Source organism: Pristiophorus japonicus, chromosome 4, assembly GCF_044704955.1.
Source record: "Pristiophorus japonicus isolate sPriJap1 chromosome 4, sPriJap1.hap1, whole genome shotgun sequence".
NCBI classification, from domain to species: domain Eukaryota; kingdom Metazoa; phylum Chordata; class Chondrichthyes; family Pristiophoridae; genus Pristiophorus; species Pristiophorus japonicus.
Genome location: NC_091980.1, coordinates 309,760,448 through 309,832,536, shown reverse-complemented (window position 1 = coordinate 309,832,536; position 72,089 = coordinate 309,760,448).

Here is a 72,089-nt window from a genome sequence, read left to right as displayed (position 1 = left end):
AGGAGAAACTGCTATTATGTGGGAACAGTATCAACTGTTATGGTGACCATGGTTCTTTACACCATGAGAAGTAAGGTGTAAATTTCCCCCTTTTTGACCTCGCACACTTTTATACCCTGGCGTAGGCTTGGGAAGAGCTGGGAGAATGAGCACCAATTGGAGGTGAGGGATAGTCAATCTGTACTACTCTTGCACACCTGCTGTGGTGGCTGCTGGGATTGATACCCCAGAGAGCTGTGGAGGCTGTGTCATTAATATATTTAAGGTGGAGATAGGCAGATTTTTGAATGATAACAGAGCCAAAGGTTATGGGGAGCAGGCAGGGAAGTGGAGCTGAGGCCAAAATCAGATCAGCCATGATCTTATTGAATGGCAGAGCAGGCTCGAGGGACCAAATGGCCCCCACCTGCTCCTAATTCTTATGTTCTGCAAAGGGTTAACTCGGGAATTAGCAGGGGGTACGGTAGTTATGTTACTGGACTCATGATCCAGATAGAACATGTGTTCAAATCCTACCATGCAATTTAAAAAGGAAATCTGGAAATATAAAGCTGGTATCAGTAAAAGTGACCACGAAGCTGTTGGATTGTCCTTCGCCCCTCCATTGGTGGCCGTGCCTTTAGTCATCTAGGCCTAAGCTCTGGAATTCTCTCCCTCTTTCAAGCCTACCTCTTTGACCAAGCCTTTTGTCACCTGCCCTAATATCTTCTTATGTGGCTCGGTGTCATTTTGGGTGAAGCGCCTTGGGATGTTTTACTACATTAAAAGCGTGATATAAAGTTCAAGTTGTTGTGGCTGTACCCCGCAGAGCTGACAGCTTTTGCAGTTCGCTTTACATTGACACAGCAGGTAGCGATAATACCTGAATTGTGTGAGGCTCGTTTCCTCCTGTGTTGTCTGGACTGTGCAGGGACGGGCGGCTCCTTCTCACAAGACAGTTTCTGTTTGTTCTGCGGCTGGCTTGGAAGATGGTCCCCTAACTTTACACTTAAACGTAAAAGATGTTCTTTCGGCGGTTTTGGCTGCGAGCAATGCGCCCGTTTTTGGTGATGCCTCGATCGCCGACACACATGTGATCGCGGTGGCAATTTTGCCCGCTGTTGGGTTTTGCTGCTGGGTGGGTCATTTTGGTGGTCCAAGTGTTGTGACTGCAGCTTGCACTTCTGCTGCTCTTTGTTTAGATGAATTTCCCGAGGACCGGGCATTTGCCTCTGGCACTTATGATTGGGATGACGACTTTGAAGGTCAGCTTGTTGACTCTGCTGTTGTTGGGCTGGTTGATGGATTTGTTGGCCTTGCTGTTCTTCATCTAAATCTGATTGGAGGTTAGGCTCCTGACCTTGTTGATCTGAATAATGGGTCTGATGGTCAGGCTGATCTCCCTCTTGTTGGTCTACATGGTCAAAGGGTTGGTCCTGCTGAAACTGCTGCCCATTGCCTTGGAGACAGTCAGTAGATTGTCCCGACTGGACCTGCGGTTCCTGGTCAGAATGATGTGACTTAAAGCCAGGTTGTTTGTCCTGTGAGTACGCCCACTGTTGGCCCAGAGGGTCTCCTTGATAGTGAAGCCACTGATCCTGCTGACACTGACGTTCTTGGTCTGGATGCTCAACACAATGATCCTGCTGATGATGCAGAGCTTGATCTGGGTAATTGGCCAGCCATTGGCCTTGCTGAGGCTGAAGCTCTTGTTGCGAGCAATGTGGTTGATGGTCAAGCCATTGGCACTGAACCTCTTGATCTGGATGACATGCTTGAAGCATGAACCATTTGCCTTGTGGGCAGGACCACTCATCGTCTGCATTATAACCCTGATCTTCGAGGTGTGGAACCTGTGGGCACTGCAATTGCTGGTCTCCACATGCCTGGTGGTCGAGCCATTGGCTCTGCTTGCTCTGAAGCTCTGAGTCTGTGTGGGTAACTTGATAGTCCGCCCACTGACCTTGTGGGTGCGGCCACTCTTGGTCCGGATGCTGTGCCTGAGTGTCGGAACATTGAAGCTGCTGGCACTGCAGCTCCTCCAGACGTTCCGGGTGCCAGTTTCCCTCAGTTACGTCCACCTGGTACTTATGCCGCTGTGCAATTTTCATCTGCTCCGATTTGTTCTTAACAAAGCAAACAACAAATAAACGTCATCTTGCACTGTCAAAAATAAAGACCCCTTTAGTATAGAACCCAAAATATCCCCTCATATAATAGAAAAAGAAACATGCTCGTCTTGTTGGACCTTTTCCTTAAGTGCTGTCGCTAGTTCTTTGATTTTCTTGTCGTCCCGGCAGGATTTCAATTTCAGGGCATCTATCTCGTCCTAAGAGGGAACATACATCATTAGTTTTACTGGATCAGAAGTGGAAAAGAAGGATGTGTAATCCAACCCAATAAATGGCATTGGCACTTTAGATACAATGCAAGCAAATACTCTACACTAGATATGATGCAAGTAGATATTGTACATGTAAATGCTGAACATATAGAAATGGTACATGTCGATATTATACTTGTAGATGTGTTTATATATACTGTGCCTATAGATACAGCATGCAAATACTGCACGTGTAGATATAGTACATTTAGATGCTTTACCTGTGAATACTGTACAATTAAATACTGTATGTTTACATAATATACCTGTACATATTGTACCTGCAGCTACTCTATCAATACTGCTGCAGATACTGTACATGTAGACATGTTATAGATACCGCATGCAGGTATTGTGCCTATTTACAATGATTCTTTGGCGTTTTTGTGATTCCTCCATGGAAGCAGCAGCAGAAGGGCAGGAGAATCCCTGCGGATAATCACTCCCCTATCTGTAAATACTGGACCTGGAAATTACAACACAGACTTGGCCCAACCAGCCCCAACCATTCCTCTGATTCCGACCTTCAATTCATCCCCTCCTTTCCCCCCACCATTGATGCTAAAATAATCAGCCACCTCCTTCCTTCTAGCAGGAACCATTGAATCATAGAATCATTGAATGCTTACAGCACGGAAGTAGGCCATTTGGTCAGTCAAGCCCGTGCCGGCTCTCAGCGAGTCCCACTCTCCCGCCCTTTCCTCCTAGCCCTACAATTTTTTTTCCTTCAGATACTTATCCAGCTCCCTTTTGAAAGCCTTTGCTGGCGAGCCTATTATGTGGCACTTTGTCAAATGCCTTTTTAGAAACCCATATACACTACGTCAACTGCATTGTCCTCATCAACCCTTTCTGTTACCTTCTCAAAAAACTCGATCAAGTTGGTTAAACACGATTTGCCTTTAACAAATCTGTGCTGGCTTTTCTTCATTAATCTACACTCTCCAAGTGACTGTTAATAATCAGGGACAAATTTGTTTTTAAAAGATTCCCTACTACTGAGGTTAAACTCAATGGCTTGTAGTTGCTGGGTTTATCTTTACTCCTTTTTTTGAACAATGGAATAACATTTGCAATTCTACAGTCCTCTAGCACCATTCCCATATATCTGGAGGATTGGAATATTATGGCCAGTACCTCCGCAATTTCCACTCTCAATTCGCTCAGCATCCGAGGATGCAAACCATCCGCTCCTGGTGATTTATCTGCTGTGGACACGTGTAACCAGGCTGAGCCTTCTCAAACTGATTTTACGTAGGACCATTACAGTCAGCAGACAACAGAGACTCACAATCCATCAGTCCGGCCTGGATTTGACCCCGGGTTCCAGAGACTTAACCCACTGCACCACGAAGTTCCCTTGCCATCATTCTCTCTCCGACACAACAAATGACATCAGACATTTTTGCAAAAGAGTAATTACTCAGTACGGGCATGAAGAAATCCCTAGTGGATCCCGGCAGGACTTCCAAAGTAATGACAATCAGGGTTGGTTATTTCCTTGAGCACAGAGAATTGGTCTTATTTGTAATTGCTGAGAAAAGTGTTTGACAATGGGGCACAACGTATGTATGCAGCCCAGGGTCGGAGAGCTTGCCCTTGGTGTTGAACATTACTTACTTTCAGCCTTGCCTCTACGGTATCGAGTTTTCTTGTCTCCAGATGAAAAGCTCCTTTCATCGACTCCAACTGTTCTTTCAAGTACATCCATCGGTATTCAGATCTCTCCAGCTGGAAAAGAAAGAACTTGCATTTCTACAGAGTCTTTCATGAGGTCAGGCTGACTCAAGGTGCTTTACAGCCAATGAAGTACTATTTGATGTGTAGTCACTGTTGTAATGTAGGAAACGCAGCAGCCAATTTGCGCTCAGCAAGCTCCCACAAATAGCAACGTGATAATGACCAGATAATCTGTTTTTAGTGAGGTTGTTTGAGAGATAAGTATTGGCCCAGGTCACTGGAGGGAACTCCCCTGTTCTTCATTGAACTAGTGCCATGGGATCTTTTACATCCACCTGAGAGGGTAGATGGGGCTTCGGTTTAACATCTCATTCAAAAGACGGCGCCTCCGACAGTGCACTGCACTGGAGTGTCAGCCTAGAGTTATGTGCTTAAGTCTCTGGAGTGGGACTAGAACCCACTCTTCTAATTCAAGGCGGGATAGCTACCCACTGAGCCACCAATACCTCCACCTCTTCTAACCTCCAATGAATCACAGTCACCCACCACCAACCTCACAATGAAAAATTTACAAAAAGCTCGACACCATCCAGGACAAAGCAACCCGCTTGATGGGCATCCCATCCACCAACTTAAACATTCACTCCCTCCACCACCGGCGCACCGTGGTGGCAGTGTGTACTGTAAAGTCCTTACTCTACAGCATGAAACCACACGAGGCACACTCTGGGGACATGGTCACTCTTGTGACCTTAACTCTTTATTCACAGAACTCCAAAGACGATGACCCTGCGTGGGACCTCCCTTTTTATAACTGTGTGATCAGGTAAGGAGTGTCTCCCACAAGTTCACCCCTTGTGGTCGAGGTGTGCATCTAGGTTGAGAGTAATACAGTGGTGTTACATTGTGGTTACATACATGACATGTACCATCTACAAGATGCACTGCACCAACTCGCCAAGGCTTCTTTGTCAGCATCTTCCAATCCTGCGACCTCTACCCTCTAAAAGGACAAAGGCAGTCGGCGCATGGGAACACCATCACCTGCAAGTTCTCCACCAAGTCACACACCATTCTGACTTGGAAGTATATCAGCCGTTCCTTCATTGTCGCTGGTTCAAAATCCTGGAACTCCCTCCCTAACAGCACTGTGGGAGCACCTTCACCACACGGATTGCAGCGGTTCAAGGCGCCGGCTCACCTCCACCTTCCTTCTCAAGGGCAATTAGGGATGGCAATAAATGCCAGCCTTTCCAGTAACGTCCACATCATAGGAACAAATTTTAAAAACCAGGGTACTGTAATCACCAGCCTGTACTCGTGAAATTACACCCTCACCCCTAAAGTAATTCATGATAATAAGAACCTAAGAAATAGGAGCAGGAGTAGGCTATATGGCCCCTCGAGCCTGCTCCGCCATTCAATAAGATCATGGCTGATCTGATCATGGGCTCAGCTCCACTTCCCCGCCCGCTCCCCATAACCTTTTATTCCCTTATCGCTCAAAAAATCTGTCCATCTCCGCCTTAACTATATTCAATGACCCAGTTGACCCTTCACAGTTTTCTGGGGCACAGATTTACAACCCTCTGAGAGAAGAAATTCCTCCTCAAATTAGTTTTAAATGGGTGACCCCTTATTCTGAAACTATGCACCCTAGTTCTAGATTTCCCATGAGTGAAAATATCCTCTCTGCATCTACTTTGTTCAGCCCCCTCATTATCTTATATGTTTTCAATAAGATCACCATTCATTCTTCTGAATTCCAATGAGTTTAGGCCCAACCTACTCAACCGTTCTTCATAAGTCAACCCCCTCATCTCCAGAATCAACCCAGTGAACCTTCTCTGAACAGCCTCCAATGCAAGTATATCCTTCCTTAAATACAGAGACCAAAACTGTGCGCAGTACTTCAGGTGTGGCCTCACCAATACCCTGTACAGTTGTAGCAGGACTTCTCTGCTTTTATATTCCATCCCCCTTGCAATAAAGGCCAACATTCCATTTGCCTTCCTGATTACTTCCTGTACCTGCATATCAACTTTTGTGCACAAGGACCCCCAGGTCCCTCTGTACTGCAGCATTTTGTAATTCTTGCCCATTTAAATAATAATTAACTTTTTTATTTTTTCTGCCAAAGTGGATAACCTCATACTTTCCCACATTATGGGCCCAAGTTTCCACATGATTTGCGCCTGATTTTTAGGAGCAACTGGTGGAGAACGGACTATCTTAGAAATCGCAATTCTCCACATTTTTTTTTCTGCAGTTCTAGTCAGGTACAACAGTTCAACTTTGGAACAGAATTTTTTCTTCAAAAGGGGGCGTGTCCGGCCACTGACGCCTGATTTCAAAGTTTCCACAGTGAAAACGTACTCCAAACTAAGTTAGAATGGAGCAAGTGAAGATTTTGTAGAACTGAAAAAACCTGTTCTACACATTAAAAAATCAGGCGCAGGTTACAAATTAGGCGTCCAGAACGAGGTGGGGGGGGGGGGGGGAAGGGAAGTCATTAAATTCTACAATAAATCCTTATTTATACTTCTACAAATATTATACAAATAAATCCAACCTGAATAAACATTTATAAGCAAAGAAAAGATTAAATAAACCATCTTCCTACCTGTGTGAAAGTGCTTCAGGCAGGGAGAATTCTGCAATCAGCCTGAGGTGCCCGTTCTTTCCCGCGGGGGGGTGGGGAGAGGAGGCGCCCGTTCTTTCCCGCGGGGGGGTGGGGAGAGGAGGCGCCCGTTCTTCCCGCGGGGGAGGGGGGAAGGAGACAGTGAGAAGGCTGCAAGTGCTGATGTGCTGATGGCAATGTGCTTTTATTAAAAAAATGTTCAAAAATTAAACACTTACAAAGAACTACAAAAATGGCCGAGTGCCAATGTTTCCTTCACACTGCGCGTGCGTGAACGCTCGAACGCGCACGCGCAGCGTTGCCGGCAGGAAAAAAACTAATTTAAATAGTACCCGCCCCCTCCCACTTACAAAATCGGCGCGAGTGTAGGCTCCGCCCCCCTGGGCGCCGCGCCAGGCAGACACGGAGCTGCAGGGCTCTCCAGAATCGCAAGGTTTTTTTTAGGCGCCGTTTTAGGCGCGAAAAACAGGTGCCCAGCTCGGAGGGGCACCCGTTTTTTATCGTGTAGAAACTTGGGCCCTATATTCCATCTGCCAAATGTTTGCCCACTCATTTAGCCTTGCAGACTTATATTGCTTTGCAGACTTTTTGTGTATTCTTCACAACTTGCTTTCTCCCAAACTTTGTATCATCAGCAAACTTGGCTACATTAAACTCGGTCCCTTCATCCAAGTCATTAATATAGATTGTAAATAGTTGAGGTCCCAGTACAGATCCCTGCGGCACCCCACTAGTTACTGTTTGCCAACTAGAAAATGACCCATTTATCCCGGCTCTCCGTTTTCTGTTAGTTAGCCAATCCCCTATCCATGCTAATATATTACCCCCAGCCCCGTGAACTTTTATCTTGTGCAGTAACCTTTTATGTGGCACCTTATCGAATGCCTTCTGAAATCCAAATACACCACATCCACTGGTTCCCCCTTATCCACCCTGCTTGTTACATCCTCAAAGAACTCCAGAAAATTTGTCAAACATGATTTCTCATTCATAAATCCATGCTGACTCTACTTGACTGAATTATGCTTTTCAAAATGTCCTGCTATTGCTTTCTTAATAATGGACTCCAGCATTTTCCCAAAGACATATATTCGGCTAACTGGTCTATCGTTTCCTGCTTTATGTTTGCCTCCTTTTTTAAATAGGGGCGTTACATTTGCGGTTTTCCAATCCACTGCGATTGCCCCAGAATCCAGGAAATGTTGGTAGATTACAACCAAATCATTCACTATCTCTGCAGCCACTTCTTTTAAGACCCTAGGATGCAAGCCATCAGGTCCAGGGGACTTGTCCACCTTTAGTCCCATTATTTTACCGAGTACTTTTTCTTTAGGGCTAGTGATTGTATTAGGTTCCTCCCTCGCTGTAGCCCCTTGATTATCCCCTGTTGGGATGTTTTTGACCGATACAAAATATTTGTTCAAAATCTCTGCCATTTCCCTGTTCCCAATTATTAATTCCCCAGTCTCATCCTCTAAGGGAACAACATTTACTTTAGCCACTCTTTTCCTTTTTATATACTTGTAGAAACTCTTACTATCTGTTTTTATATTTCTTGCTAGTTTACTTTCGTAATGTATCTTCCATTTCTTTATTATTTTTTTCGTCGTTCGTTGCTAGTTTTTAAGTTTCCCAATCCTCTGGCCTCGCACTAATCTTGGCCACATTGTATGCCATTGTTTTCAATTTGATACCATCCTTTATTTCCTTATTTAGCCACGGATGATTATCCCTTCTCTCAAAGTCTTTCCTTCTCATTGGAATATATTTTTGTTGAGAGTTATGAAATATCTCTTTAAATGACTGCCACTGCTCACCAACTGTCCCACACTTTAATCTATTTTCCCAGTCCACTTTAGCCAACTCTGATTTTATACCTTTGTAGTCTCCTTCATTTAAGCTTAGGACACTGGTTTGATATCCAGCTTTCTCACCCTCCAACTGAATTTGAAATTTAACCATGCTATGATCACTCTTTCCAAGAGGATCCTTTACTAGAAGATCACTTATTAATCCTGTCTCATTACACAGTACCAGATCTAAGATAGCCTGCTCCCTGGTTGGTTCCGTAATGTATTGTTCAAAGAAACTACCCCGTTACACTCTATGAACTCTTCCTCAAGGGTACCTTGGCCAATTTGATTTGTCCAATTAATATGATGATTAAAATCACCCATGATTATTTCTTGATTTATACTCCATCCAACAGTGTTAGCGGGCCTATAGACTACGCCCACCTGTGACTTCTTCGCCTTATTATTCCTTATCTCCACCCAAACTGATTCAACATTTTGATCTTCTGAGCCAATATCATTTCTCACGAATGCACCGATCTCATCCTTTGTTAACAGAGCTACCCCACCTCCTTTTCCTTTCTGTCTGTCCTTCCGAATTGTCAAATACACCTGGATATTTAGTTCCCAGCCTTGGTCACCTTGCAACCATGTCTCTAACATGATAATGAAGGGTAGGGGGATGAAAAATGACAAGGTTAAAAAGAAAATCAGTTACAACCAGGACAAGTTGAAACTGATGGGACATGGGAACCAGATGTACAACTGAAGCGCACCATGTGACACCCATTCCTTCCCAATTTAAAGCTGCTCACTAACCAGCTGTTTGAGAGAGTCGGCTGATTGAAGAACTCGCTTATTCTCCTGCAGGAGGAGGGATTCCCTTGCTCGAAGTCTGCAGAAAAGAGCAAGATATCAGTGGTTAGAGAGGCAGCGTACTTATGCTTCAGAACTGGCTTCTGGGGGTGAGTTGGCAGAGCAGTGCACTAACTGTGCCCTGGCCCATTTAGGATAAGAACATAAGAAATAGGAACAGGAGTAGACCATACGGCCCCTCGAGCCTCCTCTGCCATTCAATAAGATCATGGCTGATCCGATCATGGACTCAGCTCCACCTCCCCGCCTGCTCCCTATAACCCCTTATCCCCTTATCATTTAAGAAACTGTCTGTTTCTGTCTTAAATTTATTTAATGTCCCAGCTTCCACAGCTCTCTGAGGCAGTGAATTTCACAGATCCACAACCCTCTGAGAGAAGAAATTTCTCCTCATCTCTAGTTCTAGTCTCCCCCATTAGTGGAAACATCCTCTCTGCATCCCCCTCATAATCTTATACATTTCTTTAAGATCACCTCTCATTCTTCTGAATTCCAATGAGTAGAGGCCCAACCTACTCAACCTTTCCTCATAAGTCAACCTCCTCATCCCCGGAATCAACCAAGTGAACCTTCTCTGAACTGCCTCCAAAGCAAGTATATCCTTTTGTAAATATGGAAACCAAAACTACACGCAGTATTCCAGGTGTGGCCTCACCAATACCTTATATAGCTGTAGTAAGACTTCCCTGCTTTTATACTCCATCCCCTTTGCAATAAAGGCCAAGATACCATTGGCGTTCCTGATCACTCGCTGTATCTGCATACTATTTTTTGTGTTTCATGCACAAGTACCCCCAGGTCCCGCTGTTCTGCAGCACTTTGCAATCTTTCTCCATTTAAATAATAACTTGCTCTTTGATTTTTTCTGCCAAAGTGCATGACCTCACACATTCCAACATTATACTCCATCTGCCTGTCTATGTCCTTTTGCAGATTTTTTGTGTCCTCCTCACGCATTGCTTTTCCTCCCATCTTTGTATCATCAGCAAACTTGGCTACGTTACACTTAGTCCTTTGTTCCAAGTTGTTAATATAGATTGTAAATAGTTGGGGTCCCAGCACTGATCTCTGTGGCACCCCACTAGTTACTGGTTGCCAACCAGAGAATGAACCATTTATCCCGACTCTCTGTTCTCTGTTAGTTAGTCAATCCTCTATGCATGCTATATTATCCCCAACCCCGTGAACTTTTATCGTGCAGTAATCTTTTCTGTGGCACCTTGTCAAATGCCTTCCAGAAGTCCTTTATACACCATATCCACTGGTTCCCCTTTATCCACCCTGTTCGGTAGATCCTCAAAAGATTCCAGCAAATTTGTCAAACATGACTTCCCCTTCATAAATCCATGCTGACTCTGCCTGACCGAATTTTGCTTTTCCAAATGTCCTGCTACTACTTCTTTAATAATGGACTCCGACATTTTCTCAACCACAGATGTTAGGCTAACTGGTCTATAGTTTCCTGCTTTTTGTCTGCCTCCTTTCTTACGTACTGCCATTACCTCAATCGTGAGTTCACATTCTGTGTCATACTGTCAGGGAGACATCAATTAATCAGAGAAGAGGTTTCGTAACCAAAGATGAATTTCAGGTCAGCTATGGTCCAAACAGCTTGTGGCTTTTCATTTAATTTCTGTTCGCTAAAAAACAGATGAGGATCTAAGTGGAAATAAGGGTATATATAGTAGCCTAGTAATTATGGTACTGGACTAAGAATTGAGAAGTCAAGATTTCAAATCCCACCATGTAAAGGGTAAGAGAAGGGAGTGAGTTAAATAAAGGGTGTGATGTCTTGCAGTTAGTCTAAGAGCTAGAAGTTAATAATACATACAATTGGGGCTGTACGGACATTGCGGGTCACTTCAGTGAAGATTATGTAGATTTTGAAGGGCAGTCGAAGTTTGGGGCAAATTACTGGCTCTTAATAGTTTCTTTTATACAATGCACATTATGAACTCCAGAAAGCCTCCTTGGGAAATATATATTGTATCCCTCAAAAAACTCCACCAATGAGGCATGCATCTTACACGCAGGTATTAAATTGATAAATCACTTTCAAGCGTTTGAAGAACTGTACAGCAAAGCTCCACTGACCTGCTTAAAGAGCAATCCATGAATTAAACGGACACAGTCCTGTACTAGTTTCATTCCCCTGGAACTCAGACGCAGCATTCACCTCTTGTACTGAATAAACTCAAGCTTCTCCACTGAAGCTCTTGAGATTACACATATGGAAATAATTTAACAAGTTTCATCAGCCAAATGTGTGTGCGTAGGGTGCAGCTGGGGGAGACAGAACATTTAATCAATGGATCCTGCAGTTTCCTAAAATTGTATGGCCCAAACTGGGAGGGTGCACATTATACATGGGTCTGTATTATAGTTGAAGATTTACAGTTATTTTTTGGTGGGGCTATCTTTAAACTTTTCTGAGCTTTATGTGATGGTCACATTGACTGTCATCGGGTGCCATGATATATGTGAGGGGGTAATGTTACCCTGTAGACTCAATATGGTAGACATTTATATGACTGACATTAGACCACGACAAGCTGTTTCACCTTGTCCAGAACAGTCGAACCAAAGGACACAGCCTGCATTTGAAGGGGGTTAAATTCAAAATGAATCTATGGAAACAATATTTCAGTGAGCGAGTGGTCAATCCATGGAACAGGCTCCCTCGGGAGAGGGTGGAAGCAGTCAGTCAGTATTGATTAATTCAAATGCAAATTCCATAGATTTATTTCAGAAAAAAACATTTTGGGACACAGTGTTTGAGTAATTTGAGATGTGACGTGTGGTGAGTGTAGCATGCTTGGGAGTGTAATGTATACACATGTGAGCATGCTCACAGGCTTGTGGAGCTGTTGCACTATGAGTGTCTTAGCCAGTCATGTAATGTTCACAAGACTCATTAAAACCCCAGTTAATTGAGTTCAGGTTCTCCACGATGAGCCTGGTGGATGAGCTGGTTGTGTTCAGCTTGATTGTTAAACCTTTGCTAATAAACCAACTAGTGCTTTACAGCAAATGTGTAACTATGAATTCTTAAGCAAAGAACACATGAAACAAATACACTGCAAAAATCGTGATGTGGATGGAATTTTCTTCACAAAGAAATTTTGGTGGAATTTCCATTGATGAGAAGGTAACTGCATGTGGAGCACGGTGAGAAGATATACCGGCAGCATGGTTCCTGAATGAGTCTGGCAGTACCATTTTTTGTGAATATTGGCAGTGTTGAACTGATAAAAAGAGCTTGTGGAAAACTATTTAGCATCATTGGAAAGCAATTCAAAATTACTGAGAGTGATTGACGGCTATTTAGCTAGAAGGCAACATGGATGTGAAAACGAGTTATGTCAGTAATTTGAGAGCTTTTGACAAGAATAAGGAATCGTTTAGATCCTACAGTGGAAGACTGCAAATGTTTTTTAAAGTTAATGACGTCAATGAAGTCCCAACAGGTGCGGTAGGTTCACAATTAAGGAATCAAGCAGTTCAGGAGACGATGAAAGCCATTTTGTCAGTTATGATTGGAGCAGAAAATTATAACATCTTACTGAATCTGTTAGCCCCAAGAAAGGTTAAGGATGCTTCACTCTCTGACATACTGCAGATATTGGAGAATCATTTCGATCCACAGCCTTTAGAAATAGCGGAGAGCTATAAGTTCGCAATGAGAAACCAAAGGCCGATGAAACCATCAGTGAATACATTGTTGCCATAAGAAAATTATCTCTACACTGCAATTTTGGAGGATTCCTAGACATAGAAACATAGAAACATAGAAAATAGGTGCAGGAGTAGGCCATTCAGCCCTTCGAGCCTGCACCACCATTCAATAAGATCATGGCTGATCATTCCCTCAGTACCCCTTTCCTGCTTTCTCTCCATACCCCTTGATCCCTTTAGCCATAAGGGCCATATTTAACTCTCTCTTGAATACATCCAATGAACTGGCATCAACAACTCTCTGCGGTAGGGAATTCCATAGGTTAACAACTCTCTAAGTGAAGAAGTTTCTCCTCATCTCAGTCCTAAATGGCCTACCACTTATCCTAAGACTATGTCCCCTGGTTCTGGACTTCTCCTATATTGGGAATATTCTTCCCGCATCTAACATGTCCAGTCCCGTCAGAATCCTGTATGTTTCTATGAGATCCCCTCTCATCCTTCTAAACTCCAGTGAATAAAGGCCCAGTTGATCCAGTCTCTCCTCATATGACAGTCTAGCCATCCCTGGAATCAGTCTGGTGAGCCTTCGCTGCACTCCCTCAATAGCAAGAACGTCCTTCCTCAGATTAGGGGACCAAAACTGAACACAATATTCCAGGTGAGGCCTCACTAAGGCCCTGTACAACTGCAGTAAGACCTTCCTGCTCCTATACTCAAATCCCCTTGCTATGAAGGCCAACATACCATTTGCCTTCTTCACCGCCTGCTGTACCTGCATACCCACTTTCGGTGACTGATGAACCATGACACCCAGGTCTCATTGCACCTCCCCTTTTTCTAATCTGCCGCCATTCAGGTAATATTCTGCCTTCGTGTTTTTGCCCCCAAAATGGATAACCTCACGTTTATCCACATTATACTGCATCTGCCATGCATTTGCCCACTCACCTAACCTGTCCAAGTCACCCTGCAGCCTCTTAGCGTCCTCCTCACAGCTCACACCGCCACACAGTTTAGTGTTATCCGCAAACTTGGAGATATTATACTTAATTCTTTCATCTAAATCGTTAATGTATATTGTAAAGAGCTGGGGTCCCAGCACTGAGCCCTGCGGCACCCCACTAGTCACTGCCTGACATTCTGAAAAGGTCAGCAGTATCTGACAGTCAACACACACAAAGGTTTATATTCATACACTAAGTTGCCCTATGGTGTCAAGTCCTCATCAAAGATATTTCAGGCTACCATGGATCATATCTTACATGGAATGGATCACTGTTTGTGCAATCAAGATGATGTGTTGATAGTCACCGGCACAGAAAGGGAAAACCTGGAAATCTTGGAAGAATTATCCAGGCGGTTCAATGACCATAATCTGAAGATGAAGAGGAGTAAATGTGTATTCATACAGCAGTAGTGCTCTTCTCGTCTCTTATAATCTGAGTCGTGAACTAAGACTAGCATGTGCTGCCTCTGGGTATGGTGTGGGAGCAGTGATCAGCCTCTGGGTATGGCGTGGGAGCAGTGATCAGTCTCTGGGTATGGTGTGGGAGCAGTGATCAGTCTCTGGGTATGGTGTGGGAGCAGTGATCAGTCTCTGGGTATGGTGTGGGAGCAGTGATCAGTCTCTGGGTATGGCGTGGGAGCAGTGATCAGTCTCTGGGTATGGTGTGGGAGCAGTGATCAGTCTCTGGGTATGGTGTGGGAGCACTGATCAGTCTCTGGGTATGGTGTGGGAGCAGTGATCAGCCTCTGGGTATGGTGTGGGAGCAGTGATCAGTCTCTGGGTACAGTGTGGGAGCAGTGATCAGCCTCTGGGTATGGTGTGGGAGCAGTGATCAGTCTCTGGGTATAGTGTGGGAGCAGTGATCAGTCTCTGGGTATGGTGTGGGAGCAGTGATCAGCCTCTGGGTATAGTGTGGGAGCAGTGATCAGTCTCTGGGTATAGTGTGGGAGCAGTGATCAGTCTCTGGGTATGGTGTGGGACCAGTGATCAGTCTCTGGGTATGGTGTGGGAGCAGTGATCAGTCTCTGGGTATGGTGTGGGACCAGTGATCAGTCTTTGGGCATGGTGTGGGAGCAGTGATCAGCCATGTTATGAATGATGGGCAGGAAAAACCGGTTGTCTTTGCATCGTGTATACTCAACAAAAGCAAACAAAATTATGCTCAGATTGAGAAAGAGGCTTTGGCAATTATGTTTGGTGTTAAAAAGTTTCACCAGTTACTTTTGGGATGCCAATTCATGTTAGTAACCGATCACAAACCATTACTAGTTATCTTAGGCCCAAAGAAACATAGAAACATAGAAAATAGGTGCAGGAGTAGGTCCTTCGGCCCTTCGAGCCTGCACCGCCATTCAATAAGATCATGGCTGATCATTCCCTCAGTACCCCTTTCCTGCTTTCTCTCCATACCCCTTGATCCCTTTAGCAGTAAGGGCCATATCTAACTCCCTCTTGAATATATCCAACGAACTGGCATCAACAACTCTCTGCGGCAGGGAATTTCACAGGTTAACAACTCTCTGAGTGAAGAAGTTTCTCCTCATCTCAGTCCTAAATGGCCTACCACTAATCCTAAGACTATGTCCCCTGCTTCTGGACTTCCCCAACATCTGGAACATTCTTCCCGCATCTAATCTGTCCCGTCCTGTCAGAATCTTATACGTTTCTATGAGATCCCCTCTCATCCTTCTAAACTCCAGTGAATAAAGGCCCAGTTGATCCAGTCTCTCCTCATAAGTCAGTCCAGCCATCCCGGAAATCAGTCTGGTGAACCTTCGCTGCACTCCCTCAAAAGCAAGAACGTCCTTCCTCAGATTAGGAGACCAAAGCTGAACACAATATTCCAGGTGAGGCCTCACCAAGGCCCTGTACAACTGCAGTAAGACCCCCCTGCTCATATACTCAAATCCCCTAGCTATAAAGGCCAACATACCATTTGCCTTTTTCACCGCCTGCTGTACCTGCATGCCAACTTTCAATGACTGATGAACCATGACACCCAGGTCTCATTGCACCTCCCCTTTTCCTAATCTGCCGCCATTCAGATAATATTCTGCCTTCGTGTTTTTGCCCCCAGAGTCGATAACCTCACATTTATCCACATTATACTGCATCTGCCATGCATTTGCCCACTCACCTAACCTGTCTAAGTCACCCTGCAGCCTCTTAGCGTCTTCCTCACAGCTCACACCGCCACCAGTTTAGTGTCATCTGCAAACTTGGAGATATTACATTCAATTCCTTCATCTAAATCGTTGATGTATATTGTAAAGACGGCAATTCTATTTATGGAGGCTTCCAGGATGCAACGATGGGCTATTTTATTGTCTCAGTACGATTACAAAATTGAGCATTGCATGTCAAAGCAGAATGCAGTGGCAGATACCCTTTCAGGGTTGCCCCATGAAGATTCTGAAATTGGCTGCGAACAGTCTATCTTTACTCAGAAAGATGCCACGTTACCGCAGGCCTATGAGCACACACTGCAAGGATGTGAAGATTTAGAAGCATTGAGACGAGGAGATAAAGCCCTTTTATCATTGTCGGCAAGAATTATCATGTGAGCAGTGATGTTTAAAATGAGGCCTGAGAGTAGTCATTCCCAGTGCACTACAGGCCAAAGTCTAGATGGAACTTCACGGTGAGCATACTGACATTGTGGGCAGGAAAGCGGTGGCCCGAATTTTGTTTATTGGCCTGGGTTGGATAATGAATTAGAATTATTAGTAAGTGTATTATTTGTCAAAACTGCAGGGCCATGCCAACTAAAGCATCGCTGCAAACATGGATTTGGCCAATGAGACCATTCCAAAGAATACATATTGATTCTAATTGATAGCCATTCGTAATGGCTGGAAGTATGGCATATGGGGTCATCTACGACTACAGAGAGTACATTGGATGAATTGCAGGATATTTTTGCCTGCCCAAAGAAATGGTGTCAGATAATGGGCCATAATTTTGGTCCACGCAATTTGCGAATTTGACAGACACAACGGTACGAAACACACATTGGTAGCACCAGAACATCTTTCTAATCTATCAAAATTCCCTGGATTCTGGAGAGGTCCCAGCAGATTGGAAAATCGCAAATGTAACACCCCTATTTAAAAATCCTCGCACAGGCATCTTCCACCACTTCAATTGGAGTTCAGGACTGGAATATCAGGTCCTTCATTGAAACATCTGTGAACTCATGTGGAAGCAAGTCATCCTCAATCGAGAGATCGCCTATGATGATGATGATGATTTTAAAAAGGATGCAGACAGAAAGCAGGAAACTATAGACCAGTTAGCCGAACATCTGCCATTGGCAAAATGTTGGAGTCCATTATTAAGGAAGCAGTAGCAGGACAGTTGGAAAAGCATAATACAGTCAGGCAGAGTCAGCATGGTTTTATGAAAGGGAAATCATGTTTGACAAATTTGCTGGAGTTCTTTGAGGATGTAACGAGCAGGCTAGATAAGGGAGAACAAGTGGATGTGGTGTATTTGGATTTCCAGAAGGCATTCGATAAGGTATCACATAAAAGGTTACTGCACAAGATAAATGCTCGTGGGGTTGGGGATAATATATTAGCATGGATAGCGGATTGGCTAACTAACAGAAAACAGAGAGTTGGGATAAATGAGTCATTTTCTGGTTGGCAAACGATAACCAGTGGGGTGCCACAGGGATCGGTGCTGGGGCCTCAACTATTTACAATCTATAGTAATAACTTGGATGAAGGGACTGAGTGTAATGTAGTCAAGTTTTCTGATGATGCAAAGATGGGTGGGAAAGCAAGTTGTGAGCAGGACACAAAAAATCTGCAACGGGATATAGACAGACTAAGTGAGTGGGCAAACATTTGGCAGATGGAGTATTATATGGGAAAGTATGAGGTTATCCACTTTGGTAGGAAAAATAAAAAAGCAAATTATTATTTAAATGGAGAGAAATTAGAAAATGCTGCTGTACAGAGGGACCTGGGGGTGCTTGTGCATGAAACACACAAAGTTAGTATGCAGGTCCAGCAAGTAATTAGGAAGGCAAATAGGTTGGCCTTTATTGCAAAGGGGATGAAGTATAAAAGCAGAGAAGTCCTGCTACAACTGTACAGGGTATTGGTGAGGCCACACCTGGAGTACTGCGTACAGTTTTGGTCTCCTTATTTAAGGAGGGATATACTTAGATTGGAAGCAGTTCAGAGAAGGTTCGCTCGCTTGATTCCTGAGATGAAGGGGTTGACTTATGAAGAAAGGTTGAGTAGGTTGGGCCTATACTCATTAGAGTTCAGAAGAATGAGAGGTGATCTTATTGATATAAGATACTGAGGGGTCTCGACAAGGTGGATGTAGAGAGGATGTTTCCCCTTGCGGGGGAATCCATAACTAAGAGGCATAGTTTCAGAATAAGGGGTCGCCCATTTAAAACTGAGATGAGGAGGACTTTCTTATCTCAGAGGATTGTAAATCTGTGGAATTCTCTGCCCCAGAGAGCTGTGGAAGCTGGGTTATTGAATATATTTAAGACAGAGATAGACAGATTTTTGAGCGATAAGGGAGTGAAGGCTTTTGGGGAGCGTGCAGAGAACTGAGCTGAGCCCAGCATCAGATCAGCCATGATCTTATTGAATGGCGGAGCAGGCTCGAGGGGTCAAATGGACGACCCCTGCTCCTATTTCTTAAGTTCTTATGTTCTGCTTTGAATAATACAGCTGGAAGGTTGGTCAGGATTGTCAAGGAGGCTTTGCGGAAAGAAGTTCTACAAGCTGGCTCATCGGTGAGCATCAAGCATAGGTTAGATCATTTTTGTTTCAAGTACAGAACTATGCCTCATTCTACAACATGGTACACACCAGCTGAATTATTGATGAAGAGTAGGCTGAGGACCCTTTCAGTTTATTGCAACAAAACTTGTCTGATAAGGTAGAGAAGGCACAGTCGGTGCAGAAATGTCAATATCATTCAGAAGGGTGATCAGGTCAAAGTCTGTCAAAAAGGGCAAGTCCATGCAAATGGGACATTGTTACAATTATTTGGGTATGTGGCACCAAGCAATACTTCGTCAAAATTGGTGACTACATCATGTGGATCAAATATTTCTAGAGAGTGATGCACCTTTGGTACCATGAGTATGTGATTATGAGTCTGACTTGGACAATGATCAGAGTGAGTTGGCAGGTCCAAGTATTCCACTGGACACAATGTCCATATCCCCACCGACTCAGATGCAGCCGACTGAAGACAGTTCTGCAGGTGTGGGACAATCTCGTAGAGACTCGTATCTTCTGAGGGGGAAAGTGGAGTTGGTGTTCAGTTGAGAAGATCAATGAGAAAACACAAACCAACTAAATAGGATATTAATAACTGGGAAGATCAAGATTTTTGGTAGAAAGCTAATACTAGGACTGATGTAAGTGCTTCAAGGAAACTCGAGAGGACACAGGAAGATAGAGGTCAGGATGTTAGCAGGCGAACTAGTTGGCTATTTTTCATCTAGCAATTCCTATGCTGCTATGTTCTCATGTTATCATCCCAGTGTTTCACAGACTTGTAGCTATTTTGATGGGCCAATGAGGGTGACCCCAGGGTCACCAGACAAGAATCAGCAAAACAAGTTCAGTTAATTAAATACATCTGGAATAAAAAGCTATTGACGGTAATGGTGACCATGAAACTATCGGATTGTCGTTAAAAACCCATCTGGTTCACTAATGTCCTTTAGGGAAGGAAATTTGCCATCCTTAACCGGTCTGGCCTATATCTGACTCCAGACCCACAGCAATGTGGTTGACTCTTAACTGCCCTCTGAAATGGCCTAGCAAGCCACTCAGTTGTAACAAACAGCTGCAAGAAACAATAAGAAGAATAAAACTGGACAGACCACCCGCCATCGACCTCAGCACCGGCTATGGACACGATAATGGCACACCCAGCCCAGTCGACCCTGCAAAGACCTCCTCACCAATATCTGGGGACTTGTGTCAAAATTAGGAGAGCGGTCCCACAGACTTGTCAAGCATCAGCCTGACATAGTTATACTCATAGAATCACACCTTTCAGCCAATGTCCCAGACTCCTCCATCACCATCCATGGCTACAACCTGTCCACTGGCAGGGCAGACCCACCATGGGTGGTGGCACAGTGGTATACAGTTGGAAGGGAGTGGCCCTGGGAATCCTCAACATTGACTCCGGATCCCATGAAGTCTCATGACTTCCGGTCAAGCATGGCAAGGAAACCTCCTGCTGATTATCACCTACCGCCCTCCCTCAGCTGATGAATCAGTACTCCTCCATGTTGAACATCACTTGTAAGAAGCACTGAGAGTAGCAAGGGCACAGAATGTTCTCTGGGTGGGGGACTTCAATGTCCATCATCAAGAGTGGCTCAGTAGCACCACTACTGACCGAGCTGGTCGAGTCCTGAAGGACATAGCTGTCAGACTGCGGTAGGTAGTGAGAGAATCTGACCACCACACAGTCATTGTTGAGATGAAGGCCTGTCCTCACAACACCTCCATCATGTTGTGCAGCATTGCCACCGTGCTAATTGGGATGATTCAGAACAGACCTAGCAGCTCAAAACTGGGCATCCATGAGGCGCTGTGGGCCATCAACAGCAGCAGAATTGTATTCCACCACAACCTCATGGCCCCGCATTTCCCTCATTCTACCTTCACCATCAAGCTAGGGGACAAGCCCTGTTATAATGAGGAGTGTAGAAGAGCAAGCCAGGAGTAGCACCAAGCATACCCAAAAATGAGGTGCCAACCTGGGGAAGCAGCAACACAGGACTATATGCATGCTAAAAAGTGAAAGCAGCATGCATGCTACTGACAGGGCTAAGCGATCCCACAGTCAACAGATCAGATCAAAGCTCTGCAGTCCTGCCACATATAATCGTGAATGGTGGTGAACAATTCAACAACTAACTGGAGGAGGAGGCTCCATGAATATCCCCAACCGGCACGTTGAGTGCAAAAGACAAGGCTGAAGCATTTGCAACCACCTTCAGCCAGACGTGCCGAGTGGATGATCCATATCGGCCTCTTCCTGAGTGCCCCACCATCACAGAAACCAGTCTTCAGCCAATTCTATTCACTCCACGTGATATCAAGAAATGGCTGAGCACACTGGACACAGCTAAGGCTATGGGCCCCGACAACATCCCGGCTGTCGTGCTGAATACTTGTGCTGCAGAACTAGCCGTGCCTCCAGCCAAGTGGTTCTAGTACAGCTACAATACTGACATCTATCCAACAATGTGGAAAACTGCCCAGGTATGTCCACAAAAAGCAAGACAAATCCAATCCAGCATTACACACCCCATCAGTCTACTCTCAAGCAAAGTGATGGGAGGTGTCGTCAACAGTGCTATCAAGCGGCACTTACTCACCAATAACCCGCTCACCGATACCCAGATTGGGTTCTGCCAGGATCACTCGGCTCCAGACCTCATTTCAGCCTTGGTCCAAACATGAACAAAAGAGCTGAATTTCAGAGGTGAGATGGGAGTGACTGTCCTTGACATCAAGGCAGCATTGGACCGAGTGTGGCATCAAGGAGCCCTAGTAAAACTGAAGTCAATGGGAATCAGGGGGAAAAATCTCCACTGGCTGGAGTCACACCTACCACAAAGGAAGATGGTTGTGGTGGTTGGAGGTCAATCATCCCAGCCCCAGGACATCGCTGCAGGAGTACCTCAGGGCAGTGTCCTCGGCCCAACCATCTTCAGCTGCTTCATCAATGTCCTTCCCTCCATCATAAGGTCAGAAGTGGGGATGTTTGCTGATGTCTGCACACTGTTCAGTGCCATTTGCAACTCCTTAGATAATGGAGCAGTCCATGCCCGCATGCAGCAAGACCTGGACAACATTCAGGCTTGGGTTGATGTGGCAAGTAACATTCGCACCACACAAGTGCCAGGCAATGACCATCTCCAATAAGCGAGAGTCTAACCATTGCCACTTAACATTCAATCACCAAATACCCCACCATCAACATCCTGGGGGTCACCATTGACCAGAAACTTAACTGGACCAGCCACATAAATGCAGAGGTCAGAGGTGTCTCACTCCTGTCTCCCCAAAGACGTTGCACCATCTACATGACACAAGTCAGGAGCGTGATGGAATACTCTCCATTTGTCTGGATGAATGCAGCTCCAACAACACTCCAGAAGCTCGACACCATACAGGAAAAAGCAGCCGCTTGATCGGCCCCCCATCCACCACCTTCAACATTCACTCCCTCCACCACCGGCGCACCGTGGCTGCAGTGTGTACCATCTACAAGATGCACTGCAGCAACTCGCCAAGGCTTCTTCAGCAGCACCTCCCAAACCCGCGACCTCTACCACCTAGAAAGACAAGGACAGCAGGCGCATGGGAACACCACCCCCTCCACGTTCCCCTCCGAGTCATACACCATCCTTACTTGGAAATATATCGCCGTTCCTTCATTGTCGCTGGGTCACAATCCTGGAACTCCCTCCCTAACAGCACTGTAGGAGCAACTTCACCACACGGACTGCAGCAGTTCAAGAAGACAGCTCACCATCACCTTCTCAAGAGCAATTAGGGATGGGCAATAAATGACTGCCTTGCAAGCCCACGTCTCATGAACAAATAAACAAATAAACAGATGCCCCTTTTAGGGCACCATTAATATAGAAAAGAAACATAGGGCCCGAATTTGGTCAGAGTACCACCCATAGCCACTGAGGTACCATCCCAAAAAAATGTTTTTTGAAAGATTCCTCACGTGCCTGCACAGATCCCGCCCGGTGAGAGTTTCCTCCGGGAAGTACTGCCGGCGTAACTTCCTTCCGCATGTCCATGCCGGAGGCTCCAAAACTGGGATTTTCCTTGTGCACGATCCTCTAAGAGCGTGTTCCCGCTCGCCAGAACGACCGCTGGCAAAAAGGTGATCTGAGCTGTCTGTAAATCGGGTGGCAGGGAGAATCGCTCAGCTGCACCATTATCAGAGGCTCAGATCAACCTTAAACTGCACAGAATGACTTCACAGATGTAAATGAAAAGTACTCCATTGAAGGGCAGGTGTAGTATAGGAAGCGGCAGTGAGTTCCGAAACACAGTAAAGGCTCCATGGAGATACGCTATAAGAGATTTTAGACCAGTGCAGAGTTATTGACAGAATGTGAGTGCACTCATGGTATGAGCTTATGTCAAAGTATATCGGCAATAGTGAAATCATGTAAAGCTCTGTGTGGTGGCAGGATGTGATAGTGAGAACAGCATGAGCTCAAGTATGCAAGACGGAAAAAGATATATAATGGACTGCAAGGTCACTGAGGAAAATGTCATATCAGGGGGGGACTCCGCGGTGTTGGACCTAAGAAAATATGGACTGAAGTGCACGCCTTAATGTGTGCCCTGCAACTGTCTCTCATTCAATGGCAGCCTTCCTGCATTGGTCACCCTTACTTGTCGTAGCGCAATCGCCTGATGACAGGACCCATTAAAGAGTCGCATCATATGTGGATGGCAAGATATTCCTCAGACAGCAGTACACCTGAAGGAGATTTGTCTGTTTCTCAGCAGGTACCCCAGATGCTGTAAAAGTGAGACACTGACCAAGAGTGGGTGAACAATGTGACTGTATTGAATAGTGCAGCATGCCAAAGTGACAGAATATGCAAACAATTGAATCCAACACATGTACATTATCTCAGAAACCACTCAAGTCACATTCACAACAATCCAAGTGAAACAACAGATACAACTTAATGAAGAGTAAACAACATCTCCACCACCAACACACAACCCTCTACCCACTACCACCACCTCTCTTCCCCTCCCCCCCCCCCACCGATGTGAGCCCTTTACCACGGCTAGCCGCACCCCTGTCCCTCACCGCCTCTGCTCCATGATGTTGTGCAGGAGGACACCTGGAGCGTTGCTGCTGTGTTCGTCTTGGAGAGAATGTAGGGGGAGAGACGGAAGCCGCTTGCATCTCCGACTCCTTGGGATCTGTCGGCCTTGATAGTATGGGCTCGGGGGGTCGCATGGCGTGTCCCGAAAACATCGACTGCCGCATGGCCTCGACAGAGTCAGTGTTACGTTCCACCGCGCTGAGCCACGACATACTGGCAGTATGCTGCTGAGCAAAGGTGGCGATGCTGGCAGCCATCCCAGTCATAGACTGCAGCATATCTTGAGCTACGTCAACGTTCGTCCTCGACAGCTGGATCATTTCCTGAATTGCTGCGAGCCATCCTGCATCCTCATTGGATTGTTGCATCATTCTGGGTGCTTGCAGCATGGTGGCTTTTCCGGCTCGGCCTCTGCCTCCCATCACTTGATCCTGCTTCGTCTGATTCGAATCCCAAAAAGTCGGACCTGTCATGTATCCTACTGCTTGTACTATTGCAAGGTGTGCCACCAGAGGGCACTGCAGTGGAAAACTTGTAGGTTACCTGTACAGGTGTGCCAGGCTTAGTATAAAAGGCAGGCCACCATGTGTGATCCTCACTCTGGAGTTACATTAAATGGACGAAGATCACTATAGTCCAAGTACAACACATTGTCTCGTGGAGTCATTATCAGAGTGAAGATATAACAATTGGCGACGAGATTACGGACTTTCATGCGAAAATGGCTAACTTTGGTACGTTGCAGCAGTTCGTCGATGGTGATGATTGGGACGCCTTTGTGGAGACCATTTCTTTGCAGCAAACGATCTGGCAGGCGACAATCCAGCCACACTGGCTGATAAGCGCAGAGCTATCCTACTGACCAGTTGTGGGCCCACCATCTATGGCCTCGTCGGGGACTTGCTGGCACCAGCGAAGACAACGACCAAGGCGTACAAGGAGCTTGTAATACTGATCCAAGAACAACTCAAGCCCAAAGAAAGCATCCTCACAGCAAGACACCGGTTTTATACCCACTGACGGCCCGAAAGCCAGGAAATCGCGAAATATGCTGCAGACCTCAGGAGGCTGGCGGCACCGTGTGATTTCGGTGACCACCTCACCGAAGTGCTGCAGGATATCTTTGTCATCGGAATCGGCCACGAGAGCCTTCTTCACAAGCCTACTATCTGCAGATACCACAGTCACACTGAAGAAGGTCATCGCCGTGAGCCAGGCATTCATGACCTCGACCTGCGGCTCCAGGTGGATGACTCATCCTCAGGACTCAAACCCAGCAAGTACTGTACACACAATGGCGCCTTTAAGAGACTGGACTGTAGAACGTGAATCTCCTCAGGGGAGAGAGAACAGGTCCCCGAGTCCCTTAACTCAGAGTCCGCCGAGGGGGGCTAATCGAGTAGCACCATGCTGGTATTGCGGAAGAAATCACAGGGCTCACCAGTGCCGTTTTAAAGACTATGTGTGTAAAGGCTGCAGTACAAAGGGCCACCCCCAGCGAATGTGTAAAAGAAATATGTGTGTTGATGAAGAGTCTGCAGATGGCCATGAATCCAGCGCGGATTATGAAGTGAAAGACAGAGAGGCAGCTCAGCCCCACGACGAGGTATATAGCATGTTTACCTGCACTACCAAATGTTCCCCGTTGAGGATGGAAGTCAAGATAAATGGCTTTCCAGTCTTCATGGAAGTGGACACGGGGATGAGCCAGTCAGTAATGAATCAAGAAGCCTTTGAGAGGCTGTGGGACAATCAGGCTGAACGACCCAAGTTGGTCCCGGTTCAGGCAAAGCTGCGCACCTACACCAATTAACTTATCCCAGTCGTTGGTAGTGCGGAGGTAAAGGTACTCCATGATGGCGCGGTGCACAAGTTACCACTGTGGATTGCTGCAGATGATGGACCAATGCTACTCGGAAGAAGGTGGATGGAGAAGATCCATTGGAGCTCGGAAGATTTCATCCCTCCAGCGATCGATGTCCCCCGTGCTCAGAGGCAAAGCAAGCCCTCACCTGAGGTTGGATCCAGCACCAGAGAGCTGACCAGCACAGCACCCGAGGCACAGACCGCTCAGCACGACTGCGTGGAGATGATCCAGCTGAGACGACCCGTACGCACCTTCCAGGCCCCAGTGGCAGGACTCCGGAGGAAGAAAATCGGATCCAAAGGCGATTTCCCAGCTTCGGTGGTAGAACCCAGGGAGAAGAGGATCACAGCAGCCGACATCGTGGATGGAAGAAAGATGGCGCCCAAACCACGAGGTGAAGAGCTGAAGAAAAAGATGGCGGTGGCCAGACCACGAGGTGCAGAGCTGATGGAGCAACACGTGGTACCAAGCGAAGAGGATTGGGGTAAAGATAGCAAGGCTCTCTTAAAGGAGGCCTGCAACCCACCACACTTAAAGAGACAGTCCCACATTCTCAATCAATGTAATAGCAACTGTGAGTTAAATGTAAAATGTGTAAAATTAATGATAAAAATTGTGTACATGCAATCAGCAAAGAAATGTCGTGCGATTGCGATCAGAGCTACAGTTTATTTACAATGAGTAATGAAACGTTGTGTAATGTAGGATTACAACTGCATTCAGTTAATGCAGCGGGCAAACACCCATCGGGAGCACACAGGTCCAGCGGGCTACCCAATGCTGTAGCCTGCATCCCTGGGATCAGAGTAATGCACCATGGAGTGTGGCCACAAGCAGCTAATATAGACAAGCTGCAGAGCAAGCAATCTCAGGAGGGCAATGGCACCGGTATCGATACCCTGCCCCTGATCGGCTCCACCTCTGAGGCACCCGATGGCACCAACCGCCACGAGCCTGAAAGAGCAAACCGCCCCAAGGCGCAGCCCCCAGACCCTATCGCCACCAAAGCTACACCTGGGAACGAAGGGTCACCCGCAACGGTTCTCCCAAATGGGACCGGGACCAGCCAGGATCCTAAACCAAATAATGCACAGGCAAGTGAGTCAGCAGTTCCCTGTGCTCCTCAGAGAGCAGCAGCGACCCGGGGCACAAGGAAAGGACAGGGAGGTCACAGGCATCTGTGAACCTGCCCGACGCTAGGAGCAACGGCAAAGGCCCCGAGAGCAGGCAACTTGAGCCAACCGGGTTCCCACTGCCAGCACTGGGCACCGCGCCGCCACCAGACGGCAGGGACACCATCCAGCAGTTCTGGAACTAGCTTGTCCTCACGCACCGGTGCTGATACCAGCACTGATTCCAAGTATATATCAAGTATGTACCTCACCATTCAAATATACTTTCCTCACAACTGTACCACAAATGTAATGCTGTAAATGCAAAAATTTTTTCTGGACTTGAATGTATATGAATGTAATGAGCCACTGGCACAATCTGTATGTGGGGGGGAGGGGGGGAACGGAGGGGGAGAGAATGGGGTCGTCATGGACGCACAAACAGAAACCACCAGCACCTCTACTGCCAACGAAACAGCACCTACTCACCCAAGATGGAAACGACCCTCTAAGAATCAACCAGATAGAACCAAGCCCAGAGCAGAGTCAATGCATGAAGGCGATTGCACTAAGGACATGGGGGAGAGTGATGTCATGTATCCTACATGTTTACTGCTTGTACTATTACAAGGTGTGCCACCAGAGGGCACTGCAGTGGGAGACTTGTAGGTTACCTGTACAGGTGTGCCAGGCCTAGTATAAAAGGCAGGCCACCAGGTGTGATCCTCACTCTGGAGTTACATTAAATGGACTAAGGTCACTACAGTTCAAGTACAATACATTGTCTCGTGGAGTCATTATCAGAGCATCTGAAGACATAACAGGACCCCGACACCGATGTTGGCCGAACAGGTGGCATACATGTCAGGAGGCTGGAGTCCTCCTCTTGCAGCTCCTCGAACTCAAGTGGTTCAAAGACTGGTACTTCTCCCTCCTCTCCCTACTGGTCTTCGTGTCTCTGGGTGCGTAGGTGGATGCAGTGGATATGGGTGATCTTGGGGGGGTTGGCGGGGGGGATGGAGGAAGGAGCTGGTGTGTTGGGCTGCTGACAACAATGAGTGGAAGACGTTGGTATCACACACTGCCGTTTGGTGCCAGAGGTGGATGGGGTGCATTGCTCGGTGTTGTCTGCATCAACATCTGTAAGTAGAGGACAACATTTCAGTGTATAGCTGAGGGTGGAGATGCTCAAGCTGACATGTGATCCGTCACATTTTACATTCTTACTTCAAGGACTTCCATCAGTACATGAGCACACCATTATTGGCCGACACACAGTGCGTTAAAAGGCATTTGACTTAAGATTGCATGAGCATAACACAGATCGGAGATTAGTATAAGCTTATCATGCTCTAGCACAGGATCTGCAGCACCCTTTATGTTGGTACCGGGGTGGTCACCCACCAACGCCAGGGCACGCTCCTCTCGGCTGGTCAACTAAATGACACCTGTTGGGCCCCCTCCCTTTGCACTCAGGCTTGATGCGTTGGCTGATCTTTTCTTCCGCAGAAAGAAAAGTTGCAGCCTTTGCTCCTTTTGCTCATGCAACACACATATAGACACATACAGACACACACACACACACACACAGACACACACATACAGACACATACAGACACACACAGGCACACACAGACACACACACATACAGACACATACAGACACATACAGACACACACACACACACAGACACACACATACAGACACATACAGACACACACAGGCACACACAGACACACACACATATAGACACATACAGACACATACACACACACACACACACACACACACAGACACACAGACACACACACACACAGGCACACACAGACACACACACACACACACACAGGCACACACAGACACACACAGACACACACACACACAACTGCCACAGAACCTTTTGCAGGTGTACGGGAGTGCAACGATAAACGTTTACTCACTCTTGCTGATGCCACCAAATTGTTCCATCGTTTCGACACTGGTCTCCATCCTGCACAATGTTGCCCACTGAGGACACGGCCTCACCAATTTCCCTCCACAGGCATCTATTGGGGTGTTGGAGGCTTGCCACGACCATCCTGGGTGAGGATGGCTGTAACGGCGCTCCACCTCACATACAAGCTCCCCCAACTCCTCCTCATTAAACCAGGGAGCTGTGGGCTTCCCTCCATCAGACTTCTTGGAAGCTTTTTATGCACTTATTATAAATTCCCTCGATGGATGGCTGATGATGATTTTGTTTCTCTCTCTCCAAATATGATGCCTCTCCAACTGGCAGGTGCAAGTGAGTAGTGAGCTTTATGTGCATGCGCAGCTGTGCCATCGGCGCCAATCGAGGCAAAAGTGACGTCATTGTCCACAAGAAACGACAAAAAAAATCGCAAATCTCGCGCATGCGCGATGCACGGCCTCCGATGTTTGTCGAGTCGAGAGGCCTTAACCTACCGCCCACTGCTGCTGCCGCCCGGCCACACTCCTGCCCGCCCACTCCCGCTGCCGCTGACAGAACCGCGGCAAAACTCCCGCCCGGTCTGGCCCCCGGCGGCAGGGAGTGGCAAAAACTGAAGTTCCGCTTGGGGACGGCCGAGAAATGAGCGGGCCTTAGCTCTGATCAAGCTCGGGCCCCTAGGGTCCAACCAAACTAAAAGAAGCTGAACACAAGCAATGTTCAGTGTCACCAGACAGGAACATAAACCATTATGACAAGTGGCCCAAGGCACCGCAAGTATCAAACAAATATTTGTAACTATCTACAATACATAAATTATGATTAAATAATAATGTGATTATGGACATCAGGCCTCTATACCCTGCGGTGCCTATTGGTCACGGAAATACGCTTATATCAAATTGCTCTCTGTGTTATTCTTAATGCTTGTTGACCTGTTTAAAATAAACGGCTTTACCCTACTGTCTCATGGAACAGAGCCGTTTTCTCCCTGTGATTTCAGCTCAGTTTTCTGGGGGGAATCAGAACCACTCTGCTCAAAGGCCCAAAAATCCTTTTCTTGATTTCACAAACATTTTTTCTCCCCATAGTCAGAGGCTCAGAGAAAACATCGACCACCCTATCAGTCAGGACTCACGTTCAATGAAAGATGTAGGCTTAGAAAGGGAAAGTCTAGAGTTGAGGGCCAGAATTTTTCCGGCACTCAGAGGATGGGATCTGTGGCGGGTCAGCTGATTTAAATTTAACAGCTGACCCGCCACAGATCCCACCAATGCAACTTTCGTAGGTGTCAGGTCTGTCAACGCTGAACAGACCCGACACACAGCGGTGGGGGAGGCAACTGAGGTCATTCATCATCATCATCATAGGCGGTCCCTCGAACGAGGATGACTTGTTTCCGCATGAGTTCAGAGATGTTTCAATGAATGACCCGATATTCCAGTCCTGAACTCCAGTTGAAAGATTTGAAGGTGCCTGTGCGTGGATTTTTTTACGTGTGGTGACCGTTGCACACCAGCCACCACACGGGCTTGACAGAACTAGGCCTTTATCCAGTGGCAAGGGTTAACCAGGACGACTGGAGACCTGCTCTGCTTCATGGACTTAGTGTGGACACATATCGCAGTGTGGGCTGGCCCGTGCTGTACCTGGGCCCTCGGCTCTTCTAGGCCCCGTACATTCATTTGCCGCACCTCCGCCACGATCTCTTGCCGCTCCTCCACCACAAACATTCACCGCACCTCCGCACTCAGCCACTATCCCTCAGTGCTCCTCCACCTCGATCACTCGCCGCACCTCCGCCACGACCTTCCCACTCCTCTGCTTTACCAGGGCCCCGCCGATGCTCCTACCCACGCTCCAAACAGCGACCTGGGTTCAGATGACGTCACCCAGTCGCCCACCTCGAAGACGTCACATACCTGGAGCAGCTCATACTGGAAGTTGCAGTGGTATGCTCCAGCTCTTTCGTAGCCGACCTGTAGAGCTGTTCTCTCACAGGTCGAGGGCCCACGATTATGACCTTGTTAAGAGGCTATTAAACACAATTTTGAGCTGAACTTAAAATTTTACCAGGTTTTCCACGAGGTTCCCGCTGCTCGGGGATCACATCAGGTAAGGAGTTGTGCCACCATGAATTCATTTCTTTACCTGACAGCTGAAAATCTGCTATAAAAGCTCACATCTCACAGCTGTTCACTTTCCAAGATCAAAAGCTGTTGGTTACTGTATTTAGAAGACACATTGAGCTTTATGCAGGTTGCAAGCCTTTGGAGCAATCTCTCTATCCAGTGTCACCTCATTGGAGCAACTTCTCTCACCATTGACAGATCGCTTCTATCATCCCAAGTTCATCTGCCATCTATTACATTAGCATCGGTGCCCTTGAAATGATCTCTCCTTGGTCCTCAGAATCGCACCCCAATTAGCCCCAACACCAGCAGCACCAACAAAATCAACCTTCTCTACAATCACCTGATGCTGCACAACACACAGGGCATCAGCACCCGACCACATTGCTGCCTGGGACGCCAGGGAAGGCCTCACCAGATTGACCTCACTTAACTGTACACATGCCAGGTTGGCACCATCCCACACCAGCATGATTAGGCATTCCTACAATGCCCAAGCCATTCCGTTCACACTCATCAGCATTGTGGGGGGTATCGCTATGTCTCATCATTCACTGCAACTCACTAAGCCACTTCCAAATGTGCACACAAATCTGTCCAAGAACGCAAAGTGTTGAAAGTAAAGATTTCAATGTTTGACAGCACATTAACAGAAACTTTACATGAATATTGGTGAAAACACCCAAGTGCCTATCCTTGTGTGTTGTTAGTTGATATGCTTGCACTAGGACGAGGGTGACTGTGACGGGTGGCTAGTGAGATGGGGGATGTGATAATGTAGATAGAGAGAGAGGGATGGGTAGAGGTGCAAGGTAAGCTGGTGTAAGGATGTGCAGGAGTAGGGTAGGGAAGGCAGAGTGATGGGGATGTGATGAGAGGCACAGCAGGATGAGGATGAGCTTTGCGTGATTTACTGAGATAATTGAAAGATTTGCGGTACTACAGACAGGTCATCCCGACGACATCCCTGCTTGTGCCCTCCCATGCAAGTGCAACCAGGCAGCGTTGGTCTCCTGAGGAGGTAATTTCCATCTATTGGAAGGGAAAAGAACCTCCCTGCTTGCCCTGATTCCCTATATAAGCATATGGAGGGAGTCATGGGAGAGCCTGGGTGCAGCCGTGCACCACTGTGCAGCGTTTGTCAGTGTTTCAGCACCTCAGTGCTGAAACACTGACAACATAACTGTCAAAATCAATTTGAGCATGATCCCTTTAAGGAAGCTAGCTGATGATGCATCAACAGATGACATCATCAGACTTGTTTGCTTTTAATTGGCCAGGAACCGCTCTGGGCGGGCTTTAGAAGCCCAGTCAGGGGAAAGCTGGGATGGAGAAAGGTGCAGGCTCGGTTTCCGCCACTGACATCGCCTGCCTCGGTCCTGCCTCGGTAGGCGAAATCGCGGCTGAGGTTTTGGAACTGCGAGAGTTATTTTAATGTTTGGGCAATAATGCAAAGGCAGGCGATATCGGAAAGGCCGCCCATTATTCACCCTACCTGATTTTCCTGCCCTTTGATATTGCCTGTTTAACATTATTGCCGCAGGTTAAAGATATCACTCGATAGGTGAGTCTTGTCAACGGTAAGTACTTACCCAACGACTACCTTCCTGGGTTAATGGTATGCTATAAATCATAGGATCATAGAACAGTAAAACATAGAAGGAGGCCATTCGGCCTATCAAGCCTGCGCTGGCTCCTTTGAAGAGGAATCTAGTTAGTCACACTCCCCCGCTCTTTCCCCAGTTCCCTGCAATTTTTTTTCCTTCAAGTATTTATCTAATTCCCCTTTGAAGGGCTACTATTGAATCTGCATCCACCACCCCATCAGGCAGTGCATTCCAAATCCCAACCACTCGTTGCGTAAAAAATGTGTTCATGTCGTCTCGGGTTCTTTTGCCATATTGCAGGCTTAGTAACTTTCATTGTCACTATCCCCTGCCATGGGTTGCAAGGTGGTCAGTATCTCTTACTTTGATACCTGTTAGGCCATTGGTATGGAGAGAAGGTAAGAATCCCAACCCCCTCCCTTCCCCTCAGTGACAGGTCACTCCCTCCCCCTCCCAGTGATGGGTCATTTCATTTCCCCCCCAACCTCCACCAATGACAGGTCTCCCCCCATCTCCAATCTGTCATGTCTTTCCCCTCCCCCCTCCCACCTCGGTGTGACAAGTCTTCCCCCACCCTCCCAATGTGACAGGTCTCCCACCCCGTCCCCTCTCCCTCCACCCACCGGCCCCCCACCCCCACCGGCCCCACCAGTGAAAGGTTAACTCCCACAATGACAGGTGTCCTCCCCTTCCCCTCCCAGTGCCGATTCCCCCCACCCCCCCAGTGCCAGGTCTCTTACCCCCCCCACGTGTGACAGGTCTACCAAGCACCCCTAGCAACAGGTCTCCATCCCCACCCCTCACCCCCACGCCCCCCACGCCCCAGTACCAGTTCTCTTATACCCCACGTCTGACAGGTCTACCAAGCACTCCTAGCAACAGATCTTCCCCCCGCCCAGCCCCCACCGCGCCGCCCATCCCCCCCCCCCCGGCCCATGACAGGTCTACCCCTCCAGGTTCCATTATGAGCCAAACCAGTGGCTTAATAAATGACAGAATGACAGCCAGCACAATTGTTAAAGGCAAATCGGGTCTCACAAACTTGATTGAGTACTGCGCTTAAATAACACAGAAGGCTGATAAAGATAGTGTGGTTCATGTCGTGTTTCAAAAGGCGTTAGGGTAAAGTTTCACACAATAGACTTGCTAGCAAAATTGAAGCTGATGGAATTAAAGGGACAGTGGCAGCATGGACCAAAAATTGGCTGCGAAACAATAAGCAAAGGGCAACGGAAAACAGTTTCCGCCTTTGTCGCCGTTCTCAAGTGGCACCTACTTCTCGATCTCAGCCCACATCACTCCCTTCTCGTTCCTGAGGGCCGACAACTCCACACTGGCAGCGATGAACTCCGACTGCAGGTTTGTCAGCTCCATGATAGCGCTCTCCAAAGAGCAGGCCTCTTCCGTTGGCTTGATGCATTGTTTGCCCCCATTCCGCAAGACCAGAACCTGGGCAGTGCTCGCTCGACCAAATACCTGCTCCATAACATCCTTAGAGCAATCCAGCGTACTTACTCCATTGACCTCAATTAACCTGCAAGCAAAGAAAGGCGATTACAACATTTCTCATCTGTTCAAAGACAGAAGACATAGCTAACCAGCCAACAAAATCTATACAGTAGTAAAACTCCTGTGCATGCAAAACATTTAACTCAAAGTTCCCTCATCATAATGTTTGGTCAACATTTAATATTGGAACTACCAGTGCAAATATTTAGACTGGAAATCAAGGAAGTTATGCTAGACCTTTATAAAACATTGGATAGGCTCCAGCTGGAGTATTGTGTCCAATTCTGGGCACCACACTTTTAGAGAGGGTAGAGAAGAGGTTTACCTGAATGGTGCCGAGGATGAGGGGCTTTAGTGAGGTGGAAAGACTGGAGAAGCTGGAGTTGTTCTCCTTAGAGCAAAGAAGGTTAAGGGGAGATTTAATAGAGGCGTTTAAAATGATGAGAGATTTTGATAGAGTAGATATAGAGAACCAGTTTCTAGTGGCAGGTGGGTCAGTGACCAGATGACACAGATTTAAAATAATGAGCAAAAAATCAAGAAGGGAAATTATATTTTTATTGACACAGCGAGTTGTGATGATCTGGAACGCGCTGCCTGAAAGAATGGTGGAAGCAGATTCAATAGGAATTTTCAAAAGGGCACTGAACATGGACATGAAAAGGACAAACTTTCAGGCCTATGGGAAAACAGCAGGGGAGTGGGACTAATTGGATAGCTCTTTTCAAGAGTCGGCACAGGCTCAATGGACTGAATGGCCTCCTTCTGTGCTGTGTGATTTCATGAAATCCTGCATGTTGGCAGTCACCTGTAATGATGCAGTTGCAATGGCTAGACAGTAGGTGGCGCTGTGGCATCGCTGTCCGAAGTCTTCTGCTGCCTCCACCGCCACCATGCACATCTTGTCCCACCAAACACTCCCAGGGCAGGTACAGGGGGTTAGATACAGAGTAAAACTCCCTCTACACTGTCCCATCAAACACTCCCAGGGCAGGTACAGGGGGTTAGATGCAAAGTAAAGCTCCCCCTACACTGTCCCATCAAACACTCCCAGGGCAGGTACAGCACGGGGTTAGATACAGAGTAAAGCTCCCTCTACACTGTCCCATCAAACACTCCCAGGGCAGGTACAGGGGGTTAGATACAAAGTAAAGCTCCCTCTACACTGTCCCATCAAACACTCCCAGGGCAGGTACAGGGGGTTAGATACAGTGTAAAGCTCCCTCTACACTGTCCCATCAAACACTCCCAGGGCAGGTACAGCACAGGTTAGATACAGAGTAAAGCTCCCTCTACACTGTCCCACCAAACACTCCCAGGGCAGGTACAGCATGGGTTAGATACAGAGTAAAGTTCCCTCTACACTGTCCCATCAAACACTCCCAGGGCAGGTACAGCACGGGTTAGATACAGAGTAAAGCTCCCTCTACACTGTCCCATCAAACACTCCCAGGGCAGGTACAGCACAGGGTTAGATACAGAGTAAAGCTCCCTCTATACTGTGCCATCAAACACTCCCAGGGCAGGTATAGCACGGGTTAGATACAGAGTAAAGCTCCCTCTACACTGTCCCATCAAACACTCCCAGGGCAGGTACAGCACGGGTTAGATACAGAGTAAAGCTCCCTCTATACTATGCCATCAAACACTCCCAGGGCAGGTACAGCACGGGTTAGATACAGAGCAAAGCTCCCTCTATACTGTGCCATCAAACATTCCCAGGGCAGGTACAGCACGGGTTAGATACAGAATAAAGCTCCCTCTACACTGTCCCATCAAACACTCCCAGGGCAGGTACAGCACAGGGTTAGATACAGAGTAAAGCTCCCTCTATACTGTGCCATCAAACACTCCCAGGGCAGGTATAGCACGGGTTAGATACAGAGTAAAGCTCCCTCTACACTGTCCCATCAAACACTCCCAGGGCAGGTACAGGGGGTTAGATACAGAGTAAAACTCCCTCTACACTGTCCCATCAAACACTCCCAGGGCAGGTACAGGGGGTTAGATGCAAAGTAAAGTTCCCCCTACACTGTCCCATCAAACACTCCCAGGGCAGGTACAGCACGGGGTTAGATACAGAGTAAAGCTCCCTCTACACTGTCCCATCAAACACTCCCAGGGCAGGTACAGGGGGTTAGATACAAAGTAAAGCTCCCTCTACACTGTCCCATCAAACACTCCCAGGGCAGGTACAGGGGGTTAGATACAGTGTAAAGCTCCCTCTACACTGTCCCATCAAACACTCCCAGGGCAGGTACAGCACAGGTTAGATACAGAGTAAAGCTCCCTCTACACTGTCCCACCAAACACTCCCAGGGCAGGTACAGCATGGGTTAGATACAGAGTAAAGTTCCCTCTACACTGTCCCATCAAACACTCCCAGGGCAGGTACAGCACGGGTTAGATACAGAGTAAAGCTCCCTCTACACTGTCCCATCAAACACTCCCAGGGCATGTACAGCACAGGGTTAGATACAGAGTAAAGCTCCCTCTATACTGTGCCATCAAACACTCCCAGGGCAGGTATAGCACGGGTTAGATACAGAGTAAAGCTCCCTCTACACTGTCCCATCAAACACTCCCAGGGCAGGTACAGCACGGGTTAGATACAGAGTAAAGCTCCCTCTATACTATGCCATCAAACACTCCCAGGGCAGGTACAGCACGGGTTAGATACAGAGCAAAGCTCCCTCTATACTGTGCCATCAAACATTCCCAGGGCAGGTACAGCACGGGTTAGATACAGAATAAAGCTCCCTCTACACTGTCCCATCAAACACTCCCAGGGCAGGTACAGCACGGGTTAGATACAGAATAAAGCTCCCTCTAACTGTCCCATCAAACATTCCCAGGGCAGGTACAGCACGGGTTAGATACAGAATAAAGCTCCCTCTAACTGTCCCATCAAACATTCCCAGGGCAGGTACAGCACGGGGTTCGATACAGAGTAAAGCTCCCTCTACACTGTCCCATCAAACACTCCCAGGGCAGGTACAGCACAGGTTAGATACAGAGTAAAGCTCCCTCTACACTGTCCCATCAAACACTCCCAGAGCTGGTACAGCACGGGTTTCAGATATGAAGTTTGTTTGTAGAATCTTGCTAACTGATGTTTATGGTCTCCATGTAAGTTTAATAAGAAATCTGTCATGTATCCTACATGGTTACTGCTTGCACTATTACAAGGTGTGCCACCAGAGGGCACTGCCGTAGGAGACTTGCAGGTTACCTGCACAGGTGTGCCTGACCTAGTGTAAAAGGCAGACCACCAGGTGTGATCCTCACTCTGGAGTTATCAATAAAGGACTAAGGTCACTCATCATCATCATAGGTAGTCCCTCGGAATCAAGGAAGACTTCAACTCCCAAAGTGAGTTCTCTGGCGGCCTAACAGTCCAATATGAGAGCCACAGACCCTGTCACAGGTGGGACAGACATTCGTCGAGAGAATGGGTCGGTGGGGCTGGTTTGCCGCCCGCTCCTTCCGCTGTCTGCACCTGACCTCTTCACGTTCTTTGCGTTGAGACTCGAAGAACTCAACGCCCTCCCGGATGCACTTTCTCCACCTCGGGCAGTCTTCGGTCAGGGTCTCCCAGCTGTCAGTGGTGATGTCGCACTTTACCAGAGAAGCTTTGATCGTATCCTTGTAACGCTTTCGCTGCCCACCTTTGTCTCGTTTACCATGAAGGAGCTCTGCATAAAGCATTTGCTTATAGAGTCTCGTATCTGGCATGTGAACTATGTGGCCTGCCCAGTGAAGCTGATCGAGTGTGGTCAGTGCTTCAATACTGGGGATGTTAGCCTGGATTATTAAAATAACCTTTATTAGCCAGCACTCAAGTGATGAAGGTGGGTGGAGCTTCCCTTTTATACCTGAAAGCCTAGGTTAGGAGTATCTCCCAAAGGTTCACCACCGAGTGGTCAATGTTCTCAGCGTGTGCAACTTAGGTCAGTTTATACATGGATTACAATGACAGTTGAATACATGACATCACCTCCCCACTAAAGGCTTATTGGGATCACAGGTTAAGTCTCTCTGGTGGTTTACGCTCCCTTGTAGAGCACCTGAGTTGGGGCTCCGGTTGTTGGGCGCTGGCCTGAGTGTCTGCCGTTTATGGTGCCGCAGGCCTGTCCGGACTGCCCACAGTGACTGGGCTCTCCTCCACTTGGTTCCGGTGTTCGGTCACCTGTGGTGGAGTGAACTCTACATCATGTTCTTCCTCTGCTTCTTCTATGGGATTGCTGAACCTCCCTTTTGTTTGATCCACGTGTTGGCGGCAGATTTGTCCATTGGTTAGTTTAACCACTAGAATCCTATTCCCCTCTTTGGCAACCACAGTGCCTGCGAGGCATTTGGACCCTGCAGCGTAGTTGAGGACAAAGACAGGGTCATTGACATCAATACATCACGCCCTCGCATTCCTGCCATGGTAGTCACATTGTGACTGGCGCCTGCTCTCAACAATTTCTTTCATGGTGGGGTGTATAAGGGATAACTTGGTTTTGAGCATCCTTTTCATTAGCAGCTCTGCGGGTGGAACCCCCGTGAGCAAGTGTGGTCGGGATCTATTGGCCAACAGGAGGCGTGATAAGCGGCTTTGTAGGGAACCCCCTTGGATTCTGAGCATCCTCTGTTTGATTATCTGCACTGCTCATTCCGCCTGGCCGTTTGAGGCCGGCTTGAACGGTGCCGCTCTGACACGGTTGATACCATTTCCTGCCATGAAGTCCTGGAATTCAATGCTTGTAAAGCACGGGCCATTGTCGCTGACCAAGACGTCTGGTAGACTGTAAAGTCCTGTCCCCTCAGTACAGATTCACACGAGGCATGTAGTGAAGTCAAGGTCACTCTGGACCTACACCTTTATTTCACAGCTCTGGAATGCTGCACTTCCCTGAGACCTGTGCTTATATACCTGTCTCTTGCAAGTGCACCCCTGGTGGTAAGGTATGCTGGTGGTTACAGTTCATATCTTATTACAGTCATGTATAGCATGTTGGGATACAGTTATATATAGAAACATAGAAACATAGAAAATAGGTGCAAGAGTAGGCCATTCGGCCCTTCTAGCCTGCACCGCCATTCAATGAGTTCATGGCTGAACATTCAACTTCAGTACCCCATTCCTGCTTTCTCGCCATACCACTTGATCCCCCTAGTAGTAAGGACCTCATCTAACTCCTTTTTGAATATATTTAGTGAATTGGCCTCAACAACTTTCTGTGGTAGAGAATTCCACAGGTTCACCACTCTCTGGGTGAAGAAATTCCTCCGCATCTCGGTCCTAAATGGCTTACCCCTTATCCTTAGACTGTGACCTCTGGTTCTGGACTTCCCCAACATTGGGAACATTCTTCCTGCATCTAACCTGTCTAACCCCGTCAGAATTTTAAATGTTTCTATGAGGTCCCCTCTCATTCTTTTGAACTCCAGTGAATACAAGCCCAGTTGATCCAGTCTTTCTTGATAGGTCAGTCCCGCCATCCCGGGAATCAGTCTGGTGAACCTTCGCTGCACTCCCTCAATAGCAAGAATGTCCTTCCTCAGGTTAGGAGACCAAAACTGGACACAATACTCCAGGTGTGGCCTCACCAATGCCCTGTACAACTATAATAATGTAAGATACATGACATCACCCTCCCACAAGGTCTTATTGTTTTTATAAGTTCAGTCTCTCAGCTGATCTACGCTCTTGCGTGGAGCGTCTGAGTTGTGGTTCAGTTGTTTGCCTTGGTGTCTGTTTTTCTTTGGGTGTGGTTGCTGGTATCTCGCCTGGGCTGTCTGTTTCGATTGGTGTGATTGTTGTTGACTCGCCTGGGCTGTCTGTTGGGATTGCCTTTTCCTCATGTTGTTCCCTCTGTCTGTCCACCAGGTGTGGTGTGAGTTCCACATTGTATTCTGCCTCTGGTTCTGCAGTACTGTTGGTAAATCTGCTTTTGACATGGTCTACATGCCTCCGGCGGGTTTTGCCATTGTCCATTTGTACTACCAGTAGCCTATTTCCTTCCTTGCCCGTTACTGTCCCTGCAAGCCATTTGGGACCCCTGCCATAGTTTAGTACAAACACTTTGTCCCCTATCTCATTCCATCTCCCCGTCGAATTTCTGTCATGGTACTCAGTCAACTTATGGCGCTTTGCCTCAACGATTTCGTGCATGTCTGGGAGAATTAATGAGAGCCTTGTTTTTAAAGTCCTTTTCATCAACAGTTGCGTGGGGGGGATCCCAGTCAGTGAGTGTGGATGAGATTTGTATGCCAGCAGCAGTCGTGACAGGCGACCCTGCAGCGTGGGACCTTGGATTTTAAGCATGCCTTGTTTAATGATTTGCACTGCTCACTCCGCCTGGCCGTTGGAGGCGGGCTTGAACGGTGCCGTCTTGACGTGATTTATGCCGTGGTCAATTATAAAGTCTTGGAATTCTGTGCTGGTGAAGCACGGACCATTGTCACTGACCAATATGTCAGGGATTCCGTGCGTTGCAAACATGGTTGCGAGGCTCTCCACAGTGGTGGAGGTTGTGCTCGAGTTTAAAATGGTGCATTCGATCCACTTTGAAAATGATTCTACAAATACGAGGAACATTTTGCCCATGAATGGGCCCACATAGTCTACGTGCACCCGCGACCATGGTTTGGTAGGCCAGGGCCAGGGGCTCAGTGGAGCCTCCCTGGGGGCATTGCTGAGTTGGACACAAATGGTGCACCTTCGGACGCAGAGCTCCAAGTCTGCATCAATACCAGGCCACCAGACGTGGGATCTGGCTATGGCCTTCATGAGAATGATCTCCGGGTGCTTGCGGTGGAGCTCCCGGACAAATGCCTCTCTGCCTCGCAGAGTCATAACTACTCGGCTGCCCCGCATCAGGCAGTCTGCTTGTAGTGATAGCTCATGCATTCGCCTGTGAAAGGGTTTTAATTCTTCGGGGCAGGTATCACGAGCCTCTGCCCAGTCACCGGTTAGGACACATCTTTTTACTAAGGATAACGTGGGGTCGCTGGCCATCCAGGCTCTGATTTGGCGAGCCGTCATGGACGAACCTGTGGTCTCAAAGGCATTGATTGCCATGACTATCTCACAGTCCTGTTCATCAGACCCTTCCGTGGTCGCCAGGGGTAGCCTGCTGAGCGCGTCGGCACAGTTGTTTGTGCCTGGTCTGTGCCTTATGGTATCGTCGTAGGACGCCAGCATGAGTGCCCACCGTTGAATTCGTGCCGAGGCGTTGGCGTTTATTGCCTTCATCTCGGATAGGAGGGACGTGAGGGGCTTGTGGTCGGTTTCTAATGTGAACTTGGCCCCGAAAAGGTATTGGTGCATCTTTTTGACACCGTACATGCACACAAGCGCCTCCTTCTCTACCATTCCGTACCCGCGCTCCGCCCGCAAAAGTGATCTGGAGGCATAAGCTATGGGTTGTAATTTGCCCGCACTATTGACATGTGGCAAAACGCACCCGACCCCATACGCTGCCGCATCGCAGGTGAGAACTAGCTTTTTACCTGGGTCAAAGAAAGTCAAAACACTCTTGGAACATAGAAGGTTGTGTGCCTTATTGAAGGCGCGTTCTTGGGCGTCCCCCCAAAACCAATCACATCCCTTCCCGAGTAGCATGTGGAGAGGCTCCAGCAGCGTGCTTAAGTTCTGCATAAAGTTCCCAAAGTAATTGAGTAGCCCGAGAAAGGTGTGCAGTTCTGAGACATTCCGGGGCCTGGGTGCCAGGCGAATTGCTTCTGTTTTGGACTCTGTTGGGCGGATTCCATCAGCGGCAATCCTTCTGCCCGAAAATTCAACCTCAGGTGCGAGAAACAGGCACTTGGATTTCTTGACTCGTTGGCCTACCCGATCCAACCGCTTTAGTACTTCCTCCAAATTACGGAGATGGGAGTCGGTGTCCCTGCCCGTGATAAGTATGTCGTCTTGAAATACACCCGTCCCCGGGATGGACTTGAGCAGACTCTCCATGTTGCGCTGGAATATGGCAGCTGCCGACCTGATGCTGAATGGGCATCGATTGTACATGAAAAGGCCTCGATGTGTGTTGATGGTGGTGAGTAGCTTGGATTCCTCGGTCAATTCTTGCGTCATATACGCAGATGTGAGGTCTAATTTTGAGAAAAGTTTACCTCCAGTCAATGTGACAAATAAGTCCTCCGCTCTGGGCAGCAGGTACTGGTCCTGTAAGGAGACTCTGTTTATGGTAGATTTGTAGTCCCCACAGATTCGTACGGATCCATCAGGCTTCATGACTGGGACGATGGGACTTGCCCAGTCGCTAAATTCCACAGGTGATTATAATGCCCTCCCGCAGAAGCCTGTCTAGTTCATGTTCAATCTTTTCTCTCATCACATAGGGTACAGCTCTGGCCTTGTGATGGACCGGTCTAGCATCCTGCGTGAGGTAGATTTTGACTTTGGCCCCTTTAAAAGTGCCCACACCTGGCTGAAAGAGATGTTCAAATCACTTTATAACTGTTGAGCAGGAGGTCCGTTCCTCTAATGACATGGCATGGACATCATCCCATTTCCAGTTTAGTTTTGCCAGCCAGCTTCTCCCCAGCAGTGCTGGGGGCCTCCGGGGACAATCCACAGGGGAAGTCAGTTCACTGTCCCTTTGTGTGTGACAGAGAGCATGGCGCTGCCGAGGACTGGTACGATTTCTTTGGTATAGGTCCTTAGTTTGGTGTCGACCCTTGTGAGTTTTGGTCTGTCACTTTTATGCGGCTACAGTTGTTCAAATTGTTGAGCGCCCATGAGAGATTGACTCGCTCCTGTATCCAGCTCCATGTTGACAGATATCCCGTTGAGTAGGACCCTCATCATTATAGGAGTCGTCCTGTCGTAGGAGCAGCGGCCATTGATCATGTTGACCTGCTGTACATCGGTGTCCCGGGTACTGTCCCCACCATCTTCTGGTCCGCTTTCCGACCCATCCGATTCGTATACCAGCCGAGCTGCCATTTGTTTGCACATGCGGGCCAAATGCCCTGTATATTCACAGTTCCTGCAAACTGCCTGCTGAAATCGACATTCCCTTGACGAATGCCCACCCCCACACCTCCAGCATAGACTGTTTGTAAAGAATGAGCTGTGTCTGGCTGATCTCTCTTGAGCTTCTCTCAGTTTGTAGTTGATTGCTCACATTGTGGGTTGATGAGGTGTGAACGGCCGTTATTTGTGGCCCTTGATGGCTTCTGTTGCCACTGCTTGCTGTCGAAAGCCTGTTCTGCCAGTTTTGTCTGTGTGTGGGGGTAGCAGCTTTTCTAATGCTGTGAACTCCTTGTTCCATTATTTCGTTATTTGTTGTACCTGCATTGCAAATTAACCTCGTTTCTTCTTCCCCTACCAAGAATGTCTGTGCAACCAGTGCTGCTGCCTCTAAGGTCAGGTTCTTGGTCTCTATGAGCTTTCGGAATATGCCTGCGTGGCCTATTCCTTCAATGAAAAAGTCTCTCAGCATTTCTCTCCTCAGTTCATCGGAGAACTCACATAAACTAGTCAACCTCCGAAGTTCCGCCACGAAGTCGGGTATGCTCTGGCCCACACAGCGTCTGTAGTTGTAGAACCTGTGTCTGGCCATGTGTTGGCTGCTCGCTGGCTTCAGATGGTCTCTTACCAGTGTGCTCAATTCTTCAAACGACTTACTTGCTGGTTTCTCAGGTGCCAACAGATCCTTCATTAAAGCGTATGTTTTCGAGCCACAGCTGGTCAAGAGATGGGCTCTTCTCTTGTCTGCCTTATCGTCGCCTAACCAGTCTTTGGTTTCAAAGCTTTGCTGGAGCCTTTCTATAAAGTCCTCCCAATTGTCTCCCGCATTGTACTTTTCATCTGATCCGTTGTTCGCCATTCTGTGGATTCTGTAATCCCGTAACCCGTCGCCACTGTAAAGTCCTGTCCCCTCAGTACAGATTCACACGAGGCATGTAGTGAAGTCAAGGTCACTCTGGACCTGCACCTTTTATTTCACAGCTCTGGAATGCTGCACTTGCCTGAGACCTGTCCTTATATACCTGTCTCTTGCAAGTGCACCCCCGGTGGTAAGGTATGCTGGTGGTTACAGGTCATATCTTATTACAGTCATGTATAGCATGTTGGGATACAGCTATATATAATAATGTAAGTTACATGACATGGACCATGGGCGGAGAACATTGCCCGTAGACTTTCTACCATGGCATAGATGTGCTTGAATTGAGAATGTCACACTCGATCCATTTGGAGTAGGTGTCTACTACAACCAAAAAAATGTTTCCCATGAAAGAACCTGCGTAGTTCACATGGATGCGTGACCATGGCTTGGCAGGCCAGGACCAGGGGCTAAGGGGGGCTTTCCTGGGCGCATTGCCCAGCTGGGCACACGTGTTGCACCTGTGAACACAAAGTTCCAGGTCTGCATCTATCCCTGGCCACCAAACGTGTGACCTGGCAATTGCCTTCATCATGACAATGTCCGGGTGCTCATTTTGGAGTTCTCTGAGGAACATCTCTTTGCCCATCTGGGGCATGACTGCTCGGTTTCCCCATTGTAGGCAATCGGCCTGAATCCTTGCGCCTGTGAAATGGTTTAAATTCCTCAGGGCATGCCCCGTACGTGGCTGCTCAGTCCCCATTAAGGACACATTCCTTGACTAAAGACAGTAGCGGGTCTCTATTTTTCCAGACTTTGATCTGACGGGCTGTCACGGGTGAGCCTTCGCTTTCGAAAGCTTCAACAGCCATGACCACCTCAGCAGCATGCTCGGTTGCCCCCTCGGCGGTGGCTAGTGGAAGCCTGCTGAGTGCATCGACGCAGTTTTCAGTGCCAGGTCTGTGCCGAATTGTATAGTAATAGGTGGCTCACGTGAGTGCCCAGCTCTGTTTGCATGTATGGCCTTGTTGTCGGCCAAAAGGGACATTAGGGGTTTGTGATCTGCCTCCAGCTCAAATTTCCTGCCAAACAGGCACTGGTGCATTTTTTTTACTACATATACACATGCGAGCACTTCCTTTTCTACCATCTCGTAGCCCCTTTCTGCCTGGGACAGACTTCTGGAGGCATAAGCTACCGGCTGTAATTGATCCTTGGCATTGACATGCTGCAACACACACCCGACCCCATAGGACGACGCATCGCACGTTAACACAAGTTTCTTACATGGATCATATAGCGTTAACAGATTGTTGGAACATAACAAATTGCGTGCTCTATTAAAAGCCCTTTCCTGGCTGTCCCCCCAGACCCATTCGTGACATTTGCGTAGGAGCACGTGTAGCGGCTCTAGCAGCGTGCTCAATTTGGGAAGAAAGTTATCAAAATAGTTCAGGAGCCCCAGGAACGAACGCAGCTCCGTCGTGTTACAGGGTCTGGGTGCTCTCTGGATCACTTCCGTTTTGGATGTAATAGGTCTGATCCCGTCTGCTGCTACCCTCATCCCCAGGAATTCTACCTCTGGGGCTAGGAAGATGCACTTCGCCTTTTTTAGTCGCAGCTCTACCCGGTCCAGTCTGCGTAGCACCTCCTCCAGGTTGTGGAGATGTTCTTCAGTATCGCAACCCGTGATGAGGATGTCGTCTTGAAAAACCACTGTCCCTGGAATCGACTTGAGGAGGCTTTCCATATTTCATTGAAAGATTGCGGCGGCCGAGCGAATCCCGAACGGACATCTGTTGTACTCAAACAACCCCTTGTGTGTCGTGATGGTGGTCAGCTTCTTCGACTCACTCACCAGCTCCTGGGTCATGTAAGCTGAGGTCAGGTCCAATTTTGAAAAAAGTTTGCCACCGAATAGCGTCGCAAAGAGGTCCTCCGTTCTCGGTAGCGGGTACTGGTCTTGGAGTGACACATGATTGATGGTGGCCTTGAAATCACCACATATCCTGACCGACCCATCCGCCTTGAGCACCGGCACGATTGGGCTCGCCCAGTCACTGAATTCGACTGGCGAGATGATGCCTTCCCTCAGCAGGCGGTCCAATTTGCCTTCTATCTTTTCCCTCATCACGTACGGCACCGGTCTGGCCTTGTGGTATACTGGCCTGGTGTCCGGGTTTATGTGAATCACTACCTTGGTCCCCATGAAAGTGCCAATGCCGGGTTGAAATAATGAGTCAAATTTGTCCAGGACCTGTGAGCATGATACTCGCTCCACAGAAGAAATTGCATTGACATCGCCCCATTTCCAGTCCATGACAGCTAGCCAACTCCTCCCCAGTAGTGCCCCGCGACAATCCAGAGTGGCAATCTGTTCTCTGAACCTTTGTGGGTCACGACTACCGTGGCGCTGCCTAGCACTGGAATGATCTCCTTTGTATATGTCTGTAGCTGCGGTTAAATCGGCAATAATTTTGGCCTCCTGGCCTTGGACGCCCACAACTTGTCGAACTGTTTGATACTCATCAGGGACTGGCTGGCCCCTGTGTCTAGCTCCATTGATACTGGGATGCCGTTGAGGAGTACTTTCATCATCATCGGTGGCGTCCTGGTGTATGAACTGTATATGTGCTCCACATGAACTCGCTGAACTTCAGCTTCCAGCGATTTCCCCCAGTGTTCATTTGGCCTCATAGGGCTTACATCAGTCCCGTCCTCCTTGTACATCAACCTGGCTGCAGGCTTCCTGCACATCCACACCTCCAACATGAGCCGTAGTTGGAAACAAAAGGTCCATTACCAGTCAATCATCTCTGACTGTCTCTGTAACTGTCCTTAAGCACAACATTGACAGGTGTTGATGGCCCCATTACTGGCCGCATTATCTCTTGTGATGGCATGAATCGTCGTTCAGCTAGCCATTGTCTCTGTTGAATTCCACCTTTGGGTTCGACTACATGCTCGGGCATGTCCAATTGCCCCTGCCTGCCTGGAGAACTGTGTCCCGCGTTAATAATGTTGACTCCCTGTCCATTTGCTGCATTTAAGCCAAGATTTTTGTCAAACAGCATTCTGGTCTCTTCCTCCCCTGAGATAAATGACTGGACCATCAAAGCCGCCTTTTCCAGGGTCAAGTCTTTGGTCTCAATCAGTTTCCTGAAAACCCCAGCGGCACGATGCCCTCAATAAAAAAGTCTCGCATGCATCTGGGAACTTACATAGGCTCGCCAGTCACTGGAGGTCTGCCACGAAGTCTGGAACGCTTTGCCCTTCTCGCTGCCGATGCGTGTAAAACCGGTGTCTCGCCATGTGCATGCTGCTCGCCGGTTTAAATTGTTCCCCGATCAACTTACTGAGCTCTTCAAAAGTTTTGTCCGTCGGCTTCTCTGGCGCTAGAAGGTCCTTCATCAGGGAGTACGTCCTGGATCCACAAACCGTCAGGAGATGAGCCCTGCGTTTGTCAGCCGAATCCTGTCCCAGCCATTCCTTACTGACAAAACTTTGCTGTTGTCTCTCAATAAAATCGTCCCAATCATCACCAACAAAGTACCTCTTGTCTGTGCTGCTAGTGGTTTAAATCCCAGTTTCTCGTCGCCAATAATATGTCCTTACTATATAGTATAAATGCACACGAGGCCCATGCTTGAGAGAAGGTCACTCTGTGACCAGTAACCTTTATTAGCCAGCACTCAAGTGATGAAGGTGGGTGGAGCTTCTCCTTTTATACCTGAAAGTCCAGCTTAGGAGTATCTCCTACAGGTTCACCACCTAGTGGTCAATGTTCTCACAGTGTGCAACTCAGGTCAGTTTATACATGAGTTACAATGACAGTTGAATACATGACAGAATACATGAGCCACGCTGCTCATGTAAAGGAAGACAAAAAATGCAACTTTAGTGTCTGGAGTTGACTGGGAAGAATGGAGGTCACAAGAAGGTCAGCTCGTTTCTCGTTGACTACCTCACGATTTTTATCTTCGCAGTACCTTCTCCGAGGCGGGCTGCAACCAGGGCCACAGAATGTTTCAGGGATAGACTGAGGTGTGGGATTAGACACAGGAACAGAGAGAGGTGTGGGGTTAGACACAGGAACAGAGAGAGGTGTGTGGTTAGACATAAAGACAGAGAGAGGTGTGGGGTTAGACACAGGGACAGAGAGAGGTGTGTGGTTAGACATAAAGACAGAGAGAGGTGTGGGGTTAGACACAGGGACAGAGAGAGGTGTGTGGTTAGACATAAAGACAGAGAGAGGTGTGGGGTTAGACACAGGGACAGAGAGAGGTGTGTGGTTAGACATAAAGACAGAGAGAGGTGTGGGGTTAGACACAGGAACAGAGAGAGGTGTGGGGTTAGACACAGGAACAGAGAGAGGTGTGGGGTTAGACACAGGGACAGAGAGAGGTGTGGGGTTAGACACAGGAACAGAGAGAGGTGTGGGGTTAGACACAGGAACAGAGAGAGGTGTGGGGTTAGACACAGGAACAGAGAGAGGTGTGGGGTTAGACACAGGGACAGAGAGAGGTGTGCGGTTCGACACAGGGACAGAGAGGTGTGGGGTTAGACACAGGGACAGAGAGAGGTGTGGGGTTAGACACAGGGACAGAGAGGTGTGGGGTTAGACACAGGGACAGAGTGAGGTGTGGGGTTAGACACAGGGACACAGAGAGGTGTGGGGTTAGACACAGGGACAGAGAGAGGTGTGGGGTTAGACACAGGGACAGAGAGAGGTGTGGGGTTAGACACAGGGACAGAGAGAGGTGTGGGGTTAGACACAGGGACAGAGAGAGGTGTGGGGTTAGACACAGGGACAGAGAGAGGTGTGGGGTTAGACACAGGGACAGAGAGAGGTGTGGGGTTAGACACAGGGACAGAGAGAGGTGTGGGGTTAGACACAGGGACAGAGAGAGGTGTGGGGTTAGACACAGGGACAGAGAGAGGTGTGGGGTTAGACACAGGGACAGAGAGGTGTGGGGTTAGACACAGGGATAGAGAGATGTGGGGTTAGACAGAGGGACAGAGAGAGGTGTGGGGTTAGACACAGAGACAGAGAGGTGTGGGGTTAGACACAGAGACAGAGAGGTGTGGGGTTAGACACAGGGACAGAGAGAGGTGTGGGGTTAGACACAGGGACAGAGAGATGTGGGGTTAGACACAGGGACAGAGAGAGGTGTGGGGTTAGACACAGGGACAGAGAGGTGTGGGGTTAGACACAGGGACAGAGAGAGGTGTGGGGTTAGACACAGGGACAGAGAGATGTGGGGTTAGACACAGAGACAGAGAGGTGTGGGGTTAGACACAGGGACAGAGAGGTGTGGGGTTAGACACAGGGACAGAGAGAGGTGTGGGGTTAGACACAGGAACAGAGAGGTGTGGGGTTAGACACAGGGACAGAGAGAGGTGTGGGGTTAGACACAGGGACAGAGAGATGTGGGGTTAGACACAGGGACAGAGAGGTGTGGGGTTAGACACAGAGACAGAGAGATGTGGGGTTAGACACAGAGACAGAGAGGTGTGGGGTTAGACACAGAGACAGAGAGGTGTGGGGTTAGACACAGGGACAGAGAGATGTGGGGTTAGACACAGAGACAGAGAGAGGTGTGGGGTTAGACACAGGGACAGAGAGAGGTGTGGGGTTAGACACAGAGACAGAGAGAGGTGTGGGGTTAGACACAGAGACAGAGAGAGGTGTGGGGTTAGACACAGGGACAGAGAGGTGTGGGGTTAGACACAGAGACAGAGAGAGGTGTGGGGTTAGACACAGGGACAGAGAGGTGTGGGGTTAGACACAGGGACAGAGAGAGGTGTGGGGTTAGACACAGGAACAGAGAGAGGTGTGGGTTAGACACAGGGACAGAGAGGTGTGGGGTTAGACACAGGGGCAGAGAGAGGTGTGGGGTTAGACACAGGGACAGAGAGAGGTGTGGGTTAGACACAGGGACAGAGAGAGGTGTGGGTTAGACACAGGGACAGAGAGGTGTGGGGTTAGACACAGGGACAGAGAGGTGTGGGGTTAGACACAGAGACAGAGAGAGGTGTGGGGTTAGACACAGAGACAGAGAGAGGTGTGGGGTTAGACACAGGGACAGAGAGGTGTGGGGTTAGACACAGAGACAGAGAGAGGTGTGGGGTTAGACACAGGGACAGAGAGGTGTGGGGTTAGACACAGGGACAGAGAGAGGTGTGGGGTTAGACACAGGAACAGAGAGAGGTGTGGGTTAGACACAGGGACAGAGAGATGTGGGGTTAGACACAGAGACAGAGAGAGGTGTGGGGTTAGACACGGGAACAGAGAGAGGTGTGGGGTTAGACACAGGGACAGAGAGGTGTGGGGTTAGACACAGGGACAGAGAGGTGTGGGGTTAGACACAGGGACAGAGAGGTGTGGGGTTAGACACAGGGACAGAGAGGTGTGGGTTAGACACAGGGACAGAGAGAGGTGTGGGGTTAGACACAGGGACAGAGAGGTGTGGGGGTAGACACAGGGACAGAGAGAGGTGTGGGGTTGGACACGGATGTGCATCAGGGACAGAGAGAAGATCTCACGTAGGACAGATATCATCATCAGAGGGAGTCCCTCGAAAACAAGGAAGACTTGCTTCCACTCTTAGCATGAGTTCTTAGGGGAGTGTACAGTCCAATATGAGAACCACAGTTCCACCAGGACAGATATAGGTGGAGATTCTAAGAGGCGGATAATACTACCACTGGGCCAGTAGTCACATTGAGTGCATTAGGGATAACAAAAAAGATCACACACAGGAGTCGAGGCAAGATAGAGTACGGTTCCAGGGATACCTCGAGGGATAGACAAACTGAGCCACCTTCACGTTGGCCCTCCTTCATGGGTCGGGGTTATTATCGTACTTACAGATCGCCCGCTGTGAGTGCTGGTAGCACAGATGATGTCACCTTCGGAATGCCCTCTGAGTCAATGTCCACAGTGAAACTCCACTCTCTGGGATTCATGTCAATGTCAATACGTAGCAACTGGCTTGACGAGGGCACAAGTGACGACAGAGGCTTCTTTCCCTGTTGTAACATGTTCTGTTGATCAAAACTGAAGTTAGAATATAAGAATATACGGACATAAGAACTATTGAGTAAACTGGGTCTTTACTCGTTGGAGTTCAGAAGGATGAGGGGTGATCTTATAGAAACATTTAAAATAATGAAAGGGATAGACAAGATAGAGGCAGAGAGGTTGTTTCCACTGGTCGGGGAGACTAGAACTAGGGGGCACAGCCTCAAAATATGGGGGAGCCAATTTAAAACCGAGTTGAGAAGGAATTTCTTCTCCCAGAGGGTTGTGAATCTGTGGAATTCTCTGCCCAAGGAAGCAGTTGAGGCTAGCTCATTGAATGTATTCAAATCACAGATAGATAGATTTTTAACCAATAAGGGAATTAAGGGTTACGGGGAGCGGGCGGGTAAGTGGAGCTGAGTCCACGGCCAGATCAGCCATGATCTTGTTGAATGGCGGAGCAGGCTCGAGGGGCTAGATGGCCTACTCCTGTTCCTAATTCTTATGTTCTTATGTAGGAGCAGGAGTAGGCCAAACGGCCCCTCGAGCCTGCTCCGCCATTCAATAAGATCATGGCCGATCTTCGACCTTAATTGCACTCTCCTGGTGCTTCCGTCTGCCCAAGAGTCACAGCATATCCTTGGTTGAGAAATAGGTTGACCAACAACTCTACTTTCTATAGAGCTTTTTGTTTCCAGAGAGAGAGAGAGACCTCGATGCTTTTTACAGGGACACGGAGCTGACAGTGATCAGGAGGCGAAAAGGAGAAGAGAAGGGTTGGGGTGGGAAAACGCACAGTCAGAACTTGCATTTCTATAGCGCCTTTCATAACCTCAGGATGTCCCAAAGCACTTTACAGCCAATGAAGGACTTTTTTTGAAGCGTAATCACTGTTGTAATGTAGGAAACGTGTCAGCGGATTTGTACACAGCCAGCTCCCAGAAACAGCAATGTGATCGTAACCAGATAACCAGTCTCTTTTATGTTGATTGAGGGACTAATATTGGCCCAGGTCACCAGGTGATCTCCTCTGGTGTTGTCCGAAATAGTGGGATCTTTGACATTCAGCTGAGAGAGCAGACAGGGTCTCAGTTTAACGTCTCATCTGAAAGGCGGCACCTCCGAAAGTGCAGCGCTCCCTCAGTATCGAGTATCGGGAAGGAGGCTTGGGGAGGTTGTTCTACCTTAGATAGGGAGCAGGGGCTGTACTTGTAATGGGATGGACCTACCCGCAGATTGTGGCAATGGGCTCGGAGGTTCCTGAGTCGGGGAAGGTGGTCCCAGGACACAGGATGAGCGGGCGAGGAAGTGGGGTTAGGACTTGGACATCGCCCATTAGCTATCCCACCACTGCCAGAGGAAGGACCACCTAAGCTATGGTGAACAACAGCATGAAAGTGAGGTGGGGGGAAGAGGGGGTGGGGAGGGTCCCAGCATTGGTTGATCAATCTACAGCTCCTCAGAGAACTGCAAGGTTGAAATTCAAATATTACTTTGAAGAGTGTAATCATTTCTAGAATGGACAGCCTCCCACCCTCCTCGGGTGCGGCTATGAAATTCCTGCACCTCCTCCTCCCACTCCCCATCCTCCATCCCACAGAGCGGAGGTCCAGCTCAATGAGATTGCCCACCATCTTTACATAGATGACCCTGGGGTCATGTCATCGCGAGGTCTGACTGGCGACTGGAAATCTCACACCATTGCCCCTCCAGTAAGGGACAGGCTCCCAGCGATTCCGGGCCCTTCACCTCCACCGTTCGACACACCCAAAGTAGGGGTTTGGTCATGTCATATGTGGTTATGTTACCAGACTAACTAATCCAGTAAGAGTGTGAGCTCAAATCCAACCACAGCAGTTGGAGAATTTAAATTAAGTTGAACAAAAGCTGGAACTAAAAAGCTGGAGTCAGTGAAAGTGACCATGAAGCTGTCAGATTGATGTAAAAACCCAACTGGTTCACTAATGTCCTTTCGGGAAGGAAACCTGCTGTCCTTACCCCGTCTGGGTCGAGATGTGATTCCAGTCCCCACACCAACGTGGTTAATACTTAACTACCCTTTGAAGTGGCCCAGCATGTCGCCTGTATCAATCCACTACAAGGAATAACAAGGGACTGCAACAGTTCAAGAAGGATGCCCACCACCACTTTCTCAGGCAATATAGGACAATAGCAGGCCATTCAGCCCCTCGTGCCTGTTCTGCCATTCAATGAGATCAAGGTTGATCTGTACCTCAGCTCCATTTACCCGCCTTTGGTCCACATCTCTTGATGCCCTCACCCAGCAAAAATCTATCATTCTCTGTCTTGAAAATTTCAATTGCTAGGGAACAGCTAGGAATGGGTAATAAATGCCCGCCTTGCCAGTGATCCACATCCCAAGAATGAATAATTAAAACAAAACAATAATGAAAGTTACTGAATGAACACCAGAATTCAGAATACCTGGAGGTTATTGACAAAGAGCAGGTATTTCACCCGGGAGAACTGCTCCTTCAGTTGAGTTAAGGCCAATTTCTGTTGTATGAAATGCAGCTCCAGAATAGCTTCTTCAACAGACGCTTTAGCCGTATTCCTAAACACAGAGAAAATTGGCATGCATTGTGGCTGCTTCCACATTTCAATACACAACACTCGGGCCAGTTTCTCATTGTTGCCTGGCCTGATTTCCCTCCCACTTATTGTAACGAGCAGTACGATGGGAAACTGGTCAACACACAAGGGGACAATCCTGGCTCCTGAACTTTAAGGCAAAAAAGAACTTGCATTTATATAGCGCCGTTCACGACCTCGGCACACCCCAAAGCGCTTTACAGCCAAAGAAATACTTTTTGAAGTCTAGTTACTTTTGACATGTAGGAAATGCAGCAGCCAATTTGTGCACAGCAAGATCCCACAAACAGCAATATGATAATGACCAGATCATCTGTTATTTAGCATTTTTGGTTGAAGGATAAATATTGGCCAGGGCACCAGGGGTGCGGGGGTGTTATGTTCAGAATAACTTCACAAGACTGTATATCTTAAGCTCAAACTGTTGTGACCTTGGTCTCTTTAATGTAACTCCAGAGTGAGGAAGCAGCATGGTAGACTGCCTTTTATACCTGCTTGCCCGGGGTGTGCAGATGACCCTTGGGTCTCCCACAGGTGCGCCCCTTGGTGGCAAGTCTTACACATTGGTAATGTTTACATATAACAGGGGGACTCCCCTGTTTTTCTTCAAAATAGTGCCATGGGACCTTTTATGTTCACCTGAGAGGACAGACGGGGCCTCGGTGTAACGTCTCATCCGACAGACGGCACTTCCAACAGTGCAGCATTCCCTCAGCACTGCACTGGAGTGTCAGCCTAGATTTTTGTGCACAATTCTCCTGCGTGGAACTTAAACCCACGACCTTCTGACTCAATGGCGAGAGTGCTATCCACTGAGCCACAGCTTACACCGTTGGGCAATCACGCTCACGGGCAGCGTCAATGCCATGATGAGGTCCTCCTATCTGTGACTCATAACCCCTGCATCATCCAAGCAGGAGCAGCAATATTTATATTACGTGGCATAGAAAAGGTCCACACATATTGTTTCAAGGTAAGTCAGGCCTGTTCTACAAGAAAATGTATATTTCGAACGGCGAAACGTAAATCCCAAAAAGGAAAAAGCCATTGTTCAGAGTGTCCGGTGGTTAGAGAAACTGGGATTGCTTGCCTTACAGCAGAGAAGGTTAAGGGGAGATTTAATAGAAGTGTTCAACATCATGAAAGGTTTTGATAGAGTAAATTAGGAAAAACTGTTTCCAGTGGCAGAAGGGTCAGTAACCACAAGGATTTAAGATAATAAACAGAGGGGAAATGAGGAGAACTCTTTCAACACAGTGTGTTGGCTGAAAGGATGGTGGAAGCAGTTTCAATAGTAACTTTCAAAAGGGAAATGGATAAATATTTGAAAAGGAAAGATTTACAGGGCTCTGGGGAAAGAGCAGGAATGAGTTGGACTAATTGGATCGCTCCACCAAAGAGCCAGCACATACTCGGTGGGTCGAATGTCTCCTTCTGTGCTGTAAGGTTCTAATAATCCATTGAGTAAACTGTTGGATCTTTTTCTGGGATAGTCAATAAATACTTGAGGCAGAGGAAGGAAGTGGGGTTAGTTTGGGATTGCACTAGCAAAGAGTCAGTGTGATAGACTGAATGGCCACCTTCTGTGCTGGAACGGTTGAAGAACGTTAGGGAAATTAAAATTGTGAGGCTGGGTGAGCTGAAGGCTTTGAGAGACAAGGCTAACAGGCTCTACATTCACTGCCTCTTCCTATGTTTGTTTGTTCGTTAGTTTAATGCCAGGCTTACCTATTGTCCCGTGTGCATGCCTGTTTCTGTATCTCAGTCTGCTGGACACTTTCTTCCAGTTCTTCCATCATCCTTTGGATGTACTTCAATTGGTCTTCCAGCAGTGTGGGATTCAACGTCTTCTGCCACTCCAGGTCCTGGATATTACGGCCTGCTTCTTGCAGCCTGGTTTCCACAGATTGGGCCAGCTCCAACACCCTCTGAGACAACAAATTCATCTGAAAAGGACAAAGCATGCTTCAGCTACATTAGGTGTCGGCCGGTGGCTCAGTGACCACACTTGACCAGCTCCGTTGGGTGGGCTACATTGTCCGCATGCCCGACACAAGACTCCCAAAGCATGTGCTCTCCTCTGAACTCCTACGTGGCAAGCGAGCCCCAGGTGGGCAGAGGAAACGCTTCAAGGACACCCTCAAAGCCTCCCTGATAAAGTTCAACATCCCCACCAACATCTGGGAGTCCCTGGACAAAGACCGCCCTAAGTGGAAGAAGTGCATCTGGGAGGGCACTGAGCACCTCGAGTCTCGTCGCCGAGTGCATGCAGAAATCAAGCGCAGGCAGCGGAAGGAGCATGCGGCAAACCAGACTCCCCACCCACCCTTTCCTTCAACAACTGTCTGCCCCACCTGTGACAGAGACTGTAATTCCCGTATTGGATTGTTCAGTCAACTAAGAACTCACTTTTAGAGTGGAAGCAAGTCTTCCTCGATTTCGAGGGACTGCCTATGATGATGATGATGATTGGGTGACACTCTCACCTTGCGTCACCTAAAGTCGTGGGTTCAAGCCCCACTCCAGAGACTTGAGAACATATTCCAGGCTGACACTCCCAGTGTAGTACTGAGGGAGATACTGCACTGTCAGAGGTGCCGTCTTTTGGATGAGACGTAAAAGATCCCACGGCACTATTTCGAAGAGCATGGGAGTTCTCCCTGGTGTCTTGGCCAATATTTATCCCGTAATCAACATCACTGAAAATTATTTTAAATACTATTATGGGTTCTGCTAACCCCACTGGTTGGGCATTCCATGGGGATGAATTTCCGTGGGAGTTCTCCCAACCACTTGCAGGAACTTCAGTGGAAGAGTCGTTTTTCAGGGATTTCTGCATTTCTTCCTGATGAATTTATAGTCGATGATCGGGAAAATCCCCATGGAAATTGCCCCTCCCCATCCCCTCTAGCTACACTGAGCTGAGGAAGTAGTTTTTCATGATTTACTCAAAACTCCTCATTTGGCCCATTGAGTCTGTATACTTTACTCCACATCAGACACACAGTCTAATTCCAGCCTCCTGCTCATTCCCCGGACCCTTTAATATCCCACCCAATATAATCCCAGCCTCCTGCTAACTCCTCGTACCCTTTAATATCCCACCCAGTATAATCTCAGCCTCCTGCTCACTTCCCACATCCTTTAATATCCCACCCAGTCTAATCCCACTCTCCAGCTCACTCCCCACACCCTTTAATATAAGAACATAAGAACATAAGAAATAGGAGCAGCTCCTCGAGCCTGCTCCACCGTTTAATACGATCTTGGCTGATCCGACCATGGACTCAGGTCCACTTTCCTGCTCGTTTTTCATAACCCCTTATTCCTTTATCGGTTAAGAAACTGTCTATTTCTGTCTTAAATTTGATCAATGTCCCGGCTTCCACAGCTCTCTGAGGCAGCGAATTCCACAGATCACAACCCTCTGAGAGAAGAAATTTCTCTTCATCTCAGTTTTAAATGGGCCACCCCTTATTCTAAGATTATGCCCCCTAGTTCTAGTCTCCCCCATCAGTGGAAACATTCTCTTTGCATCCACCTTGTCAAGCCCCCTCGTAACCTTATACATTTCGATAAGATCAGCTCTCAATCTTCTGAATTCCAATGAGTAGTGGCCCAACCTACTCAACCTTTCCTCATAAGTCCCCCTCATCTCCGGAGTCAACCTAGTGAACTTTCTCTGAAGTGCCTCCATATAAACTGAATGCAAAAGTTTCTACAAGTACGTAAAAAGAAAAAGATTAGTGAAGATAAATGTAGGTCCTTTACAGACAGAAACGGGAGAATTTGTAATGGGGAATAAGGAAGTGGGAGAACAATTAAATAAATACTTTGGTTCTGTTTTCACGGAAGAGGACACAAATAACGTCCCAGAAATGCTAGGGAACCAAGGATCCAGTGAGCAAGAGGAATTAAAGGAAATGATTATAGTAAGAAAATAGTGCTGGAGAAACCAATAGGACTGAAGGCAGATAAATCCCCAGGGCCTGATGATGTTTCCCCTTCCCAGCCAGGGGAAACATCCTCCCCGCATCCAGTCTATGCAACCCAGTCAGAATTTTATACGTTTCAATGAGATCCCCTCTCATTCTTCTAAACCCTAGTGAATACAGGCCTAGTCGACCCAATTTCTCCTCATACGACAGTCCTGCCATCCCAGGAATCAGTCTGGTGAACCTTCGCTGCACACCCTCTATGGCAAATATATGCTTTCTTAGGTAAGGAGACCAAAACTGCACACAAGGTCTCATCAAGGCCCTATATAACTGTAGTAAGACATCCTTGCTCCTGTACTCAAATCCCCTTGCAATAAAGGCCAACATACCATTTGCCTTCCTAGCTGCTTGCTGCACCTGCATGTTTGCTTTCAATGACTGGTGTACAAGGACACCCAGGTCTCTCTGTACATCGATACTTCCCAAACCATCACCAATTAAATAATACTTTGTCCTTATGTTTTTCCTACCAAAGTGGATAACTTCACATTTATCCACGTTATACTGCATCTGCCATGTGTTTGCCCACTCACTCAACCTATCTAAATCGCTTTGCAGCATCTTTGCATCCTCCTCACAACTCACAATCCCACCTAGTTTTGTGTCGTCAGCAAACTTGGAAATATTACATTTTCTGCCCTCATCCAAATCATTTATGTATATATTGTGAATAGCTGGGGCCCAAGCACTAATCCCTGTGGTACCCCATTAGTCACTGCTGGTCACCCCGTTACTCTCTGTTTTCTGTCAGTTAACCAATTTTCAATCCATGCCAATACATTACCCCCAATCCTATGTGCTTTAATTTTGCACACTAACCTCTTATGTGGGACTTTATCAAAGGCCTTCTGAAATTCCAAATACACTACATCCACTAGTTCTCCCTTATCTATTCTATCAGTTACATCCTCAAAAAACTCCAGTAGGTTTGTCAAACATGATTTTCCTTTCATAAATCCATGTGGACTTTGTTTAATCCCGTTGATATTGTCTAAGTGTGCCATTATCCCATCCTTTATAATAGACTCCAGCATTTTCCCTAGTACTGATGTCAGGCTAACCGGTCTGTAGTTTCCCGTTTTCTCTCTCCCTCCTTTTTTAAATAGTGGGGTTACATTTGCCACTCTCCAATCTGCAGGAACTGTTCCATAATCAATAGAATTTTGGAAGATGACAACTAATGCATCTACTATTTCCATGGCTACCTCCTTTAGTACTCTGGGATGTAGATCATCAGGTCCTGGGGATTTATCTGCCTTCAATCCCATTAGTTTCTCCAGCACTATTTTCTTACTAATAATCATTTCCTTTAATTTCTCTTGCTCACTGGACCCTTGGTTCCCTAGCATTTCTGGGATTGTCGTATGAGGAGAGATTGGGTCAACTAGGCCTGTATTCACTAGAGTTTAGAAGAATGAGAGGGGATCTCATTGAAACGTATAAAATTCTGACTGGGTTGGATAGACTGGATGCGGGAGGATGTTTCCCCCGGGCTAGGAAGTCTAGAACAATGGGTTACAGTCTCAGGATACGGGGTAGGAAATTTAGGACCGAGATGAGGAGAAATTTCTTCACTCAGAGGGTGGTGAACCTGTGGAATTCTCTACCACAGAAGGCTGTGGAGGTCAAGTCACTGAATATATTTAAGAGGGAGATAGATAGATTTCTAGAAATAAAAGGCATTAAGGGGTATGGGAAAAAAGCGGCAATATGGTGTTGAGATAGAGGATTAGCCATAATCATATTGAATGGCGGTGCAGGCTCGAAGGGCCGAATGGCCTACTACTGCTCCTATTTTCTATGTTTCTATGTTTCTATTTTCCCATATCCTTTCGTAAATATGGAAACCAAAACTGCATGTAGTATTTCAGGTGTGGCCTCACCAATACCCTATATAACTGTAGCAAGACTTCCCTGCTTTTATACTCCATTCCTGATCACTTGCTGTACCTGCATACTAACCTTTTGTGTTTCATGCACAAGTACCCCCAGGTCCCGCTGTACTGCAGCACTTTGCAATCTTTCTCCATTTAAATAATAACTTGCTCTTTGATTTTTTTTCTGCCAAAGCGCATGACCTCACACTTTCCAACATTATACTCCATCTGCCAAATGTTTGCCCACTCACTTAGCCTGTCTATGTCCTTTTGCAGATTTTTTGTGTCCTCCTCACACATTGCTTTTCCTCCCAGCTTTGTATCATCAGCAAACTTGGCTACGTTACACTCGGTCCCTTCTTCCAAGTCATTAATATAGATTGTAAATAGTTGGGTCGCAACACTGATCCCTGCGGCATCCCACTAGTTACAGTTGCCAACCAGAGAATTAACCATTTATCCCGACTCTCTGTTCTTTGTTAGTTAGCCAATCCTCTATCCATGCTAATATGTTGCCCCCAAGCCCGTGAATTTTTCTTCTGCAGTAACCTATTATATGGCACCTTGTCAAATGCCTTCTGGAAGTCCAAATACACCACATCCACTGGTTCCCTTTTATCCACCCTGTTTGTTATATCCTCAAAGGATTCCAGCAAATTTGTCAAACAGACTTCCTCTTCATAAATCCATGCTGACTCTGCCTGACCAAATTATGCTTTTCCAAATATCCCACCCAGTCTAATCCCACTCTCCTGCTCACTCCCCACACCCATTAGCCCATCCAGTTTTTATGGCACTCTGCTGTTCACCACGTAACCTTTAATATTTCTCAAACAATCATTTTCTAAAATAGGTAAAAGAGGGTTTTTGAACCAAAGGTATCAAAAGAAAGAAGGAAGGACAGAAAGATTTGCATTTATACAGCACCTATCACGACCACCAGATATCCCAAAACGCTTTACAGCCAATGAAGTACTCTAAAAATGTAATAATTGTTGTAATGTAGGAAATGCGGCAGTCAATTTGCGCACAGCAAACTCCCACAAACAGCAATGTGATAATGACCAGATGATTTGTTTAATGATGTTGATTGAGGGATAAATATTGGCCAGGACACCGGGGAGAACTCCCCTGCTCTTTTTCCAATAGTGGCTGTGGGATCTTTTACATCCACCTGAGAGGGCAGAAGGGGCCTCGGTTTAACGTCTCATCCGAAAGAAGGCAGCTCCAACAGTACAGCGCTCCCTCAGTACTGCACTGGAGTGTCAGCCTAGATATTTATGCTCAAGTTACTGGAGTCGGACTTGAAACCATAACCTCCTCACTCAGAGGCAAGAATGCTCCCAACAGAGCCACTGGCTGATACTAACAGCACAGATCGAGGCTATTCGGCCCATCCTATCCATGCTGTGCCTTTGTTAGAGCTGTCCCAAATGAATACCACTGCCCCGCTCTCTCCCCACAGCCCTGTATCAATCCCAAACTGATCCCACTGCCCCGCTCTCTCCCCACAGCCCTGTATCAAACGCAAACTGATCCCACTGCCCCACGCCCTCCCCATAGCCCTGTATCAATCCCAAACAAATCCCACTGTCCTGCTCTCTCCGCATAGCCCTGTATCAATCCCAAAATAATCCCACTGTCCTACTCTCTCCCCCATAGCCCTGTATCAATCCCAAACTAATCCCACTGCCCTGCTCTCCCCATAGTCCTGTATCACTCCCAAACTAATCCCACTTCCCTGCCCTCCCCATAGCCCTGTATCAATCCCAAGCTAAACCCACTGCCCCGCTCTTTCCACATAGGGTCGGTATAAAATCCCAAACTAATCCCATTGCCCCGCTCTCTCCGCATAGTCCTGTATCAATCCCAAACTAATCCCACTGCCCCGCTCTCTCCCCAAAACCCTGAATCAATCCCAAACTAATCCCACTTCCCTGCCCTCCTCATAGCCCTGTATCAATCCCAAACTAATCCCACTGCCCCGCTCTTTCCACATAGGTCGGTATAAAATCCCAAACTAATCCCACTGCCCCGCTCCCTTCCCATAGTTCTGTATCAATCCCAAACTAATCCCACTGCCCTGCTCCCTCCCCATAGCCCTGTATCTTGAATCAGCTTCAAATATTCATACACAGTTCCCTTAAAAGATGTCGTGGTCTCTGCCTCAACCACTCCCTGTGGCAACGCATTCTGTGCTCTGACAACCGTCTCGGTAAAGGGATTAATCTTTTATTAGAAATAGTGACAATTCTAAGTTGATTATACTATCGTCCCTGACTCCTGAACCAGAGGAAATCTTTCTCTATTCACGCCATCAAAACCCTTCATCATTTAAAAACAAAGGACCTCCATAAATCTCCTCTTGGCCTTGCCTGCTCCAGTGAGACAGACTGAGACAAGGATTTAATTCCATGATAAATGGGAAAGTGCCTCCATTAAGCTTGGGGACAGAAGATTGTCACTGAGATGTTGGGAGCTTTCATCCACTAATGTAAATAATGCATCAGGGCTGGTTCATAACACAAGATCAATTGGTTAGTTAAACGCAGTCAGGTCAAGGCTTGGACTGAAATAAGAAATGTCCGTTTCTGTCAGGCAACAGCCTGCCTGATGAACAATTTGTGACAGAGCAGGACATTTCAAAAGAGTGTTGCGAACAAGATAAATAGTCTATGATGTGGACACTCTGAGCATTTACATCAAAGGCAGCCAAGCGCAAAATCGACCATATTTCGCCACTCTTTGTGACGCTATGTAATCAGAATTTACATCATCAATATTTGAGTTCTAAATTTGAGCTGTTAAGTGATAGATCTTTATTTACACTGACTGCAGTGGAACAAATCATTAAAAAAACAGGAAGAGCGACAGCACAACTAAAGTTTTACACTGTCAATTCAGGACTTAAGTTTTTAAAGTGGGTTTATGGAGTTAAGGCACAGATCAGACATGCTCTGATTCAATGACAGAACAGGCTCAAGGGCCTGAATGGTCTCCTCCTGTTCCTATGTAACAGGCTCGAGGGTCTGAATGGCCTCCTCCTGTTCCTGTGTAACAGGCTCGAAGGGCTGAATGGCCTCCTCCTGTTCCTGTGTAACAGGCTCGAGGAGCTGAATGGCCTCCTCCTGTTCCTGTGTAACAGGCTCAAAGGGCTGAATGTCCTCCTCCTGTTCCTATATAACAGGCTCGAGGGGCCATGAATGGCCTCCTCCTGTTTCTGTGTAACAAATTCAAGGAGCTGAATGGTCTCCTCCTGTTGCTATGTAACAGGATCGAGGGGCTGAATGGTCTCCTCCTGTTCCTGTGTAACAGGCTCGAGGAGTTGAATGGCCTCCTCCTGTTCCTGTGTAACAGGCTCAAAGGGCTGAATGGCCTCCTCCTGTTCCTGTGTAACAGGCTCAAGGAGCTGAATGGCCTCCTCCTGTTCCTGTGTAACAGGCTCAAAGGGCTGAATGTCCTCCTCCTGTTCCTGTGTAACAGGCTCGAAGGGCTGAATGGCCTCCTCCTGTTCCTGTGTAACAGGCTCGAGGAGCTGAATGGCCTCCTCCTGTTCCTGTGTAACAGGCTCAAAGGGCTGAATGTCCTCCTCCTGTTCCTATATAACAGGCTCGAGGGGCCATGAATGGCCTCCTCCTGTTTCTGTGTAACAAATTCAAGGAGCTGAATGGTCTTCTCCTGTTGCTATGTAACAGGATCGAGGGGCTGAATGGTCTCCTCCTGTTCCTGTGTAACAGGCTCGAGGAGTTGAATGGCCTCCTCCTGTTCCTGTGTAACAGGCTCGAAGGGCTGAATGGCCTCCTCCTGTTCCTGTGTAACAGGCTCAAGGAGCTGAATGGCCTCCTCCTGTTCCTGTGTAACAGGCTCAAAGGGCTGAATGTCCTCCTCCTGTTCCTATATAACAGGCTCGAGGGGCCATGAATGGCCTCCTCCTGTTTCTGTGTAACAAATTCAAGGAGCTGAATGGTCTTCTCCTGTTGCTATGTAACAGGATCGAGGGGCTGAATGGTCTCCTCCTGTTCCTGTGTAACAGGCTCGAGGAGTTGAATGGCCTCCTCCTGTTTCTGTGTAACAGGCTCGAGGGTCTGAATGGCCTCCTCCTGTTTCTGTGTAACAGGCTCGAAGGGCTGAATGGCCTCCTCCTGTTCCTATTTAACAAGTTTGAGGGGCTGAATGACCTCCTCCTGTTCCTATGTAACAGGATTGAGAGGCTGAATGGCCTGCTCCTGATCCTATATAAAAGGCTCGAGGGGATGAATGGCCTCCGCCTGTTCCTATATAACAGGATCGAGAGGCTGAATGGTCTCCTCCTGTTCCTGTGTAACAGGCTCGAGGGGCTGAATGGCCTCCTCCTGTTCCTATGTAACAGGTTCGAGGGGCTGAATGGCCTCCTCCTGTTCCTATGTAACAGGCTCGAGGGGCTGAATGTCCTCCTCCTGTTCCTGTGTAACAGGCTCGAGGGGCTGAATGTCCTCCTCCTGTTTCTGTGTAACAGGCTCGAGGGGCTGATTGGCCTCCTCCTGTTCCTGTGTAACAGGATCGAGGGGCTGAATGGTCTCCTCCTGTTCCTGTGTAACAGGCTCGAGGGGCTGAATGGGCCTCCTCTTGTTCCTGTGTAACAGGCTCAAGAGGCTGAATGGCCTCCTCCTGTTCCTATGAAACAGGTTCGAGGAGCTGAATGGCCTCCTCCTGTTCCTGTGTAACAGGCTCGAAGGGCTGAATGGGCCTCCTCCTGTTCCTGTGCAACAGGCTCGAAGGGCTGAATGGCCTCCTCCTGTTCCTATATAACAGGCTCGAGGGGCTGAATGGCCTCCTCCTGTTCCTTTGTAACAGATTCAAGAGGCTAACTTGCCTGCTCCTATTCCTATATAACAGGCTCGAGAGGCTGAATGGCCTGCTCCTGTTCCTATTTTTCTATTAACAGGCTCGAGAGGCTGAATGGCCTACCCCGTTCCTATATAACAGATTCAAGAGCCTGAATAGCCTGCTCCTGTTCCTATTTATCTATTAATAGACTTGAGGAACTGAATGGCCTACCCCTGTTCCTATATTCCTATGTAACAGACTTGAGGGGCCGAATGGCCACTATTCCTATGTTCCTATGTAACAGGAACATCCCCATTGACCGTACCTCCTCAGACTGGCCATTAACAAGACTCAATGTGGCTTCCTATAGTGGCGGAAGCAGCCATAGACCCCATCCCTTACTGCCCTTCCTCCGAGCGGGATGAGAGGCAGAGGTCATCAACAGTGCTCAAAGTCAGTTTTACAGCCGGGAGCAACTTCCGACTCCAGAACCCTACCAAGGCTGGAGTTGCTAGCCCTCCAGGATTGCCCTAGAGACTGCAGGAATGGAAGATTAATCTCCTGGACACTGCTGCCTGCATAACTGGGAGAAAAACAATCATGCAGGGCATTAAAAAAAATGTGTTTGTTAGCTATAAAAAACATTGGAGATGAATTTTTTTAAATGCAGTTTGACCGGGGATGGAGGTCAAGTGATGGAACCTCAATCCACAACAACTTGTATTTATACAGAGCCTTTAACGTAGTAAAATGTCCCAAGGCACTTCACAGGAGTATTCTCCAGGAATATGTCCAACCAGAGTTGGCAACCCGAACCGCGACTGGTGGTGGACCTTCAACCATTAATCCCAAGCACGGCACTTGGTTATGCCTGGCATGGCGAGGGAGCGTTACCTGGTCCTTGTCAGGGGCAGCAGGAGGAGGTTGCAGCGATTCACTGGTTGTCTGCTGAGCTGTCCGCTGAGGCTGGTGAGTGCACAGCGTGTCCACTGCAAGGAGGGAAAGAAGGCAATTTTGGCAGATTCTCAAAATTTGAAAAAGACGAAAAAGAAACCAAAGCGGGTTCGCGGCACGGACTTGGGCCTGGGTCGCCGAGCTGCGCTCCCCACGAACGTGCGTCAGGAAATCTGGTGGGTGGGGGGGGGCGAGGTCAGCCTGGTTTCACATTACCAGCTCGATGTGACCACTGGCCTTAAACAATACAGGTCAGCTGCTGCACATTGGCCTGAGGCCTGTTACAATTCCTCACTCCCCCCGTCTGAATATAAAGCTCTCACTCCCCCCGCCCGGTCTGAATATAAGCCCCACCCACCCCCCCGTCTGAATATAAAGCTCTCACTCCTCCAACACTCTGAACATAAAGCCCCCAAGTGTAGTTGAATTTTTACCTGGTGGGTTCTTCATTGTTGACTCCAGCACTGAATCTTCATGAATAATGTAACTGTAAAAGGATTAAAAATACTTCTAAACCAAAATTGTACAGGAATAGAAAATGGCGGCATTGCCGGGTATTCAGCATAATCGACCGTCTATAAAAACATATCCCACCTGGCCGGCGCCAACCAGAGAGTTCAATTCATCGCATGGGGGGGGATATTAACTGGGAGCGGCAGTCACTGTGAGCTGTAGACGGACCAAGTTTCAAAGGCGCTCGATATCCTCCGTGATTTTAGTGCCCGTGCGTAGTCAGCTACCCGCCTGACGTGGGCTTTAATCACAGCTTCATGCCGGTCTCTTGCCCCCCCCCCGCATCAGTAAGCACAGTTCAGACTGTCTATTCCCAGGTGTGGAACTGCTGCTTTGTTCATTGGTAGGGTGTGCCGTGGAGGTTGGGCGTGATCACGTCCAGGATACACAGGCACAGGCCCGATGGGCCGAATGACCTCCTTATGCGCTCTACCATTCTATGATTCAGCTGGCGGACGCCCGGAGGCCAGATCGCCCGGTCGCGGGACCCTCGGGAAGGCTGGTGGCAGGGCATGTGAAAGCATCTGGTCCGCAACTTCCAGCCGCCTCCAAGCAGGCGGGGCCTTGTATTTTCCGGAGGACCGTTAAGAGTTCGAGGCTCTCTGGACACTGCCGCAAACCCTTCCTCCCCTACCCCTCCCCCCCACCCTACCACTGCACCCCTCCATCCCCCAAACCCCATTTTGGTGGCGCGCACCTGTTCCGATGGGCATTCCTACGCTGGGTGGGGCGTGGGGGAGGCAGGTGTGAGATCGCCAAGGGAGTGGTAATAACCTGAACCAGGAAACAGGCCAAGTTTGCATCATTTTCGGGAAGGTGCGCATTAGGCGTAGCCCACCATCCGAGATAGGATCGGGCAGGAACGGTCTGGGAGAAGAGGATAATTGGCCCCAAACTCACTGCACATTACAACAACAACTTGGATTTCTATAGCGCTTTAAACGTAGTAAAATATCCCAAGGCGCTTCAGAGGAGCGTTAACAGACCAAATTTTACACCAAATCACATAAGGAGATATTAAGCATACGCATATAGGGCAGCTAGCCAAAAACTTGGTCAAAGCGTTAGGCTTTAAGTAACGTCTTAAAGGAGGAGAGAGAGGCAAAGAGGTTTAACGAGGGAATTACAGAGCTTCGGGCCTAGGCAGCTGAAGGCACAGCTGTCAATGGTGGAACGATGGAAATCGTGAATGCTCAAGAGGCCAGAATTGGAGAAGCACAGAGATCTCAGAGGGTTACAGGGCTGGAGGAGATTACAGAGATAGGGAGGGGCGAGGTCACGGAGGGATTTGAACAAGAATGAGAATTTTGAAATTGAGAAGTTGGCAGCCCAGGAGTCAATGTAGGTCAACGGGACTTGGTGTGAGTTAGGACACAGGCAGCAGTGTTTTGGATTTGCTTGGAGTAATACAATCATAGAAATATAGAAAATTACAGCATAGAAGCTGGACATTCGGCCCGTCCTGCCTGTGCTGGCTCTTTGAAAGAGCAGTCGTGCTCAGTCCCACATCCCTGCTTTTTGCCCGTAAACCCTGTCAGTTCCTCATCCTCCAGTCCCTGTCCAACTCCTTTTACAGTTATTGATGGAATCAGCTCTCACACCTTTTCAGGCAGAGCGTTCCAGATCACTGAGTGAAAACATTTCTCCTCAGCTCCCCTCGCGATCTTTTCCCAATGATTTTGAATCTATGACCTCTGGTTATTGACCCACTCGCTAGAGGGAATATTTTTTCTATCTCTACTCCATCAAAACCTCTCATCACCTTGAAAACCTCTATTAGGCCACCTCTCAACCTGCTCTGTTCCAAGGAGAACAGCCCTAACTTTTCCAACCTCTCCTCCTAATTGAAGTCCCCCATCCCTGGTACCATCCTAGTAAACCTCCTCTGTACCCTTTCTAAGGCCTTTACATCTTTCCTGAAGCATGGTGCGCAGAATTGTCCGCAATACTCCAGCTGAGTCCTAACCAGTGATTTATAAAGTTCCAGCATGATCTCTTTGCTTTTATACTATATTCCTCTATTGATAAACCCAAGTAACCCAAATCAACTTGCTCTGCCACCCTTCAGGATTTGTGTATGCGGACAACAAGGTCTCTCCACTCATCTATACGGCAGGGTGTGGATGTAATCATATATTCTATGGCGTCTTACACGGCATGACACAGTGCGGTTGGTTTTAACCCAGAGCGGGTTTTGGGGCATAAGTTTTAGGGATAAATTAGGCGCATTTTAACTCACACGTGGTCCACTTCCAGCCTGGAACGTACGTCAAGGAGACGCCGATGGCTGATGGCCGGCTATCAGGCGGGTAGGGGGGCAGAGGGTGAGTCCGAGGGGCAAGGAGAGATGCCACGTCTCCTTGTGGGGTTTGGGAGAGAATTCCTGATCCTCTTGGCCACACAAGAGAGAATCTTCAACTTTCCTGGAAAGCTTCTTTACCCTTACCACCAGCTGCCAACCTGCTTCATTACTTCTTGACTATGTTAAAGGCACCATATTAAATGTTGTTGTGCAGCCTGGCCGGGGGAGCCACAATAGCACACCAATTTGTATAGATTCACAAGACCTTCCCCTTCCATCGCCTGATATAAGCGGCCACTGCTTCCGTCTGCAGAACCCCGCAGGTTAATGTCGGAGACGAGGGGAAAGGGCCTGAGGCCTGAGGGGGTAAATAACTTGCACCTGGTTTTTAACCTGCCCAGCCACCCGGTTTCTGTTAGGCAGGCAGGGTTAAAAATCGACCCCAGTGTCTCCTCTCATAGAAACTTACAGCACAGAAGGAGGCCATTTGGCCCATCATGCTCATGCGATCCAATTAGTTCCACTTCCCCCTGCTCTTTCCCCATAGTCCTGCAGAATTTTTCTTTTTTGAGTATTTATCCAATTCCCTTTTGAAAGTTACTGTTGAATCAGCCTCCATCGCCCTTTCAGACAGAGCGTTCCACATCACAACTCGCAGCGTAAAACAATTGCTCCTCATCTCACTTTCTGGTTCTTTTGCCAATTACCTCAAATCTGTAACCTCATGGTTACCACTGCTGGAAACAGTTTCTCCTTATTTACTCTGTCCAGACCCCTCAAGATTTTGAACACCTCGATCAGATCTCCTCTCAACCTTCTCTGCTCCAAGGAGAACAACCCCAGCTTCTCCAGTCTCTCCACGTCACTGAAGTCCCTCATCCCCGGAACCATTCTCGTAAATCTCCTCTGCACCCTCTCCAAGGCCTTGACATTCTTCCGAATGTGCAGTGCCCAGAATTGGACACAATACTCCAGCTGAGGCCAAACCCGTGTTTTCTAAAGGTTTAGCATAACTTCTTTGTTTTTGTATTTAATAAAGCCAAGGGAATCAATCGATATGGAGATCGGGCGGGAAAGTGGAGCTCAGGTACAAGTTCAGCCATGATCTTATTGAATGACTGGGCAGGCTCAAGGGGTGTTGTGCCTACTCCTGCTCCTATTTTTTATGTTCTTATTCTGTATGCTTTTAACAGCCTTCTCAACTTGTCGTGCCATCGTCAAAGACTAGTGCATGTCCACCCCCTTGTCTCTGTTCCAAATCCTCTGTGAAATTGTACCATTTCGTTCACAATACTCCATCTGAGTAACTCGAAGGGCACGACGGGGCGGGGGAAGATTGTTTTTTTTTCTAGGCAACCTGGTTCAAGATGAGAAAGCAGAGCTCCTTACTATCTACCTGGAATTCTCCTGGATCGAACATTCTCCCATGGACAAACCTTCGGGCATCCAGGCCTTTGAGCTCGGCCTGCTGGTTGGTAACTCCACACTTGAGAACACGTTGTCAATATCGGTGCTACCTACGTGGTATTAAAAGAAAGAACTTGCATTTATATAGCGCCTTTCATGACATTGTGATATCCCAAAGTGCTTCACAGCCAATGAAGTACTTTCTAAGAGTGTAGTCACTGTTGTAATGTGGGAAATGCGGCAGCCAATTTGTGCACAGCAAGCTCCCACAAACAGCAATGTGATAATGAACAGATCATCTGTTTTAGTGATGTTGGTTGAGGGAAACATATTGTCCAGGATACCAGGGATAACTCACTTGCTCTTCTTCAAAATTGAGCTGTGGGATCTTTTATGTTCAGCTGAGAGGGCAGGCGAGGCCTCGATTTAATGTCTCATCCGAAAGGTGACACCTCCGGCAGTGCAGCATCCCTCAGTACTGTCCCTCCGACAGTGGCGCTCCCGCAGTACTGCCCCTCTGACAGTGCAACACACCCTCAGTACTGCCCCTCCGTCAGTGCAGTGCTCCTTCAGTACTGCCTCTCTGACAGTGCAGCGCTCCCTCAGTACTGCCTCTCCGACAGTGCAGCGCTCCCTCAGTACTGCCCCTCCGACAGTGCAGCGCTCCCTCAGTACTGCTCCTCCGACAGTGCAGGACCCCCACAGTACTGCACTGGAGTGTCATGCTGAATTTTGTGCTCAAGTCTCTGGAATGGTACTTGAACCCATGACCTTCTGACTTGGGGACGAGAGAGTGCGACCCACTGAGCCACGGCTGACACCAGAAACACAGCAGCCTATTAACACATGCATGAAGGCAAACACTTTACAAAGGATAGAAAGAGAAACATAGAAACATAGAAAATAGGTGCAGGAGTAGGCCATACGGCCCCTCGAGCCTGCACCACCATTCAACAAGATCATGGCTGATCATTCCCTCAGTACCCCTTTCCTGCTTTCTCTCCATACCCCTTGATCTCCTTTTCCCTAAGGGCCATATCTAACTCCCTCTTGAATATATCCAAAGAACTGGCATCAACAACTCTCTGCGGCAGGGAATGCCACAGGTTAACAACTCTCTGAGTGAAGAAGTTTCTCCTCATCTCAGTCCTAAATGGCTTACCCCTTATCCTAAGACTGTACCCCCTGGTTCTGGACTTCCCCAACATCAGGAACATTCTTACTGCATCTAATCTGTCCAGTCCCATCAGAATCTTATACGTTTCTATGAGATCCCCTCTCATCCTTCTAAACTCCAGTGAATAAAGGCCCAGTTGATCCAGTCTCTCCTCATATAACAGTCCAGCCATTCCCGGAATCAGTCTGGTGAACCTTCGCTGCACTCCCCAAATAGCAAGAACGTCCTTCCTCAGATTAGGAGACCAAAACTGTACACAATATTCCAGGTCAGGCCTCACCTGTACAACTGCAGTAAAACCTCCCTGCTCCTATACTCAAATCTCCTAGCTATGAAGGCCAACATACTATTTGCCTTCTTCAGCGCCTGCTGTATCTGCATGCCAACTTTCAATGACTGATGAACCATGACACCCAGGTCTCGTTGCACCTTCCCTTTTCCTAATCTTCCACCATTCAGATATTATTCTGCTTTCATGTTTTTGCCTCCAAAATGGATAACCTCACAATTATCCACATTATACTGCATCTGCCATGCGTTTGCCCACTCACCAACCTGTCCAAGTCACCCTGCAGCCTCTTAGCATCCTCCTCACAGCTCACACCACCACCCAATTTAGTGTCATCTGCAAACTTGGAAATATTATACTCAATTCCTTCATCTAAATCGTTAATGTATATTGTAAAGAGCTGGGGTCCCAGCACTGAGCCCTGCGGCACTCCATTAGTCATTGCCTGCCATTCAGAAAAGGACCCGTTTATCCCGATTCTCTGCATCCTGTCTGCCAACCAGTTCTCTATCCACATCAGTACATTACCCCCAATACCATGTACTTTGATTTTGCACACCAATCTCTTGTGCGGGACCCTTGTCAAAAGCCTTTTGAAAGTCCGAATACACCACATCCACTGGTTCTCCCTTGTCCACTCTGCTTGTTACATCCTCAAAAAATTCCAGAAGATTTGTCAAACATGATTTCCCTTTCATAAATCCATGCTGACTTGGACCGATCCTGTCACTGCTTTCCAAATGCGTTGCTATTTCATCCTTAATGATTGATTCCAACATTTTCCCCACTACTGATGTCAGGTTAACCAGTCTTTAATTACCCATTTTCTCTCTCCCTCCTTTTTTAAAAAGTAGTGTTACATTAGCTACCCTCCAGTCCATAGGAACTGATCCGGAGTCGATAAACTGTTGGAAAATGATCACCAATGCATCCACTATTTCTAGGACCACTTCCTTAAGTACTCTGGGATGCAGACTATTAGGCCCCGGGGATTTATCGGCCTTCAATCCCATCAATTTCCCCAACACAATTTCCCGCCTAATAAGGATACCCTTCAGTTCCTTCTTCTCACTCGACCCTCTGTCCCCTCGTACATTCGGAAGGTTATTTGTGTCTTCCTTCGTGAAGACAGAATCGAAGTATTTGTGCAATTGGTCTGCCATTTCTTTGTTCATCATTATAAATTCACC